The sequence below is a fragment of the Barbus barbus genome, assembly GCF_936440315.1.
Source record: "Barbus barbus genome assembly, chromosome: 21".
Taxonomy (NCBI): Eukaryota; Metazoa; Chordata; class Actinopteri; order Cypriniformes; family Cyprinidae; genus Barbus; species Barbus barbus.
In genome coordinates, this window is record NC_136749.1 from 4,297,017 (window position 1) to 4,369,105 (window position 72,089).

Genomic DNA, 72,089 nt, shown 5'->3' on the forward strand with positions numbered 1-72,089 from the left:
CACTCCCACTGCTTGTCTTACTCACTGCTCTGTTCTTATTGTCAGCATTTTGCTATAACGACTACTATGTTTTTTACAGGTTTGAAAGTTTCAAAGCATAACAGAGCAACTCTCATAAGTATTAATCAGTGGTATCTGATCAGTAACTAATAAATTCTGGATGTGACAATTTATGTGAGCCTTCTCATGCTAATTTGAAACTTCTAGAACTTATTATTCTATAAGTTAGCTAGTCTGTTTAATAAGTATCTAAACATATTTTGATTAACAAAGTTTTTAACATAAATCTTGTGTGTATGTGTGTGTGTGTGTGTGTGCGTGTGTGTGTGTGTGTGTGTGTGTGTGTGTGTGTGTTTTGCGGCTTACCCTCTCAAACTATCCTTTTGGGAATTCTGAAGGTGTCTCTTTAGAGACATTACTTTCTTGTAATGCTCAGTCCACAAATAGGTGACTGCCTCGGCCTGGCTGTTCATCCTCTGTTTCCTATCACCTTCAATTTTAAAGCCATTATTCGGTGTGACATTTTTCAAATAATGGAAGGCCACGTTAATTACTAAAGTATGGAACAGGATAAAGGTGAGTTCCCAATTACAGAATTAAATCAACTTGCTGTTTAGCTTGTCAGTGCTGACTGAAATAATTCGGGTGAATTATTAAATGGTTCCACTGCTTCCCGAAATGAAACTGTAAGGTGTATTTTTATATGGAGCACACTGGTTCTCTACCCCAGTCAAATATAACCAATGCACACAGTCATTTTTTCCTCAATCATGGTTTCCTGTATTAAAATGTGACCATTCTATTAGCTTTGATTGATTGCGGACTGGATTCCAAAACAGAGTGTTGCAAAGGTTCTTTAGTTATTTATGCCCAGGTTTTCAAGATTTTTATGGCTAGTAAGGTCCATTTACCCCCTTCTGGTAGATGCTGGAACGACACTGTCTGGCTGCAAATATGGTCCTTGATGGACATTTGAGTATATTAGTAGAGGTTTTGTTTAATTGCTCTGAAATTGATCTCTACAAGACGTTCTTGGATAAGATCATAATACCAGGGAAACACTGCACGATTTTAGCCCTGATTTTCACTCACCGATTTGTGGAAATCACCAAGAATTGCATGAAATTGTGCGACAATCGCATTGTGTGAGAGAGACACCGATGCATTTGTGATATTTAGAATGCTAAATATCTGGACCTGTTGGCAACTCTCAGTCCTGTTATGTAAAATGTGTTTTGACTGGAAATTACATAGGCAACAACATACAGCCAATGCAAAATACAGGGCAAGGGAAAGTTCAGGGGGTGGAGTCATAGATCTGCAACAAAACATCAGAATGCATGGCTTCTGCAAGCAGACATCTCTTCATATACTGTACATGAAGAAGAGATGGCTGCTTGCAGAAGCCATGTATTCTGATGTTATATATATAAAGGTCATGCGTGAGACAGTTCCAGTGTGAGACTGGATTTCTTCCTCTTAGAAACTGTAGCCTGCAAACAGCTTGCGATACAAGTTGTCTATATGCTGATTTGAAAAAAAAAAAAATATATATATATACAGGTCCTTTTCAAAAAATTAGCATATTGTGATAAAGTTCATTATTTTCTGTAATGTACTGATAAACATTAGACTTTCATATATTTTAGATTCATTACAACACAACTGAAGTAGTTCAAGCCTTTTATTGTTTTAATATTGATGATTTTGGCATACAGCTCATGAAAACCCAAAATTCCTATCTCAAAAAATTAGCATATTTCATCCGACCAATAAAAGAAAAGTGTTTTTAATACAAAAATAGTCAACCTTCAAATAATTATGTTCAGTTATGCACTCAATACTTGGTCGGGAATCCTTTTGCAGAAATGACTGCTTCAATGCGGCGTGGCATGGAGGCAATCAGCCTGTGGCACTGCTGAGGTGTTATGGAGGCCCAGGATGCTTCGATAGCGGCCTTAAGCTCATCCAGAGTGTTGGGTCTTGCGTCTCTCAACTTTCTCTTCACAATATCCCACAGATTCTCTATGGGGTTCAGGTCAGGAGAGTTGGCAGGCCAATTGAGCACAGTAATACCATGGTCAGTAAACCATTTACCAGAGGTTTTGGCACTGTGAGCAGGTGCCAGGTCGTGCTGAAAAATGAAATCTTCATCTCCATAAAGCTTTTCAGCAGATGGAAGCATGAAGTGCTCCAAAATCTCCTGATAGCTAACTGCATTGACCCTGCCCTTGATAAAACACAGTGGACCAACACCAGCATCACTGACTGTGGGTACTTGACACTGGACTTCAGGCATTTTGGCATTTCCCTCTCCCCAGTCTTCCTCCAGACTCTGGCACCTTGATTTCCGCATGACATGCAAAATTTGCTTTCATCCGAAAAAAGTACTTTGGACCACTGAGCAACAGTCCAGTGCTGCTTCTCTGTAGCCCAGGTCAGGCGCTTCTGCCGCTGTTTCTGGTTCAAAAGTGGCTTGACCTGGGGAATGCGGCACCTGTAGCCCATTTCCTGCACACGCCTGTACACGGTGGCTCTGGATGTTTCTACTCCAGACTCAGTCCACTGCTTCCGCAGGTCCCCCAAGGTCTGGAATCGGTCCTTCTCCACAATCTTCCTCAGGGTCCGGTCACCTCTTCTCGTTGTGCTGCGTTTTCTGCCACACTTTTTCCTTCCCACAGACTTCCCACTGAGGTGCCTAGATACAGCACTCTGGGAACAGCCTATTCGTTCAGAAATTTCTTTCTGTGTCTTACCCTCTTGCTTGAGGGTGTCAATGATGGCCTTCTGGACAGCAGTCAGGTCGGCAGTCTTACCCATGATTGAGGTTTTGAGTAATGAACCAGGCTGGGAGTTTTTAAAAGCCTCAGGAATCTTTTGCAGGTGTTTAGAGTTAATTAGTTGATTCAGATGATTAGGTTAATAGCTCGTTTAGAGAACCTTTTCATGATATGCTATTTTTTTGAGATAGGAATTTTGGGTTTTCATGAGCTGTATGCCAAAATCATCAATATTAAAACAATAAAAGGCTTGAACTACTTCAATTGTGTTGTAATGAATCTAAAATATATGAAAGTCTAATGTTTATCAGTACATTACAGAAAATAATGAACTTTATCACAATATGCTAATTTTTTTAAAAGGACCTGTATATATATATATATATATATATATATATATATATATAATTATTATTATTTTTTTTTTCAAATCAGCATATAGACAACTTGTATCGCAAGCTGTTTGCAGGCTACAGTTTCTAAGAGGAAGAAATCCAGTCTCACACTGGAACTGTCTCACGCATGACCTTCCGCAATTTCTTGCATCACTTCTCGCATATGTTTGGTTGTGAGACGTAGTCTGTAGTCCAGGTGATTCATCATATTAAAAAGTTGTGTAATGTTGTGCAAGGTTTTAACGTTTTCTAAAACAATCACTACTGAGTACATTGAAGATATAAGACAAAAAGTTGCATGCCCCATCACAGATTTTTTTTTTTTTAAAAGAAGTGAGAAACAGATCTTACAATTAAGAAAAAAATAAATAAATAAATAAAATTTTAAAATTAAGTCCAAAAGGGGTAAAAGTGTCCAAAATAAACAGGGGGTCTGGTGTCCTCGTCGTGCTGTGGGGTTCGTGAAGGAGGGCAGTGTTCGGAGGGAAGGGTCCAGGTAAGGGGCGGAGTCCAGTGGCCGCACACGCTCCCCACTCGGGACCGGGGCACGAGGGTGGCGGCTTCGTCCCTCCTAGGCAGCTGACGCGTCACGGCACTTCCGGGGGACTCAATGGCCTGGCATCCTGGCCCGTCTCACGGGTGCGGAATTCCATCCGGACTGCGGGTCCGGCAGCTCGCGTCTTTGGCGGCGCAGGAGTTCCTCGACACTCCCTTCCTGGGCCCACGAGGACACCAGTGTGCATGCACGGGGAAGAGACCGGTCTCTCGAGGAGAGGCGCGCTCGGCATTTAAACAGCGGTGGTGATGAGGCTCTATTCACCTCAGGTGCGCCTCATCACACGCTGCCAGACCTGGCTATTTCAGCGCCCCTCCTCTCTCACACACCCACTCCCGTCGGGAGCCTGGTGAAGGACGGCAAACACGGGACGGGGTGGTGATGATAATAAGGGGGAGGCAGCTGACTCGTCACAATATATATATATATATATATATTTTTTTTTTTTTTTTTTTTTGAGATCTGTGATCTCTGTCAAGGGCAAAATCAATAAAAATATCAACCGCCCCCCAAAAAAACTCATGATGTTCTTGCTGTGGTTGAGCAAAGTTTAGATTCTAAGTCAAGACAAGCCACCTTTATATAGTGCTTTTAACAATACAGATTGCGTCAAAGCACTTAACAGTATCAAATTGGAGGATAGAGTGTCAGTAATGTATAATGATAAGATTAAACACTCAATTTTCAGTTAAAGGTATTTCATTATTGAATTCAGAGATGTCATTGTCTAGCTCAGTTTAGTTTAAATAGTATTTGTGCAATCAAATCAATGACAATCGCTAGAAATTAAGTGTCCCCAACTGAGGAACCCAGAGGCGACAGCGGCAAGAAACCAAAACTCCCTCTGTGACAGAATGGAGAAAAAAACCTTGCGAGAAACCATACAAAACCCGCAGTTCAATTCCAACCGCAGCCATGTCAGTGGTTGGGATCATGTATCAATATGGCCAAGACACATGATTTTAGCAAAAGAAGCTTTATTACATCAAAAAATGGGACTGTTCCAATACCCATACTTGAGATTTTGACCACATGTGAGCATGTAAACATGACAGAAAGTGCATGAGACTGTCCCAAATATGGAAAATGCCCAAAAATAAATCCATTTCAGAGTGGTATTTGAGGATGCCAAATAAAGTGCAGGCATAACCAATGAATGGCAAGGTAGCATCAGAAATTGCTTTTTCTCAGGACAGAGAGAATGCTTGGGGGGGGGGGTTAAAGTGTTTTTGCTTTAGTGAACACACACTGGTGGGTGCCAATGCCATCTTTTAATTCTCTGACTTTGTGGTTCTCCATGATTAAGAGGTTTGAAAAATTTGCTTTGTTCTTGGTGTTATATTCACATATAGTGTGAATTATGTCATAAGCACTCCCACTGCTTTTGTTACTCACTGCTCTGTTCTTATTTTCAGCGTTTTGCTATAACTATGTGTAACATTTTGACCACTCAGACACACAATTTTGCATTTGATTTAACAAATCAATTAGTTATTAGATTAACAAATGGTCACAGACCCCCCACCTAATACACATACTGGTGCTGGTGTGTCCGTCAACGACTCCAGGCCCCTGGTTTCATGGCAACCCATCTGGTAACACTTGTTTTATTGCTCAATGGAATGCGAGTAGACCAACACTTCCACTTAGGAAAGACACATTACGTCATAAAATGGAATCTTCTCTAATTAATTAATAGAAAAACCTTTCTTTGAATGAACAAACATATCTTCAGATCATTGTGTATATTATTACTGTTCTTGTATATGTTTTTGTGTATTGTACACCATTTTATGCATGCTTATGATAGATCACTAGTTAATATCAGTCTTCGGATGATCTAATTGAGAGTGAACATTACATGTTGATACCTATGCAACATATTAGTGTCTTAAGAAGTTTAGAAGTTTGTGCATTAAACCAGCTGATTTACCTATGCAAATTACCATTAGACAAAGGATCGTAAAACTTTCCCTCCAAAAATCCAGGACTCCATTGGGTATTTGACACCCCAGAGGTGTGACCGCTATGGCAGATAAAGCTCCCACTTCAGAGATGCCCGGCAGTCTGCGGTTTTGTTAGATCCTAAGAGGATGTGAGCTAGAACTTTTTCTGGACCCTCTAAGTTTTGTGCCAGGCCTTGCGGCCTTGTCTTTCCATTCAACCAAGCTCCTTGGACCTCAGCAGATCTCTTTCTTAGCTTTTTTTCCATTCAACACTTGGAAGAACATTTCTACCTCAGAACATCTTGGGAATTCATCACTCTTCAAACCGGAAGAACGTGATCCGGAGTCCAAAACTTTGAAACCATTAAGACTTTCATCTAAGACTGCATTCCGGACACTCGACCCGACCAAAGGCAGTGCAAGTATAACATTTAACTAAATGAAACAGAGGTTTAGTATAAGTTATAGACCCCGTTATAAATGGTGCTGATGGTTTTACTCAGGTGGTTAAATGACTTTCTCCATAATTGCATTCTCTGCATCAGCATCAGCTGATGGCAATTTAATTATGCGACATTTATTACTGTCAGCCGATATAAATAATTGTAATTAATCATAATTAATCGTAATTATTTATATACAATTTATATAAATTTCCCTTTTGAGCTTATAAATTGCAAAGTTTCAAAGCATAACAGAGCAACTCTCATAAGTATTAATCAGTGGTATCTGATCAGTAACTAATAAATTCTGGATGTGACAATTTATGTGAGTCTTCTCATGCAAATTTGATACTTCTAGAACTTATTCTAGAAGTTAACTAGAAACCAGACGAAACCCGCAGTTCAATTCTAACCGCATCCATGTCAGATTGTTGAAAGGGCTTATCTGATTCCAGTGGTCTTGTCCCGATGGGGCATTTTAATTTATAATTTAATTTATTTGTTATATTTGTGTTTTATTCATTATTTGAAGTTTTTCATTTATATGATTCATTCATTTGCTATCATTGTAATGTATAGTTTAATGCATTTATTGTTTCTCGGTCTATTTTTATAATATATATTTGTTTGCTTATTATTTAACTTTATAGTTTAATTAATTTAATATATTTATGTTGTAATATTTATTATTTTAAATGTATTTATTCATTTTTCATATTTGTATGTTATTATATATAAATGTATTACATTTCTATTTTTATATTGTTGCAATTTCTAACAATAATAGTATTATGTAGTTAGGTATTTTATTATATTTTTAGTTATTTAGTTATATTTTTAATTTTATTGTATTTTTAGTCGAGGTCTTCACTTGGGATATGTCTCTGGGGCTCATCTAGGTGTCCTGGTCTCCGCTGACGATCAGGGCTGTAGAAATTATCTCTTGGTGCTGATCCACCTTCTGATCGGATACGGACTGAGAAACAGAATAAGAAAGAAACAGACAAATATTAGCGTAGATGCCATTCTTCTTACGATGTAAAGAGTACATTGTGTGTTATGGGGAGTGGTTTCCGGTTACGCTTGATCTAATTAATGCAGCCTAACAATCCTTTAACGGATTTTAATAATAGAAGCTCATTAGTGTGTGTTATGTGTAAACCAGGTTAAAGAGATGTGTCTTTAATCTAGATTTAAACTGACAGAGTGTGTCTGCCTCCCGAACAGTGTTAGGTAGATTGTTCCAGAGTTTGGGCGCTAAACAGGAAAATAATCTGTCGATCTGTCCCGCAGTCGATTTTGATATTCTGGGTATTACCAAACGGCCAGAGTTTTGAGAACGCAGTGGACATGGAGGACTATAATGTGATAAGAGCTTGCTCAAGTACTGAGGAGCTAAGCCATTCAGGGCTTTATAAGTAATTAACAAGATTTTTAAATCTATCTGATGGTTAATAGGGAGCCAGTGCAGTGTTGACAGAACTGGGCTAATATGGTCATACTTCCTGGTTCTAGTAAGGACTCTAGTTGCTGCATTTTGGACCAACTGTAGTTTGTTCATAAAGCGTGCAGAACAACCACCCAATAAAGCATTACAATAGTCTAACCTTGAGGTCAAAAACGCATGAATTAGCATTTCTGCATTTGACGTTAAGAGCATAGGTTGCAATTTAGATATATTTTTTAGATGGAAAAATGCAGTTTTACAGATGCTAGAAACATGGCTTTCAAATGAAAGATTGCTATCAAACAGCACACCTAGGTTCCTAACTGATGAAGAAGAATTGACAGAGCAGACGTCAAGTGTTAGATAGTGTTCTAGATTATTACATGTGGGGTTTTTAGGTCCAATAATTAACACCTCTTTTTTTTCAGAATTTAGCAGTAAGAAATTACTCGTCATCCAGTTTTTTATATCGACTATGCATTCCGTTAGTTTCTCAATTTGGTGTGTTTCACCAGGCCGTTCACCAGGTAATATCTCCCAAGGGTAACATGTAAAGCATGAAAAGTAATGACCCTAGTACTGAGCCTTGAGGTACTCCATACTGCACTTGTGATTGATGTGATACCTCTTCATTCACTGCTACGAACTGATGGGGGTTAGATAAGTACAATTTGAATCACGCTAAGGCACTTCCACTAATGCCAACAAAGTTTTCTAGTCTATTCAAAAGAACGTTGTGGTCAATAGTGTTGAACGCAGCGCTAAGATCCAGTAGAACTAATAAAGAGATACAACCACGATCAGATGATAGAAGCAGGTCATTTGTTCAACTCTAATGAGAGCAGTGTCAGTATATGATATGGTCTAAATCCTGACTGGAATTCCTCACAGATACCATTTTTCTCTAAGAAGAAATATAATTATGAGGATACTACCTTTTCTACTATCTTTGGCAGAAAAGGGAGATTTGAGATCGGTCTGTAATTAACTAGATCTTTGGGGTCAAGTTGTGTTTTTTTTTTTTTAATGAGAGGTTTAATAACAGCCAATTTGAAGGTTTTTGGGACATATCCTAATGACAATGATGAATTAATATTAGCCAATAGAGGATCTATGACTTCTGGAAGCAGCTATTTTAGTAGTGTAGATGGAATAGGGTCTAACATACATGTTGTTGGTTTAGATGATTTAACAAGTTTATTCAATTATTCCTCTCCTATAGTAGAGAATGAGTGGAATTGTTCCTCAGGGGATCAATTGTGCATGTGTGATACTGATGTGATACTGTAGCTGACGGCTGCATGGTTACAATTTTATCTCTGATAGTATCGATCTTGGAAGTAAAGTAGTTCATAAAGTCATAATAATACTATCTACATGCTATCTACATGCCCTACTGTTTTCATATCATATATAATTGTGAAGTTCTACAAAACAACAAACTTTAAAACTTTTTTTTCTTACTGCTGAAAATTAGATAATTTACTGTGAAATCTGTTTTCTCTCCGGTACATCACCAGTGTAAACTTCATGGTAAAAACGTCTACATCACTCTCGTCAATGTAGTCCATAGTTACAATAAAAATGTATCTTGACTTTATCTTGTGGTTATTTTGGGAAAACCATTAGTTGGGGGCGATTTCCCCCACTCTACCCTGTCATATACACACACAGTTATTCAAAACCTAAAGCTCTTCTTTCATGAGCTCCTATGTATATTTCTGTACAAGATTGAAAGTAATTGGCAGAGAGATGTTGAAAAATTGAGAGAGACCTTTGCTCATCTTTGAAACAGAAATTAAGATATTTTTGATGAATTCTGAGAGCTCTCTGACCCTCCCATAGACAGCAAGAATCCTACCACAATCCAGGCTCAGAAACGTAGTAAGGACACTGTTAAAATAATCCATGTGACATCAGTGGTTCAATCGTAATTTTTCGAAGCAACAAGAATACTTTTTATGCGCAAAGAAAACAAAATAACGACTTTAATAATTTGTCTTCTCCGTGTCACCTTGGCACCGCTTTGGAGAGTATCGCTACGCTTCTGGGCCTTGATCGTGTAAGGAGCCTTGCTGTCTATGGGAGGGTCAGAGAGCTCTCGGAATTCATCAACAATATCTTCATTTGTGTTCCGAAGATTAACGAAGGTTTTACGGGTTTGGAGCGAAATCAGGGTGAGTAATTAATGACATAATTTTCATTTTTGGGTGAAGTATCCCTTTAAGCTGAACCCAGTCTGTGAAACCGGGCCTCAGTGTAATAATATACTTGCATTTTTTTTTTCAATTGGATGTTGATATTTTGTGGTAATTTCCATCTCCATACACTAGTTAACAACTTCTTCACAGACTGCAGTGTTTTGATACTTTCCGCATCCAAATGCTTGAATCATCTAATATTGAATCACCAACATGAGTGGGGCAGAAATGTGATTTTGGAGATGACAACATATGGGATCTTTTGGACCATAAAATCATAGAGACATTGACAGTCCCTATTATCATTGCTGATGCCACAGTGGAGGTTCAGCTGTATGCAAGTATATCATATATCATCAGAACGAACGATGAACTGGAGAATGGGGCCAGACACCAGACCAACTATCCATATCGCTTCCATTTGGCCTTCCAGTGCCTTGCAATTTCAGCCACATCTGTGCCATGCAAAAGAATATTCTCAAAGTTCTCTTCAAAGAACAATTGCTTAAATTCAACTGACTCTAAAGTTGAAGCAGTTGATGGAGTTATGGAAAAACTTTTATCTAATTTAATCTATTTTGTCTTGCTTAGGGCCACCAGGATGCATAATTTCAACCTAATGTAACATTAGGACAACTAGTAAATACACTAATGTAGTCTAATAACACTGACCTTCACAACAAAAACAATCATTAAGAAGACATGTGAATATGAAATATGAAATATGAAAATGCACCAAAGAAAAGTGTGGCCGCTGTTTGATTTTTATCAGTGTATTTCACACACCGTGTGCAATTTTTCATCAGTTCTTCACTAACTCTGCTGTCTTCTTTTTAAACAAATACACTTTTTGAGAAAACTTTCTTTAGGGGCTTTTGATGTAGTTAAAATAAAGCATGTAAGAGCAATATTATTTGAAAAAAACAAAAAAACTAATCTAAACAATTATATTACAATAAATGTTGAAAGTTTATTTCACATAATAATGAATTTTCATAGTGTTAACCTGAACGTATTTTAAGTATCAAAAATAAATAACTTTAATATGACCTACAAAAAAAGAAAAGAAAAAAAAATGCTGGATGTTGAAGAAAAAACATTTTACAGAAATGCAATGATTGAGAGCTACATGTGTATGTACAACTGGACTGCCCCCCCCCCCCCCCCCCCCTCCTATAGACAATACAAAAGAAGGGAGAATTGAGGAAGTTGCATTTTGAGGTCATGTAACAATTATTTCAAAATATACAGTACTGCTGTAGTTAGGTTAAATGATAGTTTGTGAGTTAATTCGTACTTGACATCTACTGTAAGATTTAAGTATTCCACAGACTTTTATTGACAACTGTGACCCTGGACCACAAAACCAGTCTTAAGTGTCAAATTTTCAAAATTGAGATTTATAGATCACCTGAAAGCTGAATAAATAAGCTTGTATGGTTTGTTAGGATAGAACAATATTTGGCTGAGATACAACTATTTGAATATCTGGAATCTGAGGGTTCAAAAAAATCTAAATGTTGAGAAAATCGCCTTTAAAGTTGTCCAAATGAAGTTCTTAGCAATGCATATTACGAATCAGAAATTAAGTTTTTATATATTTACGGTAAGAAATTTACTAAATATCTTCATGGAACATGATCTTTACTTAATGTCCTAATGATTTTAGGCATAAAAGAAAAATCGATCACTTTGACCCATGCAATGTATTTTTGGCTATTGCTACAAATATACCCCAGCGACTTAAGACTGCTTTTGTGGTCCAGGGTCACAAATGTCAATTTCCAATAATGTCATTTATTTTGTTCAGCAATAGTTTTATCTCTTGGTGCTCAGAATCTTTGTACAACACTGAATTCAAATGTTAGCCTGTTTAATTCATTTTAGGTATGTTATCAAAGTTTGGTAAAACCTCAGTACAGTAAAGACGTTGCACTACTGTACTGAAAGCAGCATGTAGTTTCATGTTATGACAATCTCTTCTTTTCTACCTGTCCTTTCTCTACATTGCTCCATATTATGGTAACGTGAGTAACAATGAGACCGCTTGCCTTACCTTTGCGGCTCCATGACAGGCCATAATCTCAAACGGAACAAAATGGAAAACTGTCAGACTTTCCAATATCCAAGATTGTAGTTCACAATAGGAGTTTTGTGTTTTTGATTAATTAAAAGCTGTTTTTTCCTGTGCTTCCCCAGTGCAGCCTCACACCACTCCAGACGTACATCTCCCACCTGAAAGGCCCTTTCAGAATCAAGAAATAAATTAAAAAATGATACATTTTGTGGATGCAAAAGGTTATGTTGAGCAGTTCATAAATCAATTGCCTTGAAAAGGGAACTGGTTTTAAGCCTTTCTCCCGAACGCAAATGGAACCGTAATTGACAGAACAAAGTGAGGCAATTAACTATGTTTTCTTAAAGGAGTGAATATGGAACGGCACGGCCATTCATCACCATATGTCGGACTGGCGCTTCAATGAGAAAGCGTGGAATGAGGGGGGAATTATTATTATCAGCAAGCTTGGTGTTTTATTTGGCTGTGATAGTTAATGAAAGGAGTGAGCTCTTGTCTCACTGTCTCAGTGAGATAAACTAGTTTAAGAATCCTCTTTTTATTGGAATTCTAAAACTTTTTTTACTTAATATACCAAGACAGATAGAACATAATATTAACTTTCACAACTTTCATTAAGAATCTAACAAAATTATAGATTAAGGACATAATCTAGAACTGAATTGATGCCAAAGTTAAAAAAAAAACTCTTAAATGTTGACTGATTGTGTGAAAAGCTACTGTAGTTTATAAGAACTTTGAATCTTGGGAGCCTAATTGTGCTGTCAATAAGTTAGTAAAACTAACACCCTGCTCAACATCATCTTGACAGAACATTGTTTTTCTGTGTGCTTTGTGACAAGAGAAAACCAATAAAATCAAAAACGTCAATAACATCATATATTATAAGCAAATGTTTTATCACATAGGAAATGTCTGGAGAGACATTTAGTACAATATACTGCTAAATACTTATTTTTTCACATGCAATATCAAATACTGTATATCCATATTTGATACTTGCATGACCACATCCATCACTCATTTTAAATGTTGTCATTTACAGAAATATGAAAAAGGGTCAGCATAGTCATATACTGTACAGTAGTGGATTGGAGGATTGATTCCTGTTTGTATGAGGCTTACTAATTTCATTCACCCCTAGATGTTATTTACATACTGTATATACTGTAACAACGTGAAACAGATTTTATTAAAAAAATAAGTTTTCTTTCATTTTATTTTATTTTAATGTTTCTATATGAAGTTTGAATTATGAAGAATTATGTGCTGAATACAAAAAACACATAACTTTTTTTGTATCATTAACAGTGCTTGTGAAAACTAAACAAAAAAAGTTTCATAATTATTGATAGAAGTTCGAAAATTGCCCTGACCCAAATAAGTACCAAAATAGTGATGTGAAAATAAATAGTAAAATAATAATTATAATTTTCGAAGATTTTATAAATTAAATTTTTTTATATATATATATAATTTTAGAAGAACCATATTTATTTATTTATTTATTTTTTCACGTTGTGTAATTGGTAATAATTAATCAGACAACAATTCTGACCAGACGACTACTCGATGCTCTTGGCTGCAGAACTGTAAAATCAAATACTGACAAACATTTTGACCTGGAATGCTGTTCGGTCCCAGGTGATTGGTTAATTGGGTGCTGAAACAACCCAGATGTGCAAATAAACTACAATTCATGATTAATTGAATTCCCACAGAATATTGATTATGTATGTATGTATGTGTAATTTAATTTATTTTTGATCAAATCATCCATTGGCCACATTCAGTTTGTTCACTCTTGAAATAACCCACCTCCATACTCCAAAACTCCTAGTGATCTTTACTGAGCCCTTTTCCCCAATGTCCCTCAGCCTCTCTCTCCTTACTACAGTGCTTTGCAGATCTGCCATGGTTAATAAAACTCTATTGTTTCCTCACTCTCACTCTTTGCCGGCTGTCCCTCGCCTCGCGCCCTTCCCCGTGTGCAGCCCTGTCATCGCCACTGACCTGTGCTAAGCAGGAGATCAATAGTCAATTCCATTTTGTGGCCTGCCTCTGACAGCTATTAGATAGGAGTGGATTGGATGGTTGTAAGTAGCAAGAGCGTGAGTCTGAGCTTATCTGACCCCTCCTCCTCCTCCACTGTCTCGGTCTGTTCTCATCAAGATGGCCGTCAAGCGCGCAGAGCTACTTTCCAGTTTCTCAGCCTTACTGTTGGCTCACAGATATGGGATGGTCTTGAGATGATCCGAATTAACATGCCCTGTGTGAAAATCTCATATGAAGTCAGTGACTTTGAAGTAATGTTTCAAAGTATAATTAATCATTTTGATACCAAAAAAGGCATACTCTGACATTTAAGTTATTGGTCTGACACATACGGAGCCTCTAGACATGGTGATAAAAAAAAAAATGCTAAAAGAAAAAAGCAATATTGCGTAAAGAGTATTGCGCTCTCCAGAGAAGCTTTCTGGTCTCTCACAAAACATTGCATTATCTCGCCAAAAGTATTGTGTTCCTGAGTAAACTTTGCATTTGCTCACAAAACTATTGTGTTCCCCAGAGAAATTTAGCATTTTCTTGCAAAACATTTGCATTCTCTCACAAAATATCTGCATTTTCTTGCAAAAGTATTGCATTCCCCAGATCGATTTTTCATTTGCTCGCAAAACATTTGGGTTCTCTCGCAAAAGCATTGCATTCCACGGAGTAACTTTGTGTTTGCTCACAACCGCATATTATTTCCATCACAAAAAGTTTTCAAGATTCAAGATTCAAGATTTTTATTTGTCACATACACAAATATACAGAGTATAACCGGCAGTGAAGCTGGTTTTGCGAGCAAATGTAAAGTTCTTCAGGTGAACACAAAGATTTTACAAGCGAACACGTTTCTTTGGGTAGCAAGAACATTTTATAAGATGAACGCAAAATCATTTTGTCCTGGGTTGGGAACCACTGACATGGATCAGTCGTTACTCTTTGTGGCTGAACTATGCATTTCTGTTGTGAGAAACGAATTACTTTGAATGTGATGCAATTTAGATTCTCCATGAATCAGATCTCTGGAAATTAGCTTGAAACCTTGAATTATGAAAAGAAATACATTGTTGTTAGCTGAATTGTCTTGAACTGAATTGCCTATGTTTTCTTTGTTTTTGTAAAGTGACCGTAGGATTTTGAAGGTTGCTACAGTATATAAATATAACTAAAACTGTGGTTTTGAAGTTTTGCAAGCATGGAAGTTGAATATTGTTTTTCCAATGAGACCAGCTTATTTTTGGTGTTTTGTTTGATGTTGCTACACTACAAAGAACAAGTACTAATATGTACCTTTAAGGTATAAGGATGCAAGCTTAAATAAGGTACGCATCTTTTCAAAAGATACCACACCAGTGATAGTTTTGTACCCTTTCTTCTGAGAGTGTAGTAGTGCAGAATTGCACAGTTCACCTTTAACACAAAATCCCACACCCCTTGCTATTTTAGCACATAGGGACCCCTTATCTTACAACACTTCCTGTTTCAAACCCACATCTGTCTCCAGCTTCCTTTCTTGAAAAATGCACAGAAAATGCTTAATGTTCAAGGAATGGAAACTATATCAATCCTCCAAGAGATTGTCGGTAAAGCACTATTTTGATCCCTTACTTTTAGAAAATGATCAAGGATTTAGGGGGTTCTCCACAATAATCGCTTATGCTACCTTTATTATTAAATTTGATAAAATAACATCACAGCATGTGTACTAACCACCAGGCCAAATGCCCAAATCATATGCTTGTTTTACTGTTGTTTGTTCATGAAACTCATGTGACACGATCTGACCAAATCTAGTTTACCACAAACAATAAATAAATAAATATAATATTGTTATCACTATCACACATCTTTTTAGTTGAGTTACTGAACACTGTTACCAAATAACTTGACAAATTTGACATTTTTATTTTGGTAATGAGAAAATAATGTCTCCTCTCTGTTTCTGCATGAATGTATTATAAATGAATATCACAATTCATAATGTTTGTTTTGAAGGTTTCGTAGATGTTTGATGTTGTCTTGTAAAGAGGACATGAAAGATTGAGAAAATCAGCCCCTTCCTCTTTTGACATTGTGCAACACTGTAGTTTTTTTGCAAGCACAAACCAAGATAGAAATGACACCAACAATTCTATAAAAAAACAAAACAATAAGAAAACAGCATCAGCTACTGCATCAAGTTCCTGGAAGCAATTCGAGAGGAGAGCGAAAACACGTAAAAATAAGAAAAATACACAGAACTACATAAATCGAAAAAGAGAAATTGGCAACCTCATTTGTGTTCACAGGCATATTAAATTGTGCAGCTGAAGCAACATGTCAGACAGTGACAAAAGAAATCACTATAAATATAATAACTGCTCTCTAGCAGGCGGGCTGCAAAGAACCACAGGCAATTAGCCCCTGCGAGGAGCAGAAATGCCGGGCGGCAGTCGCACAGAAGAGAAGGCCTTTATGTGAGCCGCTGATAAGCAGAGAATGGAGAAGAACTTTAATACTGTGGGTTTGCTTGAGTTTGCTGTGCGCTCTGAGATTGGCAGAACGCTATACCTCTGAGCTTGATTGCATTGGTTTGACCCAATTGTATGTTGTAATAAGTAACAGAATAAACTGGACAGCAGCTGAATTAACTCAGCGACTCAGCGAGGCATGGTACCATATAATTATTATAACATTAACATATACTGCAACATTACAGTATAACAACAAACTAACCAATGTGAGAAGTGCAGAAACTAAGTTTATTTTAAGACAGTTATACAATTATTTCAATTAATTACATAAGCTTATTAATTCAAGGAACAGTTCACCCAAAAATGTTTGTTTCTCAGACGGCACCCATTCACTGCAGAGGTGAGCAAGTAATAAACACATCTATATTTTTGAAGGCCATACATTTTATTTATTTTAGGTGAACTATTCCTTTAATTAAAATATCATATCATATGAATGATTAGCTGTACATGGAATGAGCTCAAAATGAAGCCCTCAAATGAAGATTGTGGCCAATGAGTAAAGTACTGAACACAAAAGTAATAAAGTCATACGCTGAAAAAAAAAAAAAATTGTTCCAAAAAGTAGGTTCAACTTAAAATAATGTGTTACCCCTCTGACTTAAAATGTTTAGTTTAGGCAACTTTAAATGTTAAGTTACTCTATGTTAATTTAAGGGACAACTGCAATATTGTAGTTCAATAAATGAAAAATTTTAAGTCAATTATTTTGTTGAAACTTCTTTTTTGACAGTGTAGTGGTACAGTCTGTTCTATTTCCATATCAATGCACATAAGTCCATCAGTTGCACAGCTATCCATTTTGCAATCAAGTGTGTCTGTCTGAGGTGTCTTCTCACAGAACGTGTTCAGTCTGTGCTACTTTATTTAAAATTAGTATATGTAAGGTTTGTTAATATCTTGCAATCATGAGTGCCATGTTTTTTAAACAGTGTGTCAAATTAACAAAAGTTACTTAAAAAAGAGCACTGTGTTCTTTGGTTAATCAATCCATGCAATTTGTTTCACAAATAATTGTATTAAATATCCTTAAATTGTTAAAGTTTCCTCATAAGTAAGAGTAAGAATTGTGAGCAGAAACAGACACAAGTGTACATTGGTTTCACAAGCGCTTGACATTTCCTGCTTCAGTTAGTACTTGTGGTTCAGGATGGTACGAACGAAATGCCATGGATGGACTGACAGCAGTGACTCTATAGTCAGAGAAGAGAACTCGTTCTCAGAACAGCAGCTGGATTTTTTAAAGCTCAACTGCGCACCAGAATTTCCATGATCTTAAATGTGACCCAGAGAACCTACAGATGCAGAACACGTTAAAGTATGTATTTTATTCACGTTTATGTTTTCACCTTAAATTGAATCATCTCGAACACTTCAGAATAACTGTTATTAACAAGTCATTTATAAACATGCTTTAAACAGTTTGTGTACTTTCGAATATGAATATAAGAAGATATTTCAATAAAATTTGAATTACTTTTCTGAATGAACTATTTCAATTGTAGAGTATTGGTCAATAATAAAGCACTATATTGATTATTATGTTATTGTTGAAGGTTATACTGTGTAATATCTCTGTTTTGACTGAAAATGGTCTTCCTATCATTTTCATTTTAGTTTTGTCCCCCACTTACTTTCCTTTTACAAAGTTTCAGACAGCACATTAGAAACCGAAGATTTGAAGACTTGTAATATTTTCTGAAATGGTAACAATATTTCACTTTTTTTTTTTTTCAGTCGTCATAACCATGTCATCCGTCTGGCTTGTGCTTGTGTTGTGGATATTTGTTAATGCCTTGATAAAAGGTGAAACGGCATTTTTACAAATCTCATTATACGATTCTATCTATTGATATAGATACTGTTTAGACAAACCAGTTAATGTTTTTTTTGTTTTTTTAGTATTACCCACACATTATGAAACCGGTATTTTGGAGGATGTTGTTGGGAATATGTCACGTAATGCTAAGTCAAGAGACTTGTGTAGAGGATTGATGTGTTTCTAGCTAGTTTATTATTTGAGCCCAATTTCTTTGGCTGAATTTGCTTATGAGTGTGATTTAAAACTGATTCTTGATGTTAAAATCCCACACATTTATTGTCTCCAGTGATTCAAGCGTCATCGTGTGCTAAGATTCACACTCCTGCTTCAGTGGTGCTCGCTGGTTCACCCGTGTCAGTGTCCTGCTCCATCGAGGATGACTGCCCGCTGACCAAAGGCAAAGACTTTCGTGTGGCATGGAAAATGAACAACCATTTTGTCCCCAGCAATCTCTCTTACCAGGAGAGTAACAGGACGTATGGTGTAATCATCCCTACTCTACCAGACACAGAGGCATCTATTGCTTGCGCTGTGTGTGAAGAGGAAAACTGCCAAATTGTCAATGGAGTGCGAGTGAAAGCGGGATGTGAGGATCTTTTATATGATTATAATTTAGTATATGTTACTAACTACAGTTATAGAGCTTGTTGTGAATGAAAACAAGGCTTTGAGGGGTAGATGTTGGTGCTGACTGATCAACCAGGAAAACATATCTTTAACATATATCTAGCATATATCTTCAACAGTATTTGCGTCATTCATATCCTCGTTTCAATTTACACGGTACCAGTCAGTTTCACATTCACAGTTTATCTACAGAATATGACATTTTCAAAAATGTAATAATGTAGACTATTCACTTTGTATTTCAAGCCAAAGTTCACCTGACTTCTGCTTTTCCTTTCTTTTTCTTTTTTTAAGATCCTCCACCCGTTCCTAAAAACCTGAGGTGCTCTTTGAATCTATCATCCAAAAAAAGATTCCTGTGTCAGTGGGATCCTGGCCAGGAAAAGGCGAATCTTACTACAAACTATACACTAAGCATATTTAGGTATTAATTTCTGCTGACATTTTCAGAAATGTAGCTTGTTGATTAAAAATTCACATTTCATTCAATGAAAGAAAATAATACAACACCCCACCCCTTATCTTTTTTTGTTTTTGCATTATTGGTAGTTAGTACTTGAAATTTTCAGGACAATTAAGTGCATTTCTCTTGACAAATATACCTCACCATAGTGTATCTAGATGTTTTCATTTTGAGTTTTTGTCAAAATGCTGTTTCTCAGTACGTTATTTATAATTTATTATTATTATTAAACTAGAGTAAATCAAGGTAGTTCAGTTACCATGATGTTTAAATTACATCATTCATAAATCATTTACAAAAATAACATTAATTGTTTAGTACAATGCACTCACATGTTTTACATTGTACTTATATATTTTTTTTAAAACACCTGCATGTAATTGGTGATATTTATACTTTTTTTTTTTTTTTTCATTTTTCCAGGGTCATTTCAAAAAAGGTTACATGTGATCAATATTTGATCCAATCTGGAGCACATTTCTTCTTCATTCCACAGAAATCGTCTGGTTTATTATCAGAGGTGCAGATAAATGTGACAGCAGTGAATGTCTTAGGGAACGCCACCTCTGAAACCCTGAAGCTGATCCCAATGGAAACAGGTAAGAAGAGCAATGAGCTTTATAATGTCTATCAATAATTAAGAACTAATGTGGATTTAGTGGCTTTAACCAGACTGTGCTTCATTCAGAATTCAATTTGGAAATCTTTAGTTTTATTCAGTTTATTCAATTGCTGAATGTGTAAATATGAATTCATATAGAGGATGTTTAATTGTTATTTGAATATGAATATAACGCAATATAATGAATTTAAATGGAATTAAAGTTTTCATTTTGTGCACCATAATGAATAAATAGTCTACTTAATTTGTTGGCTCTTATTCAAAATGGAGCAAAACAACATTGTCATCATAGAAAGTATTTGAAATACTGCTGCAACAGTCCAATTTTGCCTGGACCATTCATAATCATCTTTTCAAAATCTTTCTTTTATGCAAAAAATATAACATTACAGTTGTTAATAATCGAAGGTGGTCCTAAAGGTTATTGGCTTGTATGTGCTGTTCAGTTCATGTATTGTATTTCAGCAATGTTCGACCCTCCGGAGATTAACAGGATTGAAGCAGATGTGTTGGGCTGCTTAAATTACAGCTGGAGGCTTGCAAAACCTCAGCTATGGCTGATGACTCCAATCAGTTTAGAGTTGAGATTGAAAACAGTAGACAACCAGCAAGACAACGAGTTGGTAAGAAATTGCTTTTCATAAGAATGTCTGTCTAAAACTGCACTGTTTGTACGTTTTTTCAGAAAGTGTCTTAAATATTCATTCTGTTACAGGCGTTGCGCTTCACAAAACAACAAGGAAGCATAATAAATGTATGTGACCTTTTTCATGGGACAAATTACAGCACCACAATGCGAGTGAAGTATAGTTCATTGAGTAAATGGAGTAAATGGAGTGAATGGAGTGATCCGAAAATAGCCACCACAATTATGACGGGTAAGAAGTTACTATCTTACGGTAAAATACTATGCAGCACTTTTAGTTTAGGGATCATTTCTCACTGTTGACTAGTTGCTTATTAGCATGCATTTTACTAGCACAATGGCTGTTTATTAGTACTTATAAAGCATATATTAATGCCTTATTCTGCAAGACCATATTTTAGATTCATTAATACACCCCATACCTAAGCTAACAACTACCTTACTAACTATTAATAAGCAGCAAAGTATGAGTTTATTGAGGCAAAAGTCAAAGTTAAAAGTAAATACTGAGTATTGGCCCCCAAACTAGGTCATGGTTTCCCAAACATTTCCGCAGAGGAAATGCAGGGGCTTCATGAGTTTACTGAAAGCTAAGAATTACTCAAATCATAAAATGTCGAATTAAAATAAATAAGACTGCAATCAAAATAAAATAAAAATTTTGACATGTCTTGATTTGAGCATGAATTTCAAATGAATGAATTTCAAATCTCAAATGGTTGTGATTTAGTCTCATACGCTGTGTTTCAGAGTAAAGTGTGGCACTGTGTTCAATTATACTATGATCTGGTGTCTTATTCGCACACTGTAAAAAAAAAAAAAAAAAAAAAAAAAAGTTGAGCCAAGTTGAAAAATTTCTTAAACATTTTAAGGCAACCAGCTTCAGCAGATGTTTGAGTTTTCTCAACAAAAAGTGAGAATCTCCTACAAAAATAAGCTGAGAGAACTCAAAAATCTGCTGAAGCTGGTTGCCTTAAAATTTTAAGTTGGCGCAATTTTTTATTTTTTTTACAGTGCAGTAAATGCTGCTTTGCATGTGCGTTTGGGAACACAGTATTATAGTGTCTTTTTGAATTACTACGTGTAAAAGTAATTACCCCCTAAATCTAATAACTGGTTGTACCACCCTTTGCAGCAACAACTGCAATCAAGCGTTTGTGATAACTGGTAATGAGTCTTTCACATCACTGTAGAGGAATTTTGGCCCACGCTTCTTTGTGGGAACTGTTTTAATTCACCCACATTTGAGGGGTTTTGAGCGTGAAAGGCTGTTTAAGGTCATGCCACAGCATCTCAATCGGATTTAAGTTTGGACTTTGACTTGGCCACTCCAAAACCTTAATTTAGTTTTTCTTGAGCCATTCAGAGGTGGACTTGCTGGTTTCTTTGGGTTTATTGTCCTGTTGCATAACCCAAGTGCGCTTGAGCTTGAGGTCACAAACTGATGGCTGGACATTCTCCTTCAGGATTTTCTGATAGAGTGCATAATTCATAGTTCCATCAATTATGGCAAGTCATCCAGGTCCTGAAGCTGCAAATCAGCCCCAGACCATCACACTACCACCACCATGTTTGACTGTTGGTATGATGTTCTTTTTATGAAATACTGTGTTGGTTTTACACAAGATGTATCGGGACACACATCTTCCAAAAACGTCAACTTTTGTCTCATCAGTCCACAGAATATTTGTCCAAAAGTCTTCGGGATAATCAAGATATTTTTTTGGCAAATGTGAGTAGGGCTGGGCGATATCTCAAATGCAATTGTTATGCGCATCTCGTCAGTAAACCGGTTCCATGATTAGCGCTAAATCTCCATCACCTGTTTTCAAATGGAGTGGCATTGAATACAGAGCCATAGTTCACAGACAAGCTACGCAATATCGCGTTCATTATCACAGATGAATCACCTTCGATAATGAAAGCGATATTGCGTAGCTTGTCACCATAGTAAGGTACCTGAACCCCCCCGCCACACACAGACACACACGCACATAGTAATAGTCACAGAATTGTCCTGACATGAAGACAATAAGTATTTCAGTTTTGTCTTGAAACCTATCCAACAATATTTATTTCATCGCTTCTGAAGTCTTGCAAAAATATTAAATAGTTTTTATCTTTTCATTCATCAGCTCCGACTGGCAGCCTGGACACATGGCTTAAAATGAATGATCAGAATGCACAGCTCTACTGGAAGGTAAGAGTCATTCTGACAGTCCTGACTATAATGACTAATATATTATAGGCTTACAGCGAGTGTGTGTGAGTGTATGTGTGTGTGTGTGTGTGTGTAGTACTGTAATACTATGAAACCTGTAACTTTCCCTTTCACCTCTCTGTTATCTTATTTTAGCCCTCAAAAAATTTCCGTGCCAACGGCTGGAATTTGTCCTACACTGTTGAATCAAAGAAACCGAAAAAGACTTTGTGTAAAACACAAGAAAGCCACTGCCGTTTCAATCTCACAGACAAGGTTGAAAAGATTTACCTGAGAGCCAATAATGCAGCGGCGAGCTCGGATCATACCGAAGTACCGGTGTATTGGAACAAAGGTTGCTGGAAGTGTGATATTTCAGACAGATGCTCTGTTCACAGTGTATTAGCAATGATTTGATGACTTCTTTTTGTGTTGTTTTAGGGCTGGGCTCTGTCTCTAATTTCAGTGTCCATCATCAGTCAGAGACGTCTGTGCTGATCGTGTGGGGGGGGACACCAGCGTCCCTCAGTGTCACAGGATACGTGCTTGAGTGGAGATCTCTGTGTGAGACACCAGCAGCTCCCCTGTCCTTCACTCTGATGGACAAAAACATCTCCAGTACCATACTAACAGGTGTTTATTACTGATTTTTAATTGATAATAACTGAGCAGCAAATCAACATATTAGAATGATTTCTGAAGCATCATGTGACAGTGAAGACTGGAATTAAGATTGTTTTTTCACAAAGAAAAACATATATACAGTATATTAAAAATGAAAACAGTTATTTTGAAAATGTAAAAATATTTCACAGTATTACTGTATTTGTGATCAAAAAATTGCAGCCTTGCTCAGCCTAAGAGACTTAAAAAGGACAAACAAAATAATATATATATATATATATTTTTTCCAAACTTTGTACTTTAATAATTACGATGAAAGAACTGTCAAATTGGACCTTTGGGGCATTGAGTAATGAGTAAAGTTCAGTTTATCCTGATCTCTTATGGTATACACTACAGTAATGATTTCGCACATATTTTGATGTAAGAAAAATATTTGTCATTTAGTACTTTAAAAGCCACTAAAATGACTTCAAAGTCATCTGGTACTTAATGTTTTATATCCTTGTAAGTGTTGTTCACAAAGTGAATGCAGATCTAATTATGGCTATTTTATTTCAAATTTCAGGGTTAAGTCCTTACAAACCCTATGAGATGTCTATTTATCCCAAATATGATAAAGGGATTGGAAGTCCACACATTTTAGTGGCATACAGCAGTCAGAAAGGTGCGTAGTGCTTGAAAATCAGCAGTGGATATCTGAGGGTAATGATACAATACTTCCATCTAGTGGGCTCACACTTGCATTTCCATGTATTATTACAGCACCCTCTGTGGTCCCAGAGTTGAATGTTATGGAAATCAGTCATTCATACGTCAAACTACACTGGGATGAAATCCCCCTCGAACAGAGAAATGGGTTCATTCAAGGATATACCGTTTACTTTTGGAATGAGACGAACAATATTAAAGGTATTCAAGGATTTAAAGTTGATAAAAGATTTTTGGATGGAAGATTTCAAATGTTTTATTATTATTATTGTTGTTGTTGTTATTAACCATAATGTTTCTATTCTGTCTCAAGTTATAAAGACTGAGGAGACCAGCGTTGTGGTGAGACATCTTCAACCACTTACCAAATATAAAGCCCTTTTGGCGGTTCATACGATGGGCGGAAGTAAAAACGGATCAGATGTCCTGGACCTGGCAACTAGAGATATTGGTGAATATTTATTTTTATATGATCATACTGTTCAAGTATATATGTATGTATGTGAGACAAATAATTATAGTGTGTAATTGCCAAATAAGATATTAATGACAACCTACAAATCATAACCACTGAATTTTCACACCTTCATAGTAACCGATAAACTATGCTTAGTCATGCATGAGTGTAATATAAATGCATTAATTAACATATCTTGCATTTTGATTTTAAAATGTGATCTTTTGTGAATGAGATAGAAAAGCAAAGTTTCCACTGGTTTTACTCCAGAACTAGAGGGAAAGGATGAAGATTCAGACACAGGGAATGTCTTTCATTATTGGTTTTACAGCTTATTGAAAATATTTTTCAGATGGTATTGAAATGGTGCTGTTTGTTATCCCAGCATGCATTGGGTTATCACTTCTCGTCATCATTGTGTTTGCCTATTTTGGGAAACATGAACGGTGAGCATCCACACGCTTGTTATTCTTGTGTATTGAGGCCAAAAAAAATTAATACAATTAAATTTCTCTCTGTTTTTCATAGGTTGAAGATGTGTTTGTGGCCTATAATTCCTGATCCAGCCAACAGCAGCATTAAGAGGTGGACTACTACTGATTCAGTGCAGGTATGATTATCAGTTTCAGTATTTGGAATAGATTTCGATAGTTAATAATCAAATGGCTTTAAAAGTCAAACTGCTTACTGAATTTGTATCTTAACATGATTTTGTCCAAGGGCATGCCTCCCTTTAAAGAAGAAAAGGAGCCCGTGTTGGTGTATCTGTCTCACTTCAGTCTTCTTGATCTGGATGAGAAAGAGCCGTTCAAGAGTGACTATGTCAAGGAGAACCAGTGGTCACGTGACATCGACAGTCGTGATGACAGTCATTCCTCATTCCAGACCTGTGTCAGAAACGATTCGGAGCACGACAGGGATTCTATCCCTTATGCCACAGTTGTTTTCGGTGGTCCGTATCAAAACCATTCATCCTGTCCTCCAGCCTACGTTCGCTCTGAGTCCACACAGCCTCTGTTAGGAGCGGACGACCCTGGCAGCCCCCCACCGTATGAGAATGTGTCACCAAGCGGCAGTGTTTCCAAAGTGCAACGCTTCACTACATTCCCTCAGAATTCCACTGAGAGTGAGGAGAATGAAGAACTTTGGGAAGAATTTCCTATGCTCAGATCTTTAGCGATCAGGGATACTGATCATATCTAAACTCCAATTCATCCCGTTCCTGTTTCTGTGCTTCTTTTTAAGGATGTGTCTGTGTCACATTTTGAGTTTGTGTATAGAAACATACAAAAGGATACATTCAAACCACAGCTGAATGTGGTCTAAACCTGACTGGTTTGGCTCACATGACAAATCTCTTTTTAACGATTAACTTTCTGCAGTATTGTCAGGATTAAACAGATATGGTGGTATGACAATGAATGGGAGAAAATGGTAGTCCCATTATGGCAGCTCTATTAGGTCCCACCTTCTCTAAGTAAGAGAGCCTATCAGCAAAATCACTGCCTGGTCTTTATGTGAAACTTGTCTCAAGAAATCACATAGACACACTTTATGTCATGCTGCCCTTCAAAGTTCATTCTTTCAATGTGCCTAGAAAGAAAGTCCATTCTTGTGTCATTATCATTCCGAAACTGTAGCAAATTTATGCAGCATTTAATAATAATAATAATAATGCTACATGATATCCAGTGTAATGGATTGAAATGGGGCTGTGGGGTCTAAGACAAAAAAAAAAAAAAAAATGCTTACCAACACCATTGTTACTTTATGTATGTTAATTTTGGGCTGTATTTTTAATTCAACATTCAGAATGTTTTTGGTGTATACAAGAGAATGGTCATTTACTTCTTAACGCTATCTTATATTTGCCACGTGTTATACATTCACCTCTTGGAATCTCTTCTTTTTTATTTTTAAAGAATACAGTTTGTGGTTACATATGGCAATGTAACAACACTTCCTCTGGAAAGGACAAATAAAAGAGTTAAATGATTTCTCCATTCATAATTTTATACCGGAAGATCTAAAAAGTCTTTAACTCAGTATGGTCTCAGTGAGCTTTATGAAGGTGATGCTGCTTTACAAACCAGCATGACAAGTGCAGTCCAGAGTGTTTAGCTTGATGACTTCAATTTCTTGTACTAAATATAAAGAATGAATTGTGTCTTGCAGATGTTTCAAGGCAATGCCAATTAGTTCTGCAATATAATAATTCGTTTTTTTTTTTTTTCATTGCTGAATTAGTGTTTTATACAAATTGGCTGCGTGACTGGTTCAATGACTCATAGTCACTTGTTTCATTCCTAAACTGATCAGTGGTTTGAACAAATGGTTTGAATAAATGATTCCCTCACTCACACAGAGACAGTTACTTGTAATCTACAGTCAAAATACTGAAAATTCCCCACCGCTAGAAGACTAAAAAAGACTAACACTCGTGTCTGGAACATGAGTGGAACGATACACAATGCGGTTGAACCAGAGGCCCTACAGTATATCAGCACTCCTGGAAGACAGTTTGTCCAATCAAATTCAAGGACTGAAACTGTTGTCTAAAGCTATTTTTAAAAAGTCCTTGTTACACATCAGATGTACATACTATAATAATAATAATAAATAAAAAGCATAGTTACATGCAACTAACCCTAAACCAAACCCTCATCCTAACCTTTACCGTATAGTAAACACATGTAGTTAATTATAATTACTCAGTACTGTATAATTACACTGTAACAAGGAAACATGAAATAGAGTGAAAAAAAAAAAAATGTGTGTTATATACATATGAACCAACAATCAGCAATTACCTCACAGTTTCACAAAAGTTAATTCCACAACATTCTTCTGAGACAGATATAACTTTAAGTGAGTCAGACCGAGGGAGTTTAACTGGAGGGAGCACACTGTCGAAGAAGTTAAAATGCCTTAATGGATTTCTTTCTTGCAAACATGTGAAACAAAGAGCTGCAAGACATTAATTGACAAGAGTTGTGATTTTTTTTTAATCATTAGTTTGGATTCTCCTTCTGACGGCACCCATTCACTGCAGAGGATCCACTGGTGAGAAAATGGTTTAATGCTTTTCCAAATCTGTTCCGACGTAGATAAACTCGCATCTGACTTTAAATTTTCATTTTTGGGAGAACTACCTTAATTACATTCAAGTATGAATATTATACAAATCAAATTATATTGCATTTTATTTCATGATTTCACTGATTGGAATGAATCAGGGCTGTCCAAACTCGGTCCTGGAGGGCCGGTGTCCTGCAGAGTTTAGCTCCAACTTGCCTCAACACACCTGCCTGAAAGATTCGAATATGTCTAGTAAGAACTTGTCTGACTCAAGTGTGTTTGATTAGGGTAGGAGCTAAACTCTGTAGGACACCGGCCCTCCAGGACTGAGTTTGGACACCCCTGGAATAAATCGTCCTCTATTATTTGCCGCTGTTAATAACATTACCATCTTGTTTCAGACTACAAGACTGCAGATAGCAGCAGAAATCAAAACTGTAGGTGTATTAAGACGCAGACACATTTTTTAAAACCATTTAATTCAATTTCTTGCTGCTTACAGCTTTAGTGCCACATCCCATCCTCCCCTTGAATGTGAACACTGATAGAACGATCCTGTTAAAGTTCTCTGTTGGAAGCCATCAGTGATTGCCCAGTCAAATAAATATCAGGTTTTGCAGTCAATCATATTTCAGAGCTTTCATCAAGAAATAAATATTTGGACTGCAATGTATCAAACACATAATATCCAAAGCATCATGCAATAAACAATGCATGAAGATACATTTCCAGAGCAACCTGGTTTGCTGGTATAACAGAAAGTGCTTTGCTATAATAGTTTTTTACCCAATGAAACGTTTCATCCCCCTCTAAACTGACATCAGGGCTGTGATACAAATTTACAGATTTCAGTTGAGACACAACAGCACTAGAGGCACAAAATGTACATTTCTGTAGGGAGCTTGCATTCCAGGTAGATAATTTACCATATTAGAATATTATTTGTACACACACTGAAAAACCTTATTAATTCAGCAGTCAGATGAGCATGTCCAAACAGGAATAGCTATTGTAAAGTAACCCACGTCTTGCATCCTGATTTACTCCCCATTTCAATTTGCTATATAGAGACACAGCAACAAAATTGGTTGCATGGATTGCTTCCTCAATTATGTTGTAGTTGCATTACACAAACAAGTCTTCCATGTTATGAAAAAATATTAAAAAAAAAATGCAGAAAACATAACTTAACAAAAGAAACCTAGCATAATCTGCAAACTTCAATTGGGGGGAATAAAAAAAATAAAATAAAAAGAAGTATTAAGAAACAAACTTTTGATGTTTCTCAGTGCAGGCTTCTGATTGTGCCATTAGATTTCTACAAATTATAAGACAATATAGTAGAACGGTGTTACAGCTTTTTGTTTTGACTGGAAAGTGCATTTTATATGCATAGAGATAGTCTGCAAGTACGCGTATGTGAGATCCATCTTTCACTTCAAAGTCCCAATCAGCCTTGAAAAATGTGAATTTCCTCTTCACTGAAGTCCAGCTGTCTGACCAACCTGTGAGAAAGTATACATTGAAAAAAAAAAATCAATACATTAGCCAAACAATAAAAAATGGCTCAAACAGCTTCAGATTTATCAATTGTATACATGCAAGCTATTAAAACATGACTCACTGCACTGCTAACTCTGTGAATCCAGTTGGGCCGCACACACACACTAAACATTTGGAGTCTTCTGGTCTCTCCAGGAAGTTTTGCAACATACAAGCATCTATCCGCCCTCTTCTGCCTTTCCATGAGTCCGTAGGCTCCGACAGAACATACTCCACCTCAAACCTAAGATACATGACAGATAGGATGCTGCCTAATGACAGTCTGAATTGAATCAACACTCAATCTGAATCGAGTTGAATAATGAAACTATTGATGAATTTTGCAACATTAACACTGTTATTTTCCTGTTTATTACAGTTAAGCTACTTTGAAATAATTTGTATTGTATAAAGCACTACATAAATACTTCACAGTAGACAGTGAGGCAGTTAATCAACTAAATACTGCATGGTTCCCACTGAGAACACTGTACTGTAATTCAAAGATGTGAGATTCCTGATAGAACGAACAGTCAGATATATAATGCGATAAATGATACCTTTCCTCTTTTGAACAAAGTTCATCCAGCTGAGCGCACCAAAGTATGTCCCTCTCCTGACGGTTAAAGAACATCAGCTTGCTTTTCCTGAAAAGACAACCATAAAAAAAAATATTGTTGTTGTTTTCATTTTGATTAGTCAACTAATTTAATAAGTATTTTACAGTTAATCCATCAATTATTTTCTGATTAATCTTAGTTAACTTACCAAAAAATAATAACTGTAACTTCTACCAATAATCTTCAACCAATCATTTGATCCCAATTTATTCCATTTTACAAGTAAAAATTTTAATAAATGCATACATATATAAATTCCCAAGAATCAAAAGGCAACTGACAGTATGCGATTAAATGAATGACTGCAAATGCGGTTTGAATTCCTCCATCAGATCTTTTAAACAACCAACAATGGCTTTAAAAGCTTTGTAACTGAGTACAGAGAGAATGTTTGAGCCGCACCTCACAACTTGAACCTGTTGAATCTTTGAGTAAACTGTGAGTAAACTAGACCGCTCATGATTAACACTGGACTTATCAGTACAGTGTGGATTTTAGATTACATGACTTGGCAGACAACTACCTGTTCAGATTTCATGGTGACTTTAACATGATTAACTACAACTAAGGTTATGCTGCTAGGACACCAGGGTAACTGACTTTATACCAGGCGTCCACGATATTTCATATGCCGATATGCCGATATTTTAAAACTCAATTTGCCGATATATTTCCTTTGTTGCGAAACTCTTGTGGAGAGATTATAATTTTAGTTAGTTTTTAACAAAAACTTCCTTGTTAGAATTACTTGTTAAAAAAAAATAATTATGTTATTTATAGAAATATATAAATTAAACTATAAATCAATTGTTGCATTGGCAGCGGCTATTTACACTAAGTGAAAATAGCAACATTTTTTGTGATATGCTATTTACACTAAGTGCAAATAGCTATAGATTCTACAGTATTTGCACTATGTTAAAATAGCAGGAGTTTCTGTTATTTATACTACTTATTGCAAATAGTGGCAATTATCGGCACCCCAGCATTCTAGTACATTATAAAACAGTACACAATAACTTATTGAGTGTAAATTTTAATTCAAATTATTAACTGGATGTCGCCATATTGGGACATTAAAGCCCTCCCTACACCTACCCTAACCCTACCCGTTACTTTATTTTCAACTTTTTGATTATTTCCTTCATTTTTTATTGAAAATAAATGCTTTTCTGATGTGATTTTAAATTTGAAAAGGAAGAAAAAAAGTTTGCCAAAAGGCAGACATTAAGACCCAGGGGAGACTGTTGTTGTTGCTGCTACACACGCTAGTGACTCTATCACACACCAGACACGTCATTCCGTATGCACATTCTCAGATTAAATACGGCGATCCAAAACAGTGAATCTAATCACCATTCAGGCAAAATTTAGCTTCAAGAATGACCACACTGCTGACGTGATCTTAGCACTAACACACCCTGAGCACATTCAAGTTATTTGTCTTATCGGCAAGGCATATCAGCATAATTTTTCATATCGGGCCGATGCCGATAATTACATTTTAAGCCATTATCGGCCGATTCCAATAATATGGTGCATGCCTGCTTCATACATTGATTAAAACCACCTTTACACCAGCAAAAGTGATTGCAACATTTGCTTTTCAATTGGTGACTTAAATAGTGTATGTTGTTTGTTGTGTTTTTTTCAGATTTGTACAGAGCAGACCTGATTGATGCAAGATCCTGAAGAGCCAGCCGTATAAGACGAGCCATGGGTGTGAAACCTGTGCCGGCTGCTAACATGTAGAGATGAGTGACATCACGCAGGATTCGCATAGTGAAGGATCCCTCTGGACCGCCTACTGACAGAGAGGATCCTGGGACAGACAAGAAACATGACAGGAGTTAGTAAGGTTTGTGCAAATCCAGTTGACATGATTACTATTTGTTTTTTATTATTAATTACTAAGTACTATTTATTTGCGCTTTTGTTTTTTCTGCATGTGCAAAACAGGGTTGTGAGCCATGAGCTGAGAAAGCTTTATAGCTTTAATTCAAATTTGAGATATCAAACAGGGACTACCATTAACATTTGAGTCTGAATGAAAAAAAAAAAAAAAAAAAAGTTGAGAATTAAAATGAACTAAAATTCGAAGAATTATAATTAGAGTTTTTAGAGATCTTGCAAACAGGTTTACTGACAAGGGTGGGGTTCAAATTCCAGCTCATGAATTGCATGGTGAAAAATCATGTAATACTGTTTCCTTCTTTGAAAAAAATAGATATGGGAAGTTACAAACCAATAGGGAGGTTAGCGAGATGTAAGGTCAACAATCCATCAGGATAGATCTTTATCATGAGATGTAAGTCTGAGCCCATTTCGGCACTAGATTGTGAGGGAGGTATTAGCGTCTGATCCACTGGTGTGTAAGGTTTCACAACATCTGTACCTGCTCAAACACAAAAAAACAGCCTGTTGAACACTCCATAAAACTGTCACCTTCCATCGGTTCTCTTTAGATCAGCAGAGCATGTGCTGTGTGACTTAAAGTGACGTATTACCCTGGAGAGAGGTTTTGAGGTAGACGTGTCTCCCCACAGGAACTTGCATATGTGACCCTGGTGGAAGTTGCAATCGCAAGACCTGCGTGTCATGTGTGACGTCCGTTTTCGAAACCAACACACATTCCCTGTAGAAGAGCTCTGTGATGAAACAAATGTTATTAAAAATTACTATTATTATTCATTTATGTTTTACCAAGCTATTTCTTTCAGAGACCTACAGCAGAAGCCAAAAATATTACAACAATAACAAACTTCATATAAAATTACAGATATATGCAAACTAAATGCAATAAGGAGGAAATTAAGTAAGTGGGGAAATGCACTAACTAGCTATGTATTAAAATATTGGCAACAGCCAAACCATCTGGTCTAGAAATGTTCAATGGTAATAAGGTTTGTAATTTTAGAGTTTAAGTGTGTTCAAGGGGCAGCAGATACAAAGACCTTTCCAAACTCAGTCCTTGTATTAGGCACAGATGCACATAATATAAGCTTCTATTTTAAGCGGTCATGAATATTTGATTGAATATGAACACCTTTTAATGGTGAAAATCTATTTTTCCCTCTATATTTAGAACCAATTCTGAATGTATGAAATATTCCAAAATCAATAGAAATAAACACGACAAAATTTAATGTAGAAGCACAACAGTAAAACATCAACACAAAAATCTGAATTTGCTTTAGGAAAAATGTGTCTTAAAATTAATTATATATATATAAAAAAAAAAAAAAATAAGAGCCCAACACAGAGCTTTGTGGTACCTCTTTAATTGTTCTATCTCAAACATGTTCTATCTTATTAGTCAGAAAATTGAGATAATAGGTTTGTTACTCACCACGATCTTTACACTGAATAAATGTGTCATGGTGTTCTAGAGGTTGACCCACTTTCGTCCACTTATCTTTGACAGATTTTTCCAGACACACCTGAACTTTTCCTACAGAGTGGGTTGTCTGGACTATAAGCACAGGACAACAGAGAAACACTTCTTTAGAATGAGAAAAATAAATGATTGATCATTTCTAATAAGGATATAGTTTAAATAGTAGTGCCATGTAATTGCCATAATAAAATAAAATGGTACTGAATCAGTAGCAATGTACTGTACACTACACCACAAAGGATCAGAGTAATATCAACTTATATAATCACTTTACCATGGTACAGCCACATTATTTTTTTTAACAGATCATTCGATTTATAGTTGTTTCTATAAATAATTTAAAAATTCTAACAAGTTTAATTTAATTCTTTAAAAACTAACTAAAATTAAAAATAAAGAAAAAAGTTGATAATCTCTCCACAGGAGTTTCCCAACAAAAGGAAATATTTCTGCATTTAACACTGCATGTTAGAATGTCCAATTTAACATACTACTCACCATCAACATGTCCTTGAACTTCACTGGACAAGCCTAAAAAAGGAACAGTTTTATCAACTATTGTAGCATGTTATAACAGATATAGAGCAATACACAACAAAGTTCATGTCTCAGTGGCTGGAGAAGTGAAGAAAGACCCACGCCAGCAGAGAAGGTACGACATCTTCCCTAAGAGCATCTCCACCCGAAGAGTGTCATCCTGTAGATCCACCACTGCACAGCCGGCGCTGGGAATCTGGTGAGGGGGAATAAAATAATGTTTTAATTTAATTTTGAATAATTCTATATTGAATAATTTTATATTTAAGACAACCAGATAACCATTGCATTTTATGAAAATGAGTTGACACCAACCTTTCGCTTGGTGTAAACAACAATATTGACAGTTCCATCCGTCTGGAACCAATCATACCTAAACATGAAGAAAAAATATAAGAATCAGCCTGTATGGCTTCAATTACGTGAGGCTGACAAGTTTATTTTTCCAAATTTTTGCCTAGCTTAAATATTTTTCTTTATTCATTCATTAATATAATGTAATTATTATTATTTTTTTTTTTTCATAAAATACTAGTATTTTTAGAGCCCTGCTAGTAAACTCTGTCTGAGTAGTTAAAATAAGTCTCTAGTTCACAGAATGAATCTACCTGGGATCAAACATGCAATCTCAACAATACCAGGCGAGACCATTATTCATTATTCACCACAACTAGTCCTAAATGCTGCATAACAGAATAAAACGTCTAAATAAAACACAGACCAGCTGATTCTGCACCAATTTTATTATAATCACGACATAAGGAAAATGCATACCGAGGGCGATGATCTTTGGGAGGGAGAGGAGAAGGTAAAGGCTCCTGTCTTAAAGGTGGAGGAACAGACAAACCTGGCATAAGGAGTACCACACACATAATTACTCCTCGTGAATCAAATAAGTAATAGCATACTCAGCATTTATAACATGGCTTTGATGTCATACCGTTCATGTGAGTGCTTTCAGTCTTCTCTGTCTGAGCTGCAGGAACCAAAGAAGCATGTAACAAGGCATTAAAACAAAAACTAAAACAACATCAGAAATCTTATTTTGGGTTTGGTGCTGAATCTATAGGAATATTTCATTCTATTAACAGCATGTTAATTAGTACAGAAAATTTCAACTACCGATTATTTCAAGCAAAATGTTTGTATTAGAATAATTATATATTATCACAAAATTAATGAATTTCACTGAATTCTTTTCCATTGCCAAAAGAGCTGACAGAACCTTGAAGAGCAGGGTTGGGCTTCACTGCCATCCTCCCCACCAGACACTCCTTCAGCATAGACTCATAATTCACCCACCGATGGACCTTGAGTGGACAGAATCAGCTATAATAAAATACTTAGAATAATTTGAAAACTATTATAGTTAATTCATTGTTTATAAATAAAAGTCTCTACATTTTTAATACATTAATAGTAAGTTTTTCTAAAATGTTTTCATATGCATTACACAAAATTGTGTATCAATTCACTTTATACATACACATTTCTTTAAATTTATTTTGTATTAATTAAAAAACTATTACTTTACTACCTCAATGTTAACATGTGACCCTGGTCTTAAATGTCAATTTTTCGAAATTGAGATGTATACATCATTTGAAAATAAGCGTTCCATTGATGCATGGTTTGTTGGGATGGGACAATATTTGGACAAGTATTTCAAAATCTGGAATCTGAGGGAGCAAAAAAAAAAAATTTAAATATTGAGAAAATCGCCTTTAAAGTTGTCCAAATTAAGTTCTTAGCAATGCATATTACTAATCAAAAATTAAGTTGAGATATATTTACGGTAATAAATTTACTAAATATCTTCATGGAACATGATGTTTACTTAATATCCTAATGATTTTTGGTATAAAATAAAAATGGATAATTTTGACCCATACAATGTATTTTTGGCTATTGCTACAAATATACCCCAGCGACTTAAGACTGCTTTTGTGCTCCAAGGTCACATTTACACATTGAAAAATAAATAAATAAATGCATGTTTTAATACATGCTGAAAAGTAAGAAGCAGCTGTACAACATACAATTAAGTCACCTATGATAAATGTGAAATGATGTTTTATTGATAGCAGATTCAACTGGATCAACAGATTAATTCCATGAATTTAATATTCATAAGTACTTGTAAACATTTGTACATCTGTACAGTCATAGAGTTGATCAACTCTTTTCATATGAGCACATTCAAAGGGGTGGAAAACAATGTAAAGTCTATTATGAATGAACTAGTTTGCACATTATTTATAAGGAATTGTAACTGTATACTTAAAGTGTTCCATCATTTGAGATCAACCACTCAGGGAGAATGTACCTGGTCAAACAGGTCAGTGCTATCAATCCCAGCAGCCCTCATTAACTCATCCTCCCCACCAGGGTGGAAATCCATGTAGGCACTCACGTTATAGACCATACCTACAGAAAACACACAAACATACAGAGTCACGTGTATATCTGAGACACATCTTGTATTTCTTGTGTGGATACAAACAGAATTGAAAGAAGTAACTTATGCTCACCACGGCTGCATTTATTTAATGAACAGCTTTACAATTGAAAATAATTGGTGTTCTGTTTTAACATACTTTAAATGCATTTCTAATTTATTTCTGTGTTTACATAAGTGCATTTTCAGCTTCATTTAGAAATGATTTGCTGCTCAAGAAACATTTCTTCTTATTATTATCACACACACACTCTACTGAGATGAGTTGTGCTCCTGTGTTTTGACGTTCTACCTCTTATGCAGGTCCAGCAGTCGTTTCTGGTCTTGTGTTTCTTCAGCTCCTCTTCTGTCACCTCGATCAGTCGACCTCTCAGTCCAGTCAGATCTCCTCCACTCTTGGTCAGTCGGATCCAGTCCAGGAGACTGTGACCTGGCTTTAGCGACACCTGTATTCGTTACACATGTTAAATACAGAGCCGTCTCATTTCAATCACTCATTAAATTACTCCAATGACAATTATGTAGTTTAAGGGACAAACCTTATTTCTGGACTGTCCGGCTGGTGCGACTCTCTGCTGGGATGCAGCTGCCGGAAAAGACTGAGATGGTACATTTAACATCTTTGATGCTCTCAAACTAATCCAGTTCCTGAGAAAACCTGCCCGAGCACATTCAATATCACTGATCAGATGACAGAACCTGGTAATAGATATCACTCATTTGAGAAAATACACTTTAATGTCACTGATCAGAGGAGTTTACTAATGAGGAAGTGTTATGAAATGCGACTTCCTCATTTTGGCAGGTGGGTTTATTTTTTTGAGCTATCGAACATGACAGCATGATCCAGTTCGACTGCTCTAAAAACACATAAATACAGAGAAATGTAACTAACACTAAGTTAGCGATGATACTGCTGTCACAACATCAGCAGCAGCACTCACTGTCCTGCTCAACACAACAACAAAAAAGTCGCCAAAATATGACGTCATAGCGTCCGCTAGCGACCATTCTGATTTCATAATAAAAGACGAATATTATTAGAATTAAATACGAATAATTATAAATTTATACACTCACAGCGCAAAATTATATTGGTTATAATTATATTACATTTCATCCTGGAAGAATCTGCTGTAACTTTCAACACTTTACTCAAGCATTGCCAGTTACACCAAAAAATAAATAAATAATAATAATAATAATAATAAATATATATCTAGGACTGCATTCAGATATTTCTTTCAAGATTAAATGCAATGCAAATATCTACTTAAACCTTTAGCCTACCAAACTGAGGTTTAAGGTCAATATAAACTGTCAACTGATTGTTACCAATGAGCTTTAAATTAAGATACTGATTTGTTCTGTAGACTAACTCTACTGTACATTCACCTGAGATTCTGTATTCACTGATTACACACAAAGTCACTTAAACTGAGCTTGCTATAATACTGTAATAAAATATTTTTCTTTAGAAAGCTGATGGGCAATTATACTGAATGTTTGCAGGATGAATAGATTAGTTGATATTTTAGTTAAATTCTGTTACAGTTAATTTGGGCAGCTGATACATATAAATATAACTGATTATATCAATGGCAGCAGATGTCTTCCACTGTTGTGTTGGGCCACATTGCAGTGGGAAGGAGTAGTAGGATCCGTTTCACAGGCTTGAACACGAACACAAACACTGAACAATGAACTTCTGAACAATGAGAAGGTCCTTGGTCTACAACACGCAGATGAAGGAGCCTTGAAGGTGAAGGCTCTGAAGTCTGTACAAAAGATCCAGCCAATCTGGAACACGCAGATGGAGGAGCCCTGAAGAGAAGATTCTGAAGTTGATGCAGAAGGTGCTTAAAATGGGGGGCACTAAGCTTGGTTGTGATTGTTGCTTTTGCTGTTTCCAAACTCCCAAAATTCACTTCTTGCCAAACTTCCTTGTTTCTCTCTTCCACAACAACCAAAGAAGAGCAACTTAGAGCACAACAATCAAGTGTTGAACTTATAGAGCCAGAGAGTTTCTTTGTATCTGAGAGAACCTTTGACCTTTGCAGACTGATAAGCCATTAAGCACTGCTTGAGCGTGATGATAGGCCAAGAACTTAACACACTTATCATGCATGTCCTTACACAAAGCCACATTTATGAAATGCCATTGTGTTCGCCCCGAGGAGAATAACCTGTTTGATGAGGGCCATCTAACACAATGAAAATAAAATAAACCACTTCTGAGGAAGATAATCAGAGAATCTAAGTGCAGTACTCTCTGGTATCTGACAGATAATGAATAACACAAATACATAACTTCTAAAGCCTGCTCAATACACATGTAATATGTCCCAAGTGTCTCCAGACTTTAGTTGCTTTTCCACCATCAGCTGAACGGTTCTAATAACGGTAAGAAATGGTTCCAGTTATGTTTCCACTTGAGCTTGGTTAGTCACTTGTTTGTTGTCTGGACACTAGTTTCTTCTAGCTATTTACATCCCATACCATATGTGAACACTTGCGTTACTAAGGCGACGACTGAGGCATTTGTATTACTCTATGAGCAGTACTGTCTATGAACCGGTAAAACCAGCAGATCATACACACTTGTTTGTATAGTAGGAGGAACAATCACAACAATCAGATATATGACACTTTTCATCTGTAACAAATTAATTCAACATGAAAATGCTTTTTCTTTTGTATCTGTTGTCATGTTTGAAAGATGCCAAAGCAGGCATGTCATTTTATTGATACTGTTAACTGTCTTTACTGCTACTGCAGCATATGCAACATTTTTAGTTAAACAAGGACCTTTGTAAAAGCAAAACTAGCATGCTAAGTACTGTTCAATGTATAACCAAGTTGCATTAAAGAAATAGAAGACTAAATGTAAGTTTGAATAGCCTACTTCAATATATTATACAGAGGTACAGACAGGCCATTGGTAGAATAATTCATTAAAGGCATTGTAACACTCAGTATAGAGCCTATAAAAATTGAAATTTTCATCTGATTTGGATTTTTTTTTAAAATATAAATCAAGGGTGTTTACACGAGAAATAAGCATTTAGCAATTAGTTTATTACAAAAGACTACAATTAACTTTTCCCCCCCTCAAATCCACATTAGTCCACAGTTGTATGTTGTTACACACACTAGACAGCAGACATACAACCATTCTTGTAACAGTGTTTTTTTTTTTTTTTGACAAAATCACAGTAATGGGAATATTCTCTATCACTGAATATAGCTTTTCCATTTTCCAAGCTAGAAATGTTGATGTTACATAGACGTGAAAGTTGTGATGGTTACGAAAATTAATCTGAGGATGAGGATGTAGGGTTGACTGTTCCTGCGCTCATCCCTAATCCCTTCAAAAGGTTTCCCCTTGGAAGGGTGGAAGGGTGTAGGGGACCAAACAACTGTTTCTTGAAGTGCCCTTCTGCGTCATCATCCCGTGCCCACACGGAGGCGCCGCCATCATGGAAAGAGTCTGGGCAAAGGATCGTGGGAGCCCGAAGTGTCCATCAGTTGTACCCTTCGAAATCTTAGGCTAGTTTTGAGCACTTCGGTTCGGAACAACCCTTCAATATGGCAGCCATGATTGTTTTCACTCCGAAGTGCCCTTCGGAGGGCGATATATCTCGTTTGGAAAGCATCGTGTATTGTCACAACCGATGGACCTTTTTGTTCTGTTTTCATCCCTCGTGTGCTCCGTGACCTAGTCTGACTCACTCTACACACTGTAGCCATGACATGTTTGGGGTTGTGACAGCAAAATTAAGTTTGTAACAAGCTATTATGGATGATGACTAATATTATTACTGAAATGTTAGTAACTTGTAATGATATTGGGTTTAAATATTCATGCTAATATTGTGTTTTTTCTTTTCTTTTCAGTAGTCGCTTAAGGTGAATGTGAGAGTGTCACATGATATCTTCCTATTATGGGGCAGTTTTCTATATATTTATGATTATAGTGATTATTAGGGATGTCCCGAGTCAATCTCACAAATTGGAACTGGGGCAAATCAGTGGCAGCAAGAACCTGATCAGGACATGATTATGATTATAGTTGTATACCCTATGTAGCCATGCTCCTTTTTAGCAATGTGCTTGTTGTGTTCTGTCTTCTGGTTTGTATTTCCAATGCATTGAAGATATTACAAATTTATGAATTACCATGTTTCTCTCATGCTTTTAATAAGAAACAAAAAGGCCAACACGGCACAAAAAACAAAACATAAAAGGACTGGGACACAAAAACGGCAACGAGGTGCGTGTATCCCAGCCCAGAGCAAACACTCGAAACAAAACACTGCAACACATCTACACACACCAAATATCAAATAATGCAACCAGACAGAATGGTAGGAGAGGGGAGATTATATAGTCCGTGGCGATGGGGAACAGCTGCGGGTGTAATGAGCGCGACAGGTGTGTGTAATGTGACAGGTGTACATGATGTGGCAGGTGTACGTGATTACGTGAGGTGAGTCCGGGAGGAAGGGAGATGGTGACCTCTGGTGGCGACAGGGAGAAGCGCAGGGCCCAGACTCGTGACAGCCGTGGTCAGAAGGGTGTGAAAATAAATCTGCATTGTTAATCCTTTGGATCTTTTATTTTTAAAAAAAAATCATGAAAATCTAACCTTTCATTGGAGAATAAGACTTCAAAATGGAGGGAAATATCATTATGAAATAAATGTTTTTCTCTAATACACATTGGCCACAATTAACGGCACCCTTTTATTCAATAATTTTTAAAACCTCCATTTTCCAGTTTAACAGCTGTAAATTTTCTCCTATAATGCCTGATGAGGTTAGAGAACACCTGACAAGAGATCAGAGACCATTCCTTCATCCAGAATCTCTCCAGATCCTTCAGATTCACAGCTCCATGTTGGTGCTTCTTCTCTTCAGTTCACCTCACTCATTTTTTAGGGTTCAGGTCAGAGGACTGGAATGGCCATAGCAGAAGCTTGGTTTTGTGCCCAGTGCCCCATTTTTGTGTTGGTGTTGATTTTTTTTTAATTATTGTCCTGATGGAAGGCCCATTATAAGATTCAGTCAGGTTTTCATTTTTTTCTTTTGATATTAAATGTTTGCATAGCATTAATAATACAGCAGTCTATTTAATTGAACACATGGGCTACTTTTTATCCCTGTGTTCACCAAACACAGAGTGTTTGCTGTTAAAAGTTAATTTTTTAGTTTCATCTGACCATAGAAGGTAGTCCCATTTGAAGTTCCAGTCGTTTCTGATAACTTAATATGCTGGACATTGTTTTTTGATAACATTTTCTATTCTTGATTTTTTTTTCTTGAAACCCACACAAACAACATGTGATGCAGGTGCTGTTTAATCTTTTTTTTTTACCCCGAAACTCTTATTTTCTTGGAGAGTCTTTAGCCACACAAACTCTCCTCCTCACCGTGCATTAGGACGAAACAGACACACGTCCTCTTCCAGGCAGATTTGTAACATTTTATGTTGATTGGAAATTCTTAATTATTGCCCTGATGGTGGAAATAGGAATTTGCACTGCTCTTTTCTTAAAGTCACTTCACTAATTTGTGAAGCTCAATTATCTTTTTCTGCACATCAGACATATATTATTTGTTTTTTCTCATTGTGATAGATGATTAAGGGAATTTGGGCTTTGTTTTTCCTCCTATTTATATTTCTGTGAAACAGGAAGCCATGGCTGGATTATTTAATGTTCATAATCACCCTGGAGTGCTCAAAATTGTAAATATGAATGGGAATATACTTACTTATACCTAGAATTTCTAGGGGTAGCAATACATGGGTCCTACATGTATTTGAGAAAAACATTTATTTAATAATGAGATTTCCCCCCATTTTCAATTGTCTTGGTTCAATGAAAGGTTACATTTTTTTTTAAATCATTTTTAAATAAAAAAATCTAAATGACTATGCGCCCCAGTCAATGTACTCGTTGTGACCCTTTAAAGAGACTTTGTGCTATTTTTCAGAAGGGTTGTAAAATCGAGGCCTATGTAGAGGATTTTTTGTTATATAGCCATCTCTTACCCGGAGAGGATTTTTTATTGAAGGACTGTTTCTGGAGTGGGCTTGATCTAGATATCAGCTTAAATTTGCCAGATGAGAACCCAGATTGGACCCTGGCACAATATATTGATTTTGTCCTACAGTTTTGTGGATCTCCCTTCACTGTGGGTGAGGTCGAGGACATTAAGACCCCTAAATATTTTTTTGGGAGGTGCAATACCGACAAGCTCCTGTGGCTTAGTCGGCTACAGTTCAACACACCCCGTAATGGTGAAAACAGCAGTGCACTCCCCTGTAATGGCGACCACAAAGGAGTCCGCTCACAAAATGGCGGTGATACCAGAGCTTCATCTAGTTATCGATCCAGAGCCTTGCCATGTCACAGCTAATCTCCCAGAGTCATGTCATGCCTCAGCTGTCACATCGGAGCCTTTTCACGCCATGATCGACGAATCCAGAGCACCAAGGTCAGTTACTAAGTGTCAGAGACTGATTGCCAGTTTGGAGGATTCCCCGCTGATGTCGGCGTACAAAGCAGGGATTCTTAAACCAACGCTCACAAACCTTTCTGTCCCAGAAATCATGCCCGTGACTGCAGTGCTCCCCATCATGGGGATCGCTTTGTGGTGTGTCTGGGCTGTGCACTCTGCAGAAAGTTCCAAGAGGGCTGCGTGCGCAACAGATTGTCCCAAGATGGCGAGGCCCGCTGCAGATATTCCTGAGACGGCAACACATGCTACAGATTCTTCAGAGATGATGGTGAACACAGTGGAGATTCCCGAAATAGTGGCACTCGCCACAGATGGTGTCAGAGATGGCCGCGCTCGCTACACAGTGTTCCGAGAAGCCGGCGCAAGCAGTGGAGATCCCCAAAGGGGCCGTGCTTGCAGCAGACTGTTCTAAGAAGGCGGCAAATGCTGCAGATTCTCTGGGGTGGTTGGCGCACACAGCAACTCCTTTCGTGGTGGTGAGTTCGATTCATGAATTATTTGTTTACCCAGTTTCTACTAGAGATTCCGATGATGAACTGCCTGCTCGCTCTGTTGCTATCAATGATTCTAAAGTTGAACTGTCTGCTTGGCCAGTCTTGAGCCTTGATGACCTTGATGTTGAAATTGCTGAATGCCCAATGTCCGTTAACCCGGTTCATGCCAAAGAGACTATTTTTGAACCGTCTGTTTGTCCTGTTGCAGTAAAGGAGACTGTACATGAAGCTCGCCCTGCTTTGAACTGGTCGTTAGCGAACTTTCAGCCTGATCTATCACAGAGGCCATTAATGAACTCTCAGCTCTGTCCATTACAGCCAAGGAGGCTGGTTGTGAAGTTCCTTCCCAAATGATCATCCCCAAACTTTGTGAATCCCTGGTTTCGGCCCTTGGGGCCATAGATAGACTGTCCAGGTTTTATGTTTTTGTGTCTTTCGGGTCTTGGTCGCTGCTGTGACTTCCTGATCCACTGTGGTCGTTTCTCGCTAAGCTCTGGAGGTTTCCAGTCCCACCTGATCCACCATGGTGGCTGTCCACTATGCTCTGGTGGTCGTCAGTCCCGTCTGCTCCGCCTTGGTTCCCTGCTCTGCCGGCTTTGCCTCAGTTCCAGGTCTCTTCCTCACGGACCTGGCCCTCCCCTCCGTCCCTCCCCCTGTTCCGCCTCCGCTCAATATGCTCTCAGACTTTTTGTCCCACCTCTACATTACATTTAAGTACAGATACTTCTATATTACTTCTATATTTATTAACCTGCCCACTTACAATATAAATAAAGCAGTCCTGCACTGACTTGGTTAAAAATTTGATGGCAACCTGCAAAGAGAATAAATACATTTATAAAATTATATAGCCTCATGTGACAGTCTGTAAATTGTTTTAGGACAAATGGAGTAACTCCTAGAATGATATTAATGAATTAAAAACGAATGTTATTTGAAAGAAATAAAGAACAATGATTAATTTAAGTGAATTAATTTCTGGAATGTATTTATGATAATATTCTACAAACTTTACATTATTACACCACATTTGACATTTGAATAGAAAAATGCTTAAGATGATATAAACATTTTTCAAATATGTGGGAAACTAATATTTTTAAAAAAAAAACTTCTAACAAAAAATGTTCAACCTATTATTATGGAAGACAAACCTGTAAAAAAAAATAAAAAGCAAACAAATAAAAAGAAAATAGAACAAGTGGCAAAATGTTTGATGAATAAAGCAAGAGTGGTTTACCTTCTGGCCATCAGATCTACGAGCCCCCTCATACACAGTGCCAAAATTTCCCGATCCCAGCGACACTCCATTTCATAAAGGGAGAAAAATGATCCTGTAAAAAGAAAGAAAGATTTTATATTGCTACTATCTTTGATTGATATGCAAACTCCAAAAGTAGTTTAGTATGCTGCATGTCAGAATATTTATTAAGGAAATGTGGCTTTTATAGAGATTTGTTTATTACATGCACATTAATTTCTTTTAACCATGGAATTACAAAAATTACAACAAGATCAAACTAAAATGATTCATGCGCCACATGATACTTGTTGAATACTGGACAAGGGATTAGACAAATGCTGGCACATGAACACAAATGTGAAACAGCTGGAGAAAAGTAAAAATAAGTGAAACGCGAAACAAACAAAATACACATTATAACAATAGGACAAAGTAATAATAATGACAAAAGACTCACCGACAGCTGGACTGAAACCAGATGGACCCGGAAGTGGAGTTAACTCCTCATGAAGGCCAGACGGACCTGGGACAGGTTCTGGCTCGGGATCACGTGTCAGCTCAAGATCGGATGCACCTGTCTGGGGATCAGCCAGATCTTGGGGAGCCATTGGCTCAAGGCCGGATGGAGCTGGTACAGGTAATGGATCAGGACTGGTTGGATCGCTGTCAGGTGTCAGCTGGAGACTGGATGGCCCCGAGACAGAGGAAGGCTCAGGATCAGCTGGATCAGTGGTACGTGTCATCTCGACACTCGGTGCACCTGGGACAGCTGTCAACTCAGAATTGAGACCAGATGGGCCAGGGTCAGTCGTTAACTCTAAACCGAGGCCGGATGCACCTGTCTGAGGATCTTGCTGAGCCACTGGCTTGATGCTGAATGGCTCTGGGTCTACTTTGTTGCCCCTAGCAATACAGGACTGCACGCTTTAAAGTCCTCCATGTTTGCCGGAAGAATGCACATGTGCCTTTCTTCTTCCTCATTTTGCTTTTCTTTTCTAGAAAGTGGCATAGAAGTCAATTGAAATTATCATCAGAGATCATAAGTGAAATACTGAGGTTAGCCCTCATGAAGAAACAAGGACATAGAATTATATATACATTATAATTTTAACAATTGTTTGTTATTTGAAATTAAATTTAAAGGTAATTTATCTCAAATGCAAGTAATTCTAACTTCATTACAAATCTGTAGTTACAATATATTTAAATGCACGCTAAACAGTTTATCATAAATTCTATCAGTACATTTTTACAATATTTCAAAGACACAGATATAATTATAGAATTATGTGCAGTATAAAGATGTAGGCTACTAAATGCATACGTATACATAAATATAGACTTTTATTGCAAATATCATGCATCTCAGGAAACATTACATTCAGCTATATTGTTTTACAGCAGGGCTCAAAATTAAGCCTTGACATTTGCTTGCCATAATCAATCATTCAGTTGTTCAGGTTAAAAGGTTTCTTGTCTGGAAGAAACGTTTATTTATTTTATTTAATTATTTTCTCCTTAATTTATTCTGTAGTACTATTCTCATCCGTTTTCCAACAGCTCTTACTTAAATAAACATATACCGTATTGACCCGACTATAAGAAGATGTTTTTTTTCTTGGAAATACATCTGAAAAAATGCGGTCGTCTTATATTCAGGGTCTATACTTTGACATGTCAATAATACACCAATAATAATAACAATAATACACTCATGTTAGCCTGATGGGAACAACTTTTCTCTGTAAGTGATTTTAAAACACAGTACCCAGTATAAGACAGTACCCAGATTTGAAGACTACAATAAGATTTCACTTCTACTGATAATACAATTTTGGTAGGCTGCCATGAGAGGGATAGACTACATGTTATGTAATTCAGATGGGCTACCTGCTATTTTTATGGTATATTAAAAAGTGTATATTTTTAAATATATTTTTAAAGCAGTATTTACCATACGTTCAAAAAAAAAAAAAATAGAATAGGAAAAATATGCAATATGAAAATAATTTAAGAACAATGTGTTTTATAGAGAGAGAAATTTTTTTTTTTTGGTAAATTTGGAAAAAGGGGGGTCGTCTTATAATCAGGGTCTTCTTATATTCGGGTCAAAACGGTATGTGATATTTCCCCACATAAATTGCTGCATTTTGTAAATTAGGCTACATGTTATTCTGTTTAGTTGCCTTTTCTCTCTCTCTCTCTCAGAATCAAGGTACGTGCGCATAACTATTTTCTTTTTGTAATGAATATGCTAATTACAACATTTCCCCGTTAGTATTTAAATACATTTTAGTTGTGCATATGAAATAATTTATAATATTTAGGTCAGAAAGAAATGCCTTAAATATGCTTTGAATAGTTTACGTACGGCGTCACGTCATGGACCCTTACGTCTGCATGTGCGTCTGTCCCAAGACTACACTTCCCATACTGCATTGCAATGAAAACAGGAAGAAAGACCATGAGGAAATATTTGCTCAAAATGAATCAGAGAGCGATGGAGGGATATTGTCCGGTGGAATGAGTCGTGAACACAGCGCATACGGCAGATGGAAGCGTTTCAGAGAGACAGAGTACGTGTTCCATGAGCTGAATTCTGTGCTGGGCGTCTCATATGATGGAACGGGCGATGGAGCATTTAAATGTACAGCTGAATCGACTGACGCGCTCCCTGCGCCGCGCGAGGACCGTGGAACTCCCAGAAGGTGAGACGTCACGCCATACATTACAAACACATTCTTATTTCTGAGGACTACTGAAGTTGTCAAGGAGACCCTTGATACATTCTAATCATCTCGGCTTGTCTACAGCCACCCACGTTCATCCACCTTTATCCATATATGGTCATTTACTACAAAATACTAGCGATGCACCGATTGCAATTTTCTTGTCCGATTCCGATTTCCGACTTTTTGGAAGTGTGACCAGCCGATACCGATTTTTGCCGATTCCGATATAGTTCTATAATTGACAGCATATACAAACAAAACTCTATGCAAATTTCAACTTACTTAATAAAATAAGTTATTAAACATGTACAATCCCCCCAATCTGGACTAAGTTGCAGATTTTCTCTCACTTAAACAACTCTCAAAATAAAGTGCTCAGACTGGAAAGAGGAAGAAATGGCTAACGTAAAAAGAGTTGCTGTATGTAACAAAACAGATGTCATTTCCCACTGTTTATAAATGGTCACCCCCCCCCCCCCCCCCTAACTTTATTAAATGTCATCTTTCACATCAAATTCTTACTTTGTTTCAATTAATTCAGTTAGCATAATAAGAAACTGTACAGTTGTTACCATTCAAATGAAATTAGTATTGACAAACTTTATCTTTCCACTGCTGAGGAAACAGAAGCTGCATCTGAAGTGGCATTAGATGCATTCACACAGACAGTTTGGTGAAGCTGAGCTGCCATAAATGCATTTACACTGCAGAATTTCAAATAGAAATTTCAAATATTTATTTCTTTTAAAAACATACAAATAAATGAAGAAAAAAATGCAATGATACTTTTAAATATGACTAAATCTCCAGGCGGCAAGCGTCTGTTTTAATGAGTGAGTCATTTATTCATTCATTCACTCGATTCGTTCAAACGTGGATTCATTCAGTAACGAAACACCGCTCTGTGTTGCTCGGAGACACACAACTGTTCTGCTGTGGTTTGATCGGAACTATTTTTGTCAGCGAAATTGAGCAAAAACAGTTAATATTTTGTCTAAAATCTAAGTCACTTAATTTTAACTTCTTGTTTATTTAATTAAATACTATTGTATAACATCAGTATCACGTTGCAATCGTGTTGATTGATATTCGGGGAAACATCATGGCCGTATAATGCTGCTTATCTAAATCATATATTAAAAATATCTTTTTTTTTCTACCACAGTATGCATCTATAAATTATTTTGTGTGTGCTGTCTCTCACACGCTCACTCGGGCTGTGCAAGCCTCATCTGGCACGACATAAATACATTATCAGTCACTGTTTACACTGAATGCAATTAAAATGAGAATCTTTCTCACGCAAACGACGTGTTTACACGCGACTGTGACGTCAAGGATCGGCTCGGGAACGGCGAGACGTGAGACTGACCGGCCGGTCACCGATCCAGGCCGATGATGCGAAAAATCCACGAGCGTCTCGCTGCAGCCTACAACATCCAGGGGGCGTGGATGGATCCAGATTCAACTCCTCCCACCTTACATATACCTAAACCTACCCATCTCCACCCCCTGATCCCTAAACCTCTGCCTCTGCCTCAAGTGCTTGTCTTTTTTTTCTCCATCAATTTCTCGGCCCTTCCTTTGTTTAGATATTTTATGTTTTATCATGTTCACTGTCGTTGCCCAACCTCATCACCTCAGCTGGCGAATCGCTGCAGTTGCTCAGCAACCGCTCTTGAACTTGATTCTGATTGGCCAATGCTCTGCGAATACGTCACGTGTGCTGATCGTAAGTTCGGCAGTCAGTCTCGCAGTTCTATTCAGCTTCATGCGGCCAATTAGAAAGACGCATACGCCTGGGATTAGACTATACAGCAATATACTTACGAATATAATAACAATTAGAAATAATTTAAAAACAAAGTGCCTAACGCACCGGCCCACTAAGATTAGATGCTGTATATTATGTAAATTAATTAAAGGTGCCATAGAATGCATTGATAGAATATTTTAAATTGTTCTCTGATATCTACATAGAAGGTATGTGGCTTAGGTAAGGGCAAACAATCTCCAGAAACTGTTTTATATGTCTATTTACAACCCTAGGATTTGTCCCTAGAATGAAATGGTCTGTTAACCACATACCTCGAGTAAGTCGTAATTACATCATATGACATGGTCTCATTTGATGCTCATAAGTTTCTTCATATTGCGTTAGTAGACTATACATAACAGCAAATTAGTAAAATAATAAAAATTGCACTACGAAAGATCTCCATGATTAGCCTGTTTTTGCACTTCCTGTTTTTCCCTGCTTGAGAATGTCTGGCCAATGAATGGATGACCTTGGCACATGTGTGGTTTTGTTTACAATTTCTGGTTCACTTGCAAAAAGGGCAGTGTGAAAGTGAACCGCACCAAACAAAAAAACAAACATTTGGTCCGGACCAAAGCAAGTGAACTAGTGAACTTTCCTGGTGTGAATACAGTTTTATTTTATCTGTTCTGCCATTTATACAGTGTTTGTTTTAAAATAATTTTAAGAATTATATTTTCTTTGCAAATGTCCATGTGATATATTGAAAATGATCACACAGGATTTTTATATATAAAAAAAAACTTTAAAACCTTCATTTAAAGCCCCTACACACACACTCAATTTTCTCTGACACGTAGGAGAACAAATTATGATAATAAACAATCTATGACAAAAAATGTATTATAATTTGTGGACACAGTCATGCAGAAGGCTCATAACAGCCATTTTATCTAAAAATGGGCTCTACAAGCTTACTTAACTGGTAATCTTATGATTTCACATTCTGATTCATTATTTCAATGGCAAGCCTTGTTTTGCCAACTACATGTTATTTTCTCAATCAGGTTAACCGCAAATTTTAAAATGCATATGAATTGAAATTATAAAAAAAATTGCAAACAATGTACACATAATAGTTGACTGTCAACTAATATACTCCTTGACAATATGGTGTTTTAATAAAACATTTTTATTCGGAGGAGACTGTTTGTTCAGTAACATAGCTGACAGACGTTTTGTGGACATGGAACAAAATTAAATATTTTCTTATAGATTTAAACTCAATCTAAAAAAAAAAACTAAACGGGACATCAAGGCAATTTTAAGCAAACTGAAAAATAGGGTGCACCGTTATTTGTGTATGATTATTTTTTTTTCTTAATGGATATATGATGGTATATAAAAAAATTAAAATAAAATAATGTTAGAAAACATAAATATCATCAGTGGACATATGTTTGATAAATTGTAGAATGACTCCGTAATGCATCTGGAAATTGTTATTTTGACAATTTTCTCTTTAGTGATTCTCAATTAATTATCTTCATTGTAAAACTGTCATTTTTATTTGATCCATGATATATTTTACATTTTAAAATATGTTTGTCCATTCTCCAAAGCTGTTTGCGAGTTGTTTGACCAAAAAAAAAAAAAAAATTTGAAATCTGTGTATTTTTTGTTGTAGACAGTGAAACAGCTGTGTACACCCTCATGTCTATGGTCATGGCTGACCAGCACAGGTGAGTGTTACTGTTACGCTTTGAATGCACCTGGAACACAATTAATGACCTGACAAAGGCCAAGACAAATAGAAACACAATAACTTTATTCCCTAGCTAAATGAGTACCACCCACTCCTGCAGCTTCCCCAATACTATCCTCTGCTATTTCCACTACAGTATGCATGGCAGGCTCAGTGATTAACTGCAATTAATTTAATAGAAGCTAAAGAAGAGGATGTCAAGCTTAACATCCTCTTTGGGCGGCAGTCGTCTCCTTTAAACTTCTGTCTTTGGACACATAGCTTAATGTAACATTTTTTTGCTCATAGGTCAGTTTCTGAATTGCTTTTAAACTCCAAGTTTGATGTCAACTATGCCTTTGGACGTGTTAAAAGAAGCCTTCTACACATTGCTGCCAAGTAAGAGTTTTGTTCTTTTCACATTCTCACAAACCTACCGCATTTTCATGGATTGACTATTTTTGTTAAATATCCAAAACTCTCCATAAAGTGATATGAATTTATGCTGATGACCCAAAATGAATATATTCTCTGGATTTTTTGTTGTTGTTCCAGCTGTGGATCGGTAGAGTGTCTTGTCCTGCTGTTAAAGCGTGGAGCGAATCCAAACTATCAGGATATCTCCGGCTGCACACCTCTGCATCTGGCTGCAAGAAACGGGTAAACGGAGGGTTTTATAAACTCTGCCACCTGCTGGAATCATAACAAATCACCTTTTTGACTTTATTCCTTTGTGTACATGGCCTAAAAGCGTTTGTGTGTATATTGCATGCAAAAGATTGTAACTGAGCATGTTGTTTTCTGTTTTCACAGGCAGAAGAAGTGTATGGGCAGACTGTTAGAGTACAATGCTGATGTTAATATCTGCAATAATGAAGGTCTCACTGCTGTGAGTATGATAATAAAACTGAACATTTGACACAAAATCAACAATAATAGCATTATTATTTAACATATTCATAGATATATTACATTTTATATGCATACAAAAACATTTGGTATGTATTTATTTACATATTTACTAACTCACTTATTTTTAGGCTTGGGTATCGAAAACCAAGAAGCGGGTATTCGATAAAACACGTGCATTTTGATTCTGCTTAACGATTCCTGCGTTCGCTTTTTAATGTGATTTAAAACGATTTAAGCGCAGGAATTATATTTGACATTTATATGGTAACACTTGATTCCGATAGTCCACTTTAGACATTCTACTAACAGTAAGTAACTTTGCTGCTTAATATCTTCTGACACTTTATTTTGATGGGTTCACAAACATACGGACTATGAGAAAATTAGCAAGTAAATGTCAATTTATTCTAACAGTCTACTCTGAGAGTTAGTAGACATGTAGTTGCAAATGAATGAGAATTAGTTGGCATGTAGTAAGTTACTTATAGTTGTTTTTGCTGTGGTATGTTTTTGTTAAAAGCATAAAAAGCTGATTTTTTTGCTCATGTTATTCAGCTGCAATAAAAAGACACAGAATAAATGTTTTTTTTTTTATCTTATAGGAATCGGAAACTAGGAAATGATAAGAATCTGAATCGATAAAATTCAAACGATAGACAACCCTTCTTATTTTTGGTATTGTCTACAGCAATTACAAACTTTGTGACGTGGTATAAAAATCACTAAAAATAGAGAAATGCATACCAAAATAAAACGCATGTGCATTATGTTAATTATTACACTAGAGGAAAACACTGTATTTTTTACTGCTGTATTTACTTATATTTTATTCTTTATGTCATTAGATTCATTGGCTGGCAGTGAATGGAAGGACAGAGCTACTTCATGACCTGGTGCAGCATGTGTCTAATGTGGATGTGGAGGATGCCATGGGCCAGACAGCCTTACATGTGGCCTGCCAGAATGGACACAAGACTGTACGAAATCTCTCTGTCTACACAGCTTGCACACATACAATGTGTAGTTCAAAAGAGATTGGTTTAGTAGTATTATTAAGGTTCATGTAGTGTTTTTTGTTTCTCACAGACAGTGCAGTGTCTTCTGGACAGCGGAGCAGACATCAACAGGCCCAATGTCTCTGGAGCCACTCCACTCTATTTCGCCTGCAGGTGAGCAGCTAACCATCATCATCCCCAGCACTGCCAGCTGCCAACACAAACGTACAATGTTTAGCATGATTACTGTGTGGTCAACAATTAGAATGTGGCCCCTTAAGAAAATTAGTTTCCATTCAGTGGCTGAATCTGACTACACAAGAAACATAATTGGTATAATCAGAGGATTGTACAGATTTCTTTTCAGTATATAACCTTTTAACACACAGCTTTCTTTTGGGTTTGATGAGAATAACAAAGGAATTCAAGTTTCTTTGCTGTAAGGGCAGTGTAGCCTGATGAAGATGTGCCACTGTTGGGTTTCTGAGTGTGCAGCTTTGGATATGCTCACATGAGCTCGGTTGCTGAGCAACAGCACTCCATCCGTCTCTTGTTTTGATTACATTTTGCCAATGATATTAGTCCACTCAAGGCTAATGACGATGTGGTCAACCCTAACATGCCTCATAACAGATCATTAAAAAGAGTAATTAAACATACGCTTGAAAGGCTTTTAAAACATGAAATCTGGGCCTTTTCTGACTGTTGTAATTCCATACCAATTTTTGTGATGCTTATGTGTTGTAAATCAACCATACGCATCTGTTCCGGATGACTAGAGTAACTAGAAAAGTCATGTAAATGTATTGGTTATAAAAGTGGAATCACTGAAAAACATTAAGCTATTAAAACTTCCGGAATCCTGAAAATAAATGATTATTGTTTTAGTGAATTTGCAGAAACTAAGAGTGCCCATCTAGTTAAAACGTATTAAACATATTTAACATATTTTGCTGACATATCGCTCGAGACTTACTGATATAGCAATTATAATGAAATTTCTTAATATTAAGCCTATAATGTGTTTTAAAAGTAAAGTCGTGACGTATTGTCAAGTATGGTGACCCATACTCGAAATTGGTGCTCTGCGTTTAACCCATCCAAGTGCACACACACAGCAGTGAGTAGTGAACAAATGCACACACACACACACACACACACACACCGTGAACACACACCCGGAGCAGTGGGCAGCCATTTATGCTGCAGCCCCCGGGGAGCAGTTGGGGGTTCGGTGCCTTGCTCAAGGGCACCTCAGTCGTGGTATTGAGGGTGGAGAGAGCGCTGGACATTCACTCCCCCCACCCACAATCCCTGCCGGCCGGGGACTCGAACCCACAACCTTTGGATTACGAGTCCGACTCTCTAACCATTAGGCCACGACTTCCCAAATGTCACTATTGCTGAGGATTTCATGGTCTTTGAATAATATTGGTCTTTAAATGCAAGATATTTAAAGTGCACCTAAAGTATACTTGCAATAGTTCTGCTTTAGCACAATCATCTATACTTCAGTATACTTTTAGTTAGACTTCAGCACTATTTCCACACTATTAAAGTGCATTAATAAATTGTGCTTTAAGTATACCAGATTAGTATTCCTAAAGTACAATTGCAGGGTATTTTTATTAAGCACATACATACAGTATATAAATGTATTTGTAGCAAACTTAGCATGAAACTTAGTATTTCAAATATGGTTTAGTATATTTATTTTTCACTAGAGTAGGCCTTGGGGGCCAAAAACATTGACAACCGTTGGTAAAAAGATTTTGCTGAGTAAGTTAGTTAACTGATAACATGTTTACAGCTAGCTACATCAATAACAACTCATCCAGTTTAATGACAAATTAATTTGAAGGTAACTATTTGCCCATTTTACATTTTACCATGGTTAATTTTATGTTTGCTACATCCAAGCCATTTTAGTTTTTGGCACTTTTGCCTTAATGGTAATGGTGGGAAGCAACAGAAGAATATAGAGAGAAACATGATTGGGAAAGGACCTCAAGCTGGGCCTTGAACTTGATCCAGGACATTTGGATGGCTTTGTGTGAGGATCAAAAGAATATCTGTTATTTACTTAGAATCTTGAATTTCACCCATTCAGATCTGCCAGGTTCAGTTAAGACTTCTTTGTTTACGTGCAGTCAGAAGTGGGATCTAATCTTGTTCACATGGATGGAAGATATCGATATGCGTGCAATTTAGCTTTTATCATTGTATTGCAGTCACGGGCAGAGGGACACCGCACAGATACTGCTGCTCAGGGGAGCCAAGTATTTGCCAGATAAGAATGGAGTTACACCGCTTGACCTGTGTGTGCAGGTGAATGCAGCACACCTATATTGTATTCACTCACTCACTTACTCATATGCAGGATACTAAAGCTCATGTATAACTACTTTTAGGGTGGTTATGGCGAAACATGTGAAATTCTCATCCAGCACCGTAGCAGACTGTTTCAGACCCTGATACAGATGACTCAGAATGATGACATTAAAGAGAGCATGGTACGCCTCTTTTTCTTATCTATGTTTCTTGATGAGTGTCTTTTTACATGTTGGATTTTATTTTTAAGCTAAGGCAGGTTCTAGAACATGTTTCACAGCAGGGTGACTCCAACTACCAAAGGATCTTGACCAGCTTGGCTGAGGTGGCCACCACAAACGGACATAAACTGCTGAGGTGTGTCTCAGGTTATCCACTTTTCTTGAGAAATTGTATTATGTAGAACTTTACGCAAAACTATTTCTCATTCTGTTTCCATTCAGTTTGTCCAGTAACTTTGAGGTCCAAACAAAGAGTTTGCTCCGAATTACCCGGATCTTGTGTCATGTGTTCTGTATTGGGCCTTCCTCCCCAAACAATGGGAATGACATGGGTTACAACGGAAACAAGACACCACGCAGCCAGGTGTTTAAGGTCAGTGGGCATTGCATAATAATATATAATAATATGTTTAAATACTTAAATAAAGTGATGTTCTGTTTCACCAAATATTTGATTCGTGTAGCATTCATTGATTAATGGACAATGTGACAGATTTGGCACCATAGACCGAAAGCTTAAAGCACAGACTTGCATAAAATGATGGTTAATATCTATTATCGTTTATGATTGGCTCTAGTTTTTCTTAATATGATGAATAGAACTGGGTTAAAACTGATATTGTAGATTCAGAAGGTTTAATGCAAGTGAAATACATCAAACCTACATACAAAAAAAAAAATAACAAATGTTTTCCCCTCAATGTGTATATAGCTGGTTCATTATTAAACCTACCATAATTTAGCATTATTATTTGTTTTTAATGAAAGCGATATTAAAAACTTTCTTCACTCCCATCAATGTATTTTATGTAGAGATTTAATTGATTTATTCTTGTCCCAGACCCAGAAATTACACTCCTTATTAAATTCTGAAAATCCATCATAAAAATATGAAGTTTAAAATTGTTTTATGATGGTCTCAAGGGTGGTCTATAATGGACAAATTTTGCCACTAACAAAGTATTATCAAAAGTTTGTTTAGTAACATATTTAACAGTGCCAGCAAATATGCTTTATAAAAAATTAAGAAAAAAATAAAAGTAAACATTTTTGGTGAGTCTTTTTTCTTTTTTTTTTTTTTAATTTTACATAAATTCAAGCTTTAGTTCTTTTAAGTTATGGAAAAAAAGAAAATAAATACATACAAAAAGCTACCTATTGTTTGAAATTGGCCAGAAATGTTATTTCCAAATGCAGTTATGCAGAATGCAGTTAAACACAATAAATAATGAGATTGTGAAAAGCGTTTTATTTAACTTGTATTGTGAAAAGGAGTTTACTTTCTGAAAGGCCAAGAATGCTCATAGTTGAAACAAAATCTGTATTTAATAAACATTCATGAGACATTTTTTTGACTTGGTCTCTATAAAAACAGACTGAAAGGATCACAATTTAGAATAATTTGTATACGACAAGTCATGACACAAGGATTCAAATAAGTCCAATAAAATCAGACAGATGTTTACAATATCATAGACTAAAGAGTGTATTTCTAAACATCAATACATCACATCACCCTAGTGTCAAACATTGCACAGATGAGCATGCAGGCTGCTGGAGAATGGAACGGTCTCTCACAATTGGAAATACCAAAGCTGTCTCACAAAGCACAGCCTGCTCTGGTCTTTTACAGGACATCTGTGTTGAAGTGATGTTCTCTTGTGTTGCTGTCTAGCCTCTGGAGCTGTTGTGGCACTCTCTTGATGAATGGCTGGTCCTCATCTCTACCGAGCTGGATAAGGAGAGCACAGACGCAACAACCTCATCCTCAGGAAATGACATTGCGTCACTCTTCATGAAAAAGCAGGAGGTCGACCCTTCTCTTTCCAGCGAAAATCCCCCTCTGTTGCTGGACGCCGAGTCAGTGATGAAGACGCCGGAGGGCTACACCGATGGTCAGGATGTCATCTCTATGATAGCCAGTCGCCTGAGTGCTGTGATCCAGGCTTTCTACATGTGCTGTTCCTGTCAGATGCCACACGGGTAAGACTGACCTCAAGCTTAATCATTTCAGTAACACTTCAGTATAGGGACCGATTCTCACTATTAACTAGTTGCTTATTAACATGCATATTACTATTTGCTGTTTATGGCCCCGTTTACACTAGTGCGTTTTTGTTTTAAAACAGCGTTTTAGAATGAAAACGATCCCCGTTTACACTGGCGTTTCCGCTGCGTTTCAGAAACGATCTCCGTTTACACTACACAACCGAAAACGCATGTCACGTGACCACTCATGCAGGTACAGCCATAGAGTTGCAAAGGTAGATCCCCTATTATTTAGATGGCGGATGCGTCTACGTGCTTGGAGCGGAATGGGGAATCTACCCATACACATCTATGGGTACAACAATGAAACATACAATGCTTATCCAGTCGTCAAGGATACACAGTGCGAATGTGGGCAGCCACACCATCGTTTTCAAAAGTCTCCGTTTTGGTCCGTTTACACTCTAACGCAACCCCGGAGTTTTCAAACGAAAACGTCTGCAGCCTTTTCAAAAGACTCTGTTTTCGACCTTGAAAACGTTGGAGTAGTGTAAACGATAGCAAAAGTTATGCATTTTAAAACGAAAACGCACTAGTGTTAACGGGACCTATTAGTACTTATAAAGCACATATTCCGTATGACCATATTCTACGGCGTGCGTTTTCGTTTTAAAATGCATAACTTTTGCTACGGTTAGTTTTAGTTTGAAAACTCGAGACTTTTGGAAAAGATGGCGTGGCTGCCCACATTCTCTCTGCGTATCCTTGACGACCGTGTAAACAATTACATCATGCACATTGTTGTACCCATAGATATGTATGAGTAGATTCCCCATTCGACCACTCCAAGCCGTCTAAATAATAGGGAATCTACATACACATATCTATGGTTGTACATGCATGAATGGTCACGTGACATGCGTTTTCGGTTGTGTAGTGTAAACTGAGATCGTTTCTGAAACACCAGTGTAAACGAAGATCGTTTTCATTCTAAAACGCCGTTTTAAAACAAAAACGCACTAGTGTAAATGGGACCTATATCTTAATCCTATCCAATACCTAAATTTAGCATCTTTTTACTAACTATTAATAAGCAGTAAGTAGGACGTTATTCAGGGCAAAAGTCGTAGTTAATAGTGAGAACTGGACCTAAAGTGTGAACAAAGTTTATTTGCACTTTACACAGACAATTTTAGAAACTAAACTGCAGAGAACAGCTTGTTCAGAAATCTGAGAGCTTGACCATGGTGCTAGCATTGCTGAGGTCTTGGGTTGGATTGTCAGCGGGAACACACATGGGGACAAAATGCACTGTAGGCCGCTTTGGATAAAAGTATTGATAAAAGCATGTGGACTTTATAAGTGGAGCTAAAAGCTAAAAGTGTGGAATGTGACCCCTGTGAAGTTCAGGGGAAGTACAGGAGAACTAAGATGAGTGTTTTAATAGACGTGTGCTCATGAGCTCATTCGGCGTGAGTGTTCATAATGTCTCTTCACCCTGACCTCACTGCCTCTCTAATGATAATGTTATTAGACCATTAAATCACTCTTTAATTAATGCATCATTTATAGACTCTCATCGGCAAGTCTGAGACCCCGCATACTCTAATTTCATTTATTTTTTCTTCTCTGATATCTAGCATGACCTCCCCTCGATTCATCGAGTTTGTCTGTAAACATCATGAAGTGCTCAAGTGTTTTGTGACAAGGTAAGTCATTGGCATTTGTTAATTTTTGATATGTTTTAAAATCATTACTTCTTAATGGAAAATTGGGTATGGTTTGGGATCAGTAAGATTATTTTAGTTTTTTAAAAATGTATACTTTTATTCAGCATGGGCACATTAAATCTCAGTTTCTGCAAAAATATTAAGCAGTGCAACTGTTATCAATATTTATAATGAAAAGAAAGTAATGTTTTTTTGATCAGCATATTAGAATGATTTCTGAAGGATCATGTGACACTGAAGACTGGAGTAATGTTGAAAACTCTGCTTTGCCATCACAAGAATAAATTACATTTTAAAATATATTAAAATAGAAAACACTTGCTTAAAATTGTAATAATATTTCACAATATTACAGTTATTAACTGTAGTTTTGTTTAAATAAATGCTGCTTTAAACATAGATATTTCAAAAACATTCAAGTCTCACTAACCCTAAACAAGTTTTCTGAAGTCACACGTGATGAACGAAATTTATCAAAAATAACGTAACAATTAAAGGGGTCATATGGCGCGATTTACATGTTTTCCTTTGTCTTTGGAGTGTTGCAAGCTGTTCATGCATATATAAGATTTGTGAAGTCGCAAAGATTAAAGTCTCCAACCCAAAGAAATATTCTTTCCAAAAATTTAAGACACGCCCCCACAAGTCTACGTCACTGTGTGGGAATGTATACGCAAAGACAGGAAGCGTAACTTTTATTCTCACTGTAGTAATGTTGCCATCGCCATGTCGTGGAGATGCTGTGTGTTTCCAAATATGGTAAGAGGCATAACATTTCCATCATGTGCTTGAGGTATTCGGCCAATCACAACGCACTGGATAGCTGGCCAATCAGAGCACACTTTTCAGAACGATGAGCTTTGTAAAAATCGACATGTTTCAGAAAGTCAAAGCAGATATAGGAGCAACAATAGTGTATGGTATGTGGAAAATAATGTGTTTTTTGAACTTTAAACAGCATTACACCAAATACACAAGATAATGTTATGTTTAGTAACATCATATGACCACTTTAAAAACAATAATGAACACATGAAAGCAACATAGTAACTAAATAGCAATTCTGGTAGCACCAATTCTAGATCCACTATGATAGAGCTGCAGCAAAATTAATTCAAAATTTCTTTAAAAAATTAGAAAACATTCATGAGTTTGGAATGACATGAGGATGAGTAAATAATAAAGTTTAATTTTCAGGTAAACTTTTCTTTTAACGTTAAATTTAGGGAGAGTGGGGTGTTTGTATGTGTGCACATGAACATGTTCAGGCCTATACTTGTAAAACACTTTCTCACTATTGCTCATTTACTGTTCCCAGGAATCCCACAATCATCTTCAACCACTTCCACTTCCTGCTGGAATGTCCTGAGCTCATGTCTCGCTTCATGCATATTATTAAAGGACAGGTGAGCATGATGAGAGACTGAAATAGCTCTTGGAGTTGATGCAATTTGCTAATTGGCCTTCATAATCTTTCATCTAAATCAGGGATGGGCAACTTGGGTCCCGGAGGGCCGGTGTCCTGCAGAGTTTAGCCATAAACAAACACACCTGAAGAAGCTAATCAATGTCTTCAAGATCACTAGAAAGTTACAGGCAGGTGTGTTTGATCAGGATTGGAGCTAAACTCTCCAGGACCCAAGTTGCCCATCCCTGATCTAAATGCAGTAGAGGTATAGATACGGTATGTTTGATAAACTACCTAACTAACTAAAAATTTGAATTTCAGTTCATTTTAATACAACAAATGTCTGTATGTCTCTTCTTAAAATGGTGATCCTGGTGCTGTCTTATATCTCATCTTCTCAATGTATTATCAGTTCAAATTATGACACTGCTATATGATTGGATTTTAATATATTATAACAGTTGCGTATACAATTTTAGTGTAAAAAAAGTAACCATTAAAGTAAACTTTAGCTGTAAACCCAGCTTTTTATGCACAGCTCCATTGCTAGATGATTTTCCACCTATTACAAAAATAAATGATTCTAAAATAATATTAATAAAAATATCAGTTTCAACCCTAGTGTAGTTTTTTTTTTTCATTTGATAAAACTCACAACTCTCGCAAATTAGGGTGTCTAGTTATGCTAATAGGATTACTAAGTAATACTGTCAAAATATAATATTGACCCACCCTGTTTTTGCCTAGCTCTGTTGCCAGATGATTTTCTACCTATTATAAATATAGATAGATAGATACACTGCCCTCCAAAAGTTTGGAAACGCCCTAGAAAAGTGGGGTTTTGGACAATATTGGCATGACTGCTTTTTAATTTGTGATAATTTTGCACTAATAAGGGACAACACAAGCTACGAAAACATAAACAGCTTATACATAGAAAAAACTTAAATTTTCGATTCATCAAAATATCAACATTAGCAGCTATTACAGCTCTGCATAATCTGGGCATCCGAGCTGTCAGTTTATTCAAACATTGACTTGATACTGTATATTACTCCAAGCCTCCTGAAGGATTGCCCAGAGATGATTCACACTGGCTGGACACTTCTTACGGACATCGCGGTCCAGTTCCTCCCATACTAGCTCAATTGGGTTGAGGTCGGGTGATTGGGGAGGCCATTCCATGACAGACATGATGCCAGCTGACTGTTTCCTCTCCAAATATGATTTGCACAGCTTGGAAGTGTGCTTGGGGTCATTGTCTTGTTGGAAGGTTGGGGTGTTTCCAAACTTTTGGAGGGCAGTGTAGATAGAGAGAGAGAGAGAGAGATAGTGTTAGACTGAGTTTTCAATCTTTTTTAGTAGTTTTTAATAGTTTTATAAATGTATCAATTTAATTTTGATAGAAATCACACCAATTAGCATTTAAAAACTGTACCCATGCTAATATGATCAATTGCAAACCTCATAAAAGAAAATGGCTCATATAATATTTAGTTTGGCCTACTGAAGTTGAAGATCAATGGGGCTGTATTCAGTATTCAGGTCTGTGTTTGCATTCTTGTGTGAAATATGTTTCTAGTCATATGTTTAATAGCTCTTTGTTTACCTCTCTTCCTAAGCCATTTAAGGACAGGTGTGAGTGGTTTTATGAACATCTTTTGGCTGGACAGCCAGACTCGGATATGGTGCACCGGCCAGTTAATGAAAATGATATTCTTCTTGTTCACAGAGGTAGAAGAATTTCTTCATTATCTGTTCAAAAGTTCCTTCATCTTTCAGGCTTCACCTCCTTCATTCATTTTTTATTATTGTATTTCAGACTCAATATTCCGAAGCAGCTGCGATGTTGTTTCCAAGTCCTCCAACGAGAAACTCAAACAAGGCATTGCAGTGCGGTTTCATGGTGAAGAGGGAATGGTAAGTTTGAACATGTCTTCTGGGAATCTCTGTATCTCAAATCTTTTGGCACGCCCTGACATGTAACCCTGAGAAATTATGTGAAGAATGAGCCAAAAAAGACCATTCATTACATTGATTCTACCAGTTAAATGGATAGATCACCCAAAAATGCCATTAATTACTCACCCTCATAATGTTCTAAACCCATAAAACCTTTGTTCATCTTTGGAACACACCTTTTTTTTTTTTTTTTTTTTTTTTTTTTTTTTTTTTTTGAGTAAATAGATCAAAAATGATATTTGTCGTAGTCTCTTATTCACCACTATAGTACCAAACGATGTCAGCTTCTGTTCTTGAGAATTAGGGAAATGTCAAAAAGGTCTGTAAAAAGCAGGTGTGTTTTATTACAATTGGGACTAAAATCTGCCATACAGAGGTCCTTCAATACATATGTATTATATGAAATTATAATTTTTTAATAAAACTCTACTATTCAATAAAATATAAGACTATTCTCTGGGAAAAAAAATCTTAAACCAGCCTCAGTTCGGCTACCATCTGACCAAAATGAGGTATCTTAGAAGGCAGATGCTTTAAATAGTTAGGTAGCTGCATATTTGTGTATATTATGTATGCATTTGGCTATTTTACCAGGTTTTAATGTATTTTTGCTTGGATTTTGCTCAAATGGAGTAGATCTAGGATTAATGCCATGAGTAACTTTATTCTGTCCTTTTCTCAGGGTCAAGGGGTGGTCAGAGAGTGGTTTGACATTCTGTCCAATGAGATCATCAACCCGGACTATGCACTGTTTACACAATCAGCCGATGGTAAAAATCTTATGTACAATACGGCTCAGGGTGCTACACATATCAGCTTTTTTACTGTGATATCACTCTCTTCTGTTGGTGATCTGTCACACTCATCAGTTAATATGGAAAAGGAGTGACAGATAATGATGAAATTCATGTAGTGTCCTATGAGTGGGTGTGATATGCAATGTTTTTTTGGGGAGTTGTGGTGACTTGCTCAGATGACTTGCAACAGACACTTTGTCACGTCTAGTGTAGCTGTTGCAGTGCAGTAAACCGTTGCATTCGATGTAGAAACGGTGCTATGCAAAATTCCTGAGCTTGTGGATTTGTATTGAATGACTAGATTTCTCCATGAAAATCCACCAAACAATGTAAATGTATTCGCCCCCTTTAAACTCACTTTGTTTCAAAGTGTTCACGTACTGTAGGCGTGATAAAATTAACGCCATTTTGTAGCAAATCTGTGTGACCAACTTGAACCTATTTTGAAATCAGCGTGGGGGAAATTGTTCACTCCCATATGAATTTCTGTGATTTCCTATTGAAATTACTGGTTTTAAGTCACTGTACAACAGTAAATGTGACTGTACCATTACAAAACTAATTATATTCACAGATTTAATGGGGTAAAAGAATACATTCTATAACAATAGAAGTGCAGGAGAGGCATGTGAGACCTAGCGCTTGCAGAAGGAAAAGATTGGATCAGATTTGAGCCAGACAATGGCTTTTTAATTTTTTAGTGTGTGAAGGAGCTCATTGGGGAAGCTTGATGTTGGCTGAGGGTCTGCAGGGGCATGAGCTCAGCAGGGAGTCGCTTGAGCCATTAACGTCCTCCCGCTGAAAGATGTGGACGTTGCCTCTGAACTCATGACTACGAAAATGAAGCTTATGACTTAAAATCAGCAAAGAAACTGGCTAGTGGGACTATGCCTTTAGTTAAAACATTTTCTCTGTCATTTATGCAGAAATAGATAACATTCCCTTCTCAGATACATTGTGCTGTGTTAACAGTTTTCTATTTGTTTTGAATGTCAATGTTTGGATTTTTTTTCTCTCTCAAATTCTTGTACAGGTACCACGTTTCAACCCAACAGCAATTCCTTTGTAAACCCAGATCATCTAAACTACTTCCGATTTGCTGGTCAAATCCTGGGTCTGGCTCTCTATCATCGACAGCTGGTGAACATCTACTTCACACGCTCCTTTTACAAGCACATACTGGGTAACCCACTCCACTCACATAGTGTTTATATCAGAGAATTTACTTGGAAATAGTTCTATATCGGCACATTTTTAACATTGAATCTGTTTGTTATACTTCTTTTTGCATGCATTCATACAGATTAGTATGAATCCTCGACTAAGGATTTTTCTGGTCGACTAGTAGGCATTAGTCAACTTATCACACGTTTATTAATAAACTATTTAAATGATTCTAATGAGCCTTTAATTGCCTACATAGACTAATAAGCGCTCAAGCACACGCATAAAGCTTGCCACAGTACAAGGCAGAAGTAATGATTATGAATGTGTCAGGGAAATAGTAAACAGACTGCATTAAATGGGTCATATGATGCGATTTCAAGTTTTCCTTTCTCCTTGGAGTGTTACAAGCTGTTCGTGCATAGATGAGATCCCTAAAGTTGCAAAGACTAAAGTCTCAAACCCAAAGAGACATCCATGCCCCCCTAAAACGGCTCATTCAAACACAACCCCACATGTCTACGTCACGATGTGGAAATATATGCGTAATTATATTGCGTATAATTACGTAGTACCCGCGAACCGTACCCGAGTCCGCTTAAGAGATAGTCTGGGGTATTTTTCGTGTGAAATCTGCTACGGTTCGCTTCCGATGTGAACGTATGGGATGATATTAGACTCAAAATGATTAATAGATGCACGCACAATTGTCCATGTACTGCATACACTTTATGCATGTATCTTACTAACCACAAACAAATGTCAAATTCAAATTCAATTTGAGTCTGTGGAATTCAGGATTAACACACGTTTGCGTATAAAAATGTTGTGATCTGCATTAATATATCATAAATTGCTCATGCAAAAAGGAATCCGTGCATTTGTGGATCAGGTGACACACGTGCATTTATTGATATCTTGTTTGCATTAATATTGTTCGGTTCATTTGGATTTAGAGACTTAATTTTCGCAGTTTGCAGCATTTCACGACACCCACACACACAACTACATGGACAATTGTGCGTGCATCTATTAATCATTTTGAGTCTAATATCATCCCATAATCGTACCAAAGCTTGAAAGTGAACAGAACTGCTATTATTGACACATTTGATAAAAATGTGTGTTTGTGTATGTTTGTCAACAGAACCCATTTGCCACAACTTGATTAAACCAATTTTCCGGTTAACATAGTCATTAACAGTGTGTCTGCAACAGTGTGTCTGCAACATGCATATGTAAAAAGTGTGTTTGTGTGGGATCTTTGCAGGCATCCCAGTGAGCTATCAGGATGTGTCATCCATTGACCCAGAGTATGCAAAAAATCTGCAGTGGATTCTGGACAATGACATCAGTGACCTTGGCCTTGAGCTCACCTTCTCTGTGGAGACAGATGTGTTTGGAACTATGGAAGAGGTCCCTCTCAAACCAGGAGGAACTGTCATTCAGGTCACCCAAGACAACAAGGTAATATATATATATATATATATATATATATATATATATATATATATATAGATTCTCTGTAAGTGTTAGAATGATTTAGTATGGATTAGAATGATTTCTGAAGGATCATGTGACACTGAAGACTGGAGTAATGATGCTGAAAATTCAGCTTTGATCACAGGAATAAGTTACATTTTAAAATAATTTTTTTTTTTTTTTTTTTTTACTTACTGTTTTTACTGTATATTTGATCTAATAAATACAGAATTGGTGAGCACAAGAGACTTTTAAAAAAAATCTAAATCTAATCTCAAACTTTTGAATGTTTTTGTGCAGATTAGAGTATTGCATTTTTACTTTAGATAAAATCAAACTATCGGAATCAACTGTACAGAAAAGCGGGGCAAAATGAGCCAACTGCCTATATTATTTTTGAGTCAAATAGACTAACATTCAGAGCAATTAAACTTAGTAGTTGTGTCTCCATCTTTTTTAAATCATTTACACTTGTGTGAGATGAAGTACCTTTTTTATTATTATTATTAGGTACATTTGCCCTCATTTTAGTCACTCAGACAGCTGAGAACAAAGCAGTCTGTCCATGATTTCGAAGTGAACGATGGTGTTTTTTTTCTTTTGATTTGTCATGTTCCTGTGTGTGTCAGGAGGAGTATGTGCAGCTGGTGACGGAGCTCAGGATGACCCGAGCGATTCAGCCGCAGATCAATGCCTTCCTGCAGGGCTTTCACACTTTCATCCCCCCCTCGCTCATCCAGCTCTTTGATGAATATGAGCTGGTCAGTAGATTCCTCCTCTCATCTCTGCATGAGACTCCTGCTTCTATCTCTTTATATTCTCATGTTGCATTTTTCATTTGGAGTTTCTCTCTGCTATTTTTCTCTCCTGTGCACACTGAAGTAACACACACACACACAACAACAGCAACCATTGTATGTTTTGTATTATGGATTAAGATGAAAGCCCTGAACACCAGTAAAAAGAGCGCACTCATACACAAGTCTATACAAAATTAATCCACAACATAAAATACTACAACTTGCATTTACACAGGTTATGTAGCAAACGCACAAGTAAACTGGAGCCAAGTTACATACTAATCATAATGTAACTCTAAAATAGAGAAAATTAACATCTAAATAATGAAGAATTCACAACAGAGGAACAAAACATAATTAATATTTCAGTATACTCATATGCTGTTATAGAGGCTCAGGCTTTCCCAAGGATTGTTTCACAAGTTAAATTGTTTATCTTGATACATTTTTTACATGTTGATAAATGTTATTTTCATCGGCTAAAATGATACGCTATGCCATTTCAGTCATTAACTGCAATTAATGATTATCAGAGAATAGAATATCGACAAAATTTAAAAGACAGAAGACAAAAACTATGATTAAAACAAAATAGACTTAAAGTGATAGTTCACCCAAAAATGAAAATTCTGTATTTTACTTTGTGTTTCTTTCCTCTGTTGAACAAAAACCCATACAGGTGTGTAACAGGGTGAGTAAATGATGGCAGAATTTTAATTTTTGGGTGAAATATACCTTGATATAAGTTTCGTTAGTTTTTGCACAATGCCTAAGCAGTGTCACCCCAAAAATAAATGGTAATGATTTTATCACATCCATGTAATTCTAGTGTGTTTTTTGTTCTTTGAAAGTGAAGTTTTTCAGAATGTTCTCACACTTTGTTTTTATTTTTTTAAGTGAATGAGGACTAGAACAGACATAACTAAATGAATGAATTAGGGATGCACGATATTGGAATTCTGCCGATATTCGATATGCCGATATTTTTCAACTAATTTTGGCCGATATCGATGCCGATACCGATATATTTCCTTTTGTTTGGAAACAACACCAAGTCAACTCCTGTGCAGAAATTATAAGCAAAATATTATTAATTTTGGTTAGTTTTTAACGAACTTATTTATTAGAATTTAAAAATAAAGGTTTTTTAACAGTACATTGAAGCTTTGAAAATAAATATAAATCAACTATATCAATCGCTGCATTTTTTCCCCCAGAAGGATGCAGTGTTAACCCTAATATTTTATTTTAATATTTAACATTTGTAGATGGTCTAAAACAAAAGAGTTGTAAAAATTCTGAAAATCTTTTAGAGCTCATGATTTGTTTAAAAAATAAAACGTTACAATTAATGAATAAATCAGTATATATATAAAATTATTTAATTTACAAGTGTCATGTTTGTGATTTTTATTTATTTATTTTTTATTTTTTTTCTCATGTAAGCTATAGCTTCTGGCCATTAAATCAAAACATACTTATTTTATTACATCAATTACTGCTTTATTTAATCAGAAACACAGTCTAAATGTTATTTGTGTAGGCTATTTTACTTTTAATTTAATTAGAAGTAGGCCAACAGCGCCCCTACTATTAAAACTACTTACCGAACGGGCATTAGGACCTGGGGGAGGCTGTCACTGCTGCCCCTGCTTGTGCTATAACTGTTTACTCTATCCCACACCGAACGCGTCATTCTGTACATGCCTTCACACATTAAATGCAGCGATCCAAAACAGTCAATCTATTCATCATTCAGACAAAACTTTGCTTCAAGAATGAGCCACATTGCTGACGTGATCTAATCGCTAGCACACCCTGAGCACATGTGAGTTAACCCCTTCCCCTTATCGGCAAGACATATCGGCATAATTTTGCATGTCAGGCCGATGCCGATATTTACATTTAAAGTCATTATCGGCCGATTTCGATATCAGTCCGATAATATCGTGCATCCCTAGAATGAACACATAAAGTCTTCTGAAGACATGAAATAGTTTTGTGAGCAATAGTTTGCTGACAAACTACCTCTTTGCTTGTACACTTAAAACACGGTGCCGCTAGATGCTTTGCACCAGGTTTGAAATCAGGTGTGGCGTGTTTGAAACAACATGAGAGTAAATGATGACAGTATATGCATTTTTGGAGAATGTGTGTTTGATGGCATGGTATGTTTGATGTTTGTGTGTGCAGGAACTGCTGCTGTCAGGCATGCCTGAAATGGATGTGATGGACTGGAAGAAGAACACAGAGTACACTAGCGGCTATGACCTGCAGGAGCCTGTTATACAGGTATCCCATCAGCACCAGCACACAAAACAATTCTACTGCTTCAGAGACGGATGATATACATACAAATTAACAGTGATGTCAATCATTATCACATTTATGGTGAGACCTCTATAGCTTGTCAGAAAGTTCATCAGAGATAACAACAGTAAACAGTAGTTTAGCAGAGAGTAAACTGCTTGATGCTGCAGCGTTTGTTATATTGGTGATTAAAAAGTATTACTTACCGGTTGACAAGTATCTACCAGGCTGTGATTAAAGACTTGTGTGTGTTTTTATTGCAGTGGTTTTGGGAAGTGGTTGAAAATCTCACTCAAGAAGAAAGAGTCCTTCTCTTACAGTTTGTTACAGGAAGGTACATATAGTTATTTCTGTATTCTGGCACTTCATGCTGTATAAATATTGTCAGAAAGTAACTGAACATTTATCATTTTATGATACTAAAATAGGGTTTGAAAAATGTCAAAAATCCTTCCTTCCTTCTTTTTCTAAAAATGTTTCGGTGAAAGGAAATATTTGAAACAGAAGCCCTAAACTGCAACATGAAAAATAAAATGTTTCCTATGAAAGCCCATTTCTGCCATGGAACAAGAAGTAGTTTTGTGCACGTTGGATGGGTTAAATGCAGAGCACGGGTCACCATACTTGGCAGTATCTCACTTCACTTCATGCGTCACTGCCAAAAAAACACAGGATTTGTGCCTCTCTTAAGTAATATTTTTTTCTTCTAACAGTTCAAGAGTTCCTCATGGAGGATTTGCTTTTCTGCTGGGCGGCAGTGGTCTGCAGAAGTTTATTATTGCCGCTGTGCCCTACACATCAAACCTACTGCCTACCTCCAGTACATGGTGAGAGACAGATGGATAGTGTTGTTCAGATAGAAACACTAGAGGGCAATGTGGCTCTTCTAATATTTCTGAGCTGTAAACACAGAGCTGCTTTAAAACGTAATGATGTAGAATTGGAAGAGTGACAAAGACTAACAAATAGAAAAAAATGTGTAATGAAACCGGTTTGACACTCACAGTGTAGCATCACTTACCGATCTCTCTCTTCTCCCAGTATTAACATGCTGAAACTCCCAGAATACCCCAGCAAGGACGTCCTGCGTGATCGTTTGCTGGTTGCACTGCATTGTGGGAGTTACGGATACACCATGGCGTGACGCCGGCTTCTGGGTTTGCTGAGAATTCTGCTCTGTGGTCACACAACGCACACATGGCTCAATTCAGGGATTCTTCAACACTTCGATTCAAAAGCCTTTATATTTTATTTTATATTTGGCACGAGGAAATTTATGGCAAGGACATCAGTGAATAATGACATGCATTAATGATACTTCAGGCACTGATGCTGGTTTGTATATGTGAAAAGGATGTTCAGGTCACATTTCACCGTGAAGGATTTTTTTTTTTCCTTTAATTTTTCATTGCATTTGGTGTAATACAAAAAAAACCGAGCAATACTATTATACAGGTTTTGTTTATTATTAGTATTATTATTTATTAAAATCCTATATAATGCACACTTGACATTTTCCCCACAAAATCTGATTCATCATAAAAATAGGTTATGCATTTAAATAAATGAATTTTTGGGTGAAATATGACCGACATGCTCTTCAACGGGTTTCTTGAGGTTTACTCTTACATATGACTGAATCCAAATGGCCAAAAGTCAGATTTCTTTTACGTTAATAAATGTACTCCAGGCTGTATTATTTCAGTTATCTGATGCTGTTCAACTCACACCATGCTTGAATTGCATGTGTGTGCAGATGCATGTGAGACAGTCACAGTATATGAAATATCTATAGCTTTTATCACAACTGACAAATTATTGAAAATGGTCATTTTGAGCAGTTTTCTTTTTTTCTGTTCCATTGTTGTATTTGTCTCTTTTGGCACACTTTCAGTTAGTGGACTAGAAAGTTCTTTACTCTCTCATGATTATTGTGCCATATATATTTTATGTAATCAAATGTATTTAGTTATATATGGGGTTGTCAGCATAGTCCAGGAATTCTTAATTTTATATTCAGTGTCTAAATTGTTTATGTGCAGTTAAGTTATTCAGTATAAATGATCAAATAATGTTATAGGTGTGCCAAATATTCTCACAAGCAAATCATGTAATTTTCTTTTATAAAACAAGGACATGTTGTGAATTGATTTTGGAGATGGAAGTCATATTTTAGGAATGTATCATATCTTTACTATTGGTTGTGGTTAAAGTGAAAATGTAGATATAAATTTATATAAATTTATTTATTCTAATTTGTGATTTATGATTTTGGATTCAAATTTGTTTTTGTGCTTGTAATAACAGAGTATACTATACAGTCTTTTGGATATTACAGGTAGGCATCAAAAATATTAAAGTATGCTTTTTATTAAAAAATTAACCTAACAGATGTTATAATGTTAAATTTGTGTTTAATCATTTTACCAGGTTTTCTGGTAAAAGGTGCATGTCAGGCTTTGTGTACACATGTAGTGTATGTATATACCTTTATACGTACGTACATATATATACATATACATATATCAATTTATTTCTGTGAAGAAAGCTCCTCACCAGGGTGCGGCAAATTTGTTCGGAATTTGTTAGCAAAGTGTCCAACATGTAGCTATGCAGTTTGTTGCTAGGTGGTTACTTGCTGCTCAAGTCAAAAGATTCCAAAGATAGAAAGAAATAGCACACCTCACCAAAGATGCATGCCTGTAACTCAAAAAAATGAGGCCGTGAAAGAAAAAAATGAGTAGACATGTACTAGTACTGTTCACTGTGATGACTTTTAATGTCCCAGATTTAGCCCCACAGTTAGCAGTCGTCTTTTTCAAGACAAGTAAAAGCTTAAAAAAATCAGGCGGTATTACTTCAGCTTAATATATTTTCACTTTTTGTTCTAACATAATACATGTGTTCACCACAGACCTTATTACAGACATTTACCAAAAAAAAACAAATCAATTTAAATTTAAACAACAATTGGTAAATGAAAATGACAACACAATGACTTCAGGACTATGGAACTGAAATGTTTACTCATTTTCGGGTTTTGGCCTACAAATGCCATCTTCCCTGCAGCACTGTATAGCATTGATGTGTATAATCCACAAATCTATAATAAACAGCTTTCTTTATTAACTACATTTTACACTGAGTTCACTGAAAGATCTACGTAAACAATTCCAGCTTTCACTTTATTCTGCTGAAGCTCAGCATCACCACATGGACATCACCAAGCACTTTACAATGTGCTACACATCAGTTTCTGTCCACTATTACCACACTCTGAG

At 36.6% G+C, this 72,089-nt stretch overlaps 3 protein-coding genes across 6 annotated transcripts; 2 read left to right on the top strand and 1 right to left on the bottom strand.

Annotated features, from left to right (window-relative positions):
• Positions 1-17,531: 17,531 nt before the first annotated feature.
• LOC306886935 (granulocyte colony-stimulating factor receptor-like) lies at positions 17,532-26,575 on the top strand. 4 transcript variants are annotated; one of them, XM_079444317.1, is made up of 16 exons: positions 17,537-17,725; positions 18,145-18,213; positions 18,516-18,815; positions 19,151-19,280; positions 19,743-19,918; positions 20,407-20,564; positions 20,657-20,819; positions 22,723-22,787; positions 22,944-23,142; positions 23,229-23,420; positions 23,980-24,078; positions 24,177-24,323; positions 24,436-24,573; positions 24,932-25,025; positions 25,108-25,189; positions 25,300-26,575. In XM_079444317.1, exons 2-16 carry the CDS (start codon positions 18,156-18,158, stop codon positions 25,780-25,782), a joined length of 2,484 nt encoding a protein of 827 aa, XP_079300443.1. In that variant the 5' UTR covers positions 17,537-17,725; positions 18,145-18,155; the 3' UTR covers positions 25,783-26,575. The 4 variants fall into 4 exon arrangements, with proteins under 4 accessions (XP_079300444.1, XP_079300443.1, XP_079300446.1 ...); XM_079444320.1 differs by having other exon boundaries at positions 25,319-26,569; XM_079444319.1 differs by lacking the exon at positions 18,145-18,213 and adding an exon at positions 18,057-18,113 and having other exon boundaries at positions 17,579-17,725.
• A 1,550-nt stretch (positions 26,576-28,125) lies between these two features.
• On the bottom strand, positions 28,126-37,185 carry LOC306886937 (cytochrome b5 reductase 4). The gene is made up of 16 exons (XM_079444323.1): positions 36,751-37,185; positions 36,504-36,657; positions 36,080-36,180; positions 34,979-35,063; positions 34,694-34,729; positions 34,528-34,600; positions 34,069-34,126; positions 33,856-33,949; positions 33,715-33,747; positions 33,169-33,291; positions 32,327-32,467; positions 32,065-32,214; positions 31,491-31,641; positions 29,760-29,846; positions 29,282-29,443; positions 28,126-29,162 (listed from the first exon to the last, which is right to left on the bottom strand). The coding sequence occupies exons 1-16, from the start codon at positions 36,829-36,831 to the stop codon at positions 29,108-29,110; spliced, it is 1,584 nt and encodes a 527-aa protein (XP_079300449.1). The 5' UTR covers positions 36,832-37,185; the 3' UTR covers positions 28,126-29,107.
• Positions 37,186-46,909: 9,724 nt separating this feature from the next.
• Positions 46,910-71,212, top strand: LOC306887044 (E3 ubiquitin-protein ligase HACE1-like). Its single transcript, XM_079444512.1, has 24 exons — positions 46,910-47,180; positions 50,651-50,705; positions 51,017-51,106; positions 51,263-51,367; positions 51,521-51,596; positions 52,465-52,596; positions 52,706-52,788; positions 54,846-54,942; positions 55,026-55,127; positions 55,196-55,302; positions 55,389-55,539; positions 56,842-57,149; positions 58,796-58,864; positions 60,204-60,291; positions 61,916-62,027; positions 62,116-62,213; positions 62,938-63,025; positions 64,086-64,235; positions 65,487-65,683; positions 66,328-66,459; positions 68,692-68,790; positions 69,072-69,142; positions 69,522-69,635; positions 69,850-71,212. The coding sequence occupies exons 1-24, from the start codon at positions 47,090-47,092 to the stop codon at positions 69,950-69,952; spliced, it is 2,718 nt and encodes a 905-aa protein (XP_079300638.1). The 5' UTR covers positions 46,910-47,089; the 3' UTR covers positions 69,953-71,212.
• The last annotated feature ends 877 nt before the right edge of the window (positions 71,213-72,089 follow it).

Excerpts from the sequence above, each read along its gene's own strand:
- LOC306886935 (XM_079444317.1), top strand. The coding sequence starts at position 18,156 with ATGTCATCCGTCTGGCTTGTGCTTGTGTTGTGGATATTTGTTAATGCC. Across the intron at positions 20,820-22,722 it reads AGCCACCACAATTATGACGG|CTCCGACTGGCAGCCTGGAC; the intron begins GTAAGAAGTTAC and ends TTCATTCATCAG. Across the intron at positions 25,026-25,107 it reads TATTTTGGGAAACATGAACG|GTTGAAGATGTGTTTGTGGC; the intron begins GTGAGCATCCAC and ends TGTTTTTCATAG.
- LOC306886937 (XM_079444323.1), bottom strand. The coding sequence starts at position 36,831 with ATGTTAAATGTACCATCTCAGTCTTTTCCGGCAGCTGCATCCCAGCAG. Across the intron at positions 36,658-36,750 it reads CCGGACAGTCCAGAAATAAG|GTGTCGCTAAAGCCAGGTCA; the intron begins GTTTGTCCCTTA and ends TAACGAATACAG. Across the intron at positions 33,292-33,714 it reads AGTTCAAGGACATGTTGATG|TCCAGACAACCCACTCTGTA; the intron begins GTGAGTAGTATG and ends CTGTGCTTATAG.
- LOC306887044 (XM_079444512.1), top strand. The coding sequence starts at position 47,090 with ATGATGGAACGGGCGATGGAGCATTTAAATGTACAGCTGAATCGACTG. Across the intron at positions 50,706-51,016 it reads GTCATGGCTGACCAGCACAG|GTCAGTTTCTGAATTGCTTT; the intron begins GTGAGTGTTACT and ends TTTTGCTCATAG. Across the intron at positions 66,460-68,691 it reads TCTTTGATGAATATGAGCTG|GAACTGCTGCTGTCAGGCAT; the intron begins GTCAGTAGATTC and ends TTGTGTGTGCAG.